The following is a 72,089-nucleotide window of genomic DNA, read 5'->3' as shown; positions in this document are numbered from 1 at the left end:
TTCAAATCCACCAGGCGCTCCTTGGAAACTCTGTGGGGCAGTTCTATAGGGTCGCCATGAGTCGGAATCGACTCGATGGTACTGGGTTTGGTTTTTGGTTTTGGTTGAGCCCATTGTTGCAGCCACCATGCTAATCCATCTCATTGAGGGTCTTCCTCTTTTGGGCTAATCCTCTACCTTACCAAGCATGATGTTCAACTCTAGGGTCTGCTCCTTCAGGATAACATGTTTAAAGTACATGAGACAAAGCCTTGACATTCTCACTTCCAAGGAGCTCTCTCAATGTACTTCTTCCAAGACGGACTTGTTCATTATTCTGGCAGTCCGTGGTACATTTAATATTCTTCTCCAGTGCCGTAATTCAAATGCATCAATCCTTCTTCATTCTACGTTATTCATTGCACAGTTTTCACATGCATATGAGGCAACTGAAAATATAATGGGTTAGGTCAGGTGCACCATCATCCTCTAAGCCACATCTTTGGTTTTTAACATTTTAAAGAGGTCTTTGCAACAGATTTGCCCAATGGAATGCATTGTTTAATTTCTTAACTGATGCTTCCATGGGCATTGATTATGGATCTAAGTAAAATGAAAGCCTTGAGAACTTCAATATTTTCTCTCTTTATCTTGCTTATTGGTCTAGTTGTGAGGGTTTTTGTCTTCTTCATATTAAGGTGTAATCCACACTGAAGGCTGTAATCTTTGATCTTCATCAGTAGGTGCTTCAAGCCCTCTTTGCTTTCAGCAAACAAGGTTATGTCATCTGCATATCACAGGTTGTTAATGAGTCTCCCTCCAATCCTGATACCACATTCTTCTAGAATTATTTGCTCAGCATAAAGATTGAATACATATGGTGATGGATACAACCCTGTTGCATACTTTTCCTGATTTTAAACTGCACAGTATCCCCTTGTTCTGTTCAAACAACTGCCTCTTGGTCTGTGTACAGGTTCCTCATGAGCACAATTAAGTGTTCTGGAATTCCCATTCTTCACGATGTTATCCATAATTTGTTATGATCCACACAGCTCAATGCCTTTGCATAGTCAATAAAATACAGGTAAACATCTTTCTGGTATTCTCTGATGTCAGCCATGACCCATCTAACATCAGCAATGATGTCCCTCATTCTACGTCCTCTTCTGAATCCAGCTTGAATTTCCTGCAGTTCCTTGTGAATGTACTGCTGCCACGGTTTTGGAAATTGTCTTCAGCAAAATTTTACTTGCATGTGATATTAATGATATTATTTGATAATTTCCACATTCTGTTGGATCACCTTTCTTTGGAATGGGCACAAAAATGGATCTCTTCCAGTCGGTAGACCAGGTAGCTATCTTCCAATTTTCTTGGCATAGATGAGTGAACACCTCTAGTGCTGCATGTGTTTGTTGAAATATCTCAACTGGTATTCTGTCAGTTCCTCGAGGCTTGTTTTTTTGCCAATACCTTCAGTGCAGCTTGGCCTTTTTCTTTCAGTACCATTGGTTCTTGATCCATATGCTACCTCCTGAAATTGTTGAGTGTAGGCCAATTCTTTTTGGTACAGTGACTATGTATTCCTTCCATCTTCTTTTGATGCTTCTTGTGTCTTTCAATATTTTGCCCATAGAATCCTTCAATATTTCAACTTGAGGCTTGAATTTTTTCTTCAGTTCCTTCGGCTTCGGAAACACTGAGCATGTTCTTCCCTTTTAACTCTAGTTTTATATCCCACTGTTGTAATCATTACTTTTTCAATGTTACTATATGTCTTTTAATATAACTATGATAATTTGGACTACTCTTCAGGAAATATTCAATCCCCTTTGGTTTAGGCAAAAGTCCCAAAGTGGCACAAATAGTTTGCACTTGAGTACTAACACAAAAGTTGGTAGTTAGATTCCACTCAGCTGTATCATGGAAGAAAGTCCGGATGATCTGATCCCCATGGAGCAGTTCTACTCTGTAACACATGAGGTTGTTCTGTGTCAGATTCAACTCGAAAGCAATGGGCTTGGTTTTCCTAGGCAGTGGACAGAGTATACTCCACTGCCCCATTAATTTTGATTTAGGCAAGAGTCTTTCTTTGACCAGTGGACTTTCTGACTCGAGTGTAGGCCTTAAATGGTTAAATGTTCTTATGCAGTATCCTAGTTATCTAGTGCTGCTATAACAGAAACGCCATAAGTAGATGGCTTTAATGAAGAGAAATTTATTCTGTCGCTGCCTAGGAGGACAGAAGTCTGAATTCAGGGTTCTAGCTCCAGCAGAAAGCTTTCTTCCTCTGTCAGCTCTGGGGAAAGGTCCTTGTCTAGGAGCTTCTCAGCACAGGGACCCTGGGCCCAAAGGATGTGCCCCCTCCTGGTTCTTCATTCTTAGTGACATGAGATCCTTCTCCTCTCTGGTTGATTCTCTCTTTTGTATCTCAAAAGAGATTGACTCAGCTTACAAACTAATGCTGTAGATTGAGTCCTGCCTCATTAACATAACTGCTTCATTAACATCATAGAGGTAGGATTTACAACACACAGGATAATCACATCACCTGACAAAATGGTGGACAATCACACAATACTGGGAATCATGGCCTAGCCAAGTTGACACACATTTTTGTGGGATGCAATTCAACTCATAACACACAGTTTGGCTTGTCACTGGCTATGCCATGTCCCTGGTAACTTCTGCCCATTCAACCTGGTCTGAGAACAAATACTCATGGGACCCAAATTCAAGCTTAGTCTAGAGCAGTACAGTCCAGATGAGTGCATCCTAGAGCAGGTGTGAACTCGTTCATTGCAGTTTAAACCCCTCCTGAGAATTTGCATTTATACCGCAGATGTACTGAATCAGACTCTACATTTTAATAAGATCCCAAGGAAATTCTTATGTGTAACAAATTTTGAGAACTATTACTCTACCAGTGGTTCTCAGAGTTGGTGCCTAGCCAGCAGTAATAGCAACCCCTGGGAACTTGTTAGAAATGCAAATTTTCAGCAGAGGTTAGAACCAGATCAAACCAATCTGATGCCCTGTCCTAGAGGAGTCAGCGTATCATTGACTTGTTAAATCCTTGAGTATAAAGTAAATGCTTTATATTATCCCTGAGTTTGTACTGATTTGTTATGCAGTGGTATTATTTCAATAGTTGGTTAATATAGTAATAAAAATATTTTATATTGTTTTTGTTTTGACATAGATGCCATTTCTTCCCTGTTAACAACTCCCTTCCCTCAGTTGATTAATTAAATAAACTTCAGAGATGTAAGATGCAGGATCGTATGTCAAGAGAGCAAGACAACACAGTTATTGTTGCAGTTTTATGGCCACTTTTTGTATTTACCAAATTAGGGGCTGTGATGTGCAATCTTCCCATTAAAAAGCTATGTTGGTGTGCCAGCTGGCTCGGGGCCATGATTTAAGGGAATGTTAATGAATGAGGCAGAAGTGAATGGCCACCATCCGGGTAAAGCTCAAGTGAGCTTGTTTGGACAAGGCTCCAGGGTCAAGTAAATGAAATGGACTTTAATTTCAAGATGCAGCTGTGAGTGAATAAATCCCCCTCATGAAAGCCACTGCAGGTGTGGGAAGTCAGCAATATGTTTTCCAGTGGGGTGGGACGCAGTTGGGCCTTCAGGGCACTGGTGGTTGTCATGTCTGAAGAACCGCATGAAGTGGCCCCTCAGCAAGCATCGGGAAATGGGAAGGTATTATTAGAGCTTGCCTGAGCTGAAAGAAACAGCGTGGAGGCTGCACTAGAAAAGGCATGTTTCTGCAGGGCTTATTAGAACATGCTGATTCCCTTTCCTCTGCAACCTGGATTACAAAGAATGACACTTTATTGCAGCACCTGGATTGCTAGGGTTTTGTTGCTAAGTATTTAAATTGATGAAGAAAACATAACTAAGCATAAGGATCCTGGTGATTAATGCTTCCCTTTTGGGCAGTTTGGACTCCATGTAGTCTGAAACAACTTGAGTTTGCTAGGAACCATTTGAAATAATTTTAAAGAGGAGGCAGACATTTGATTTCAGTAAAAAAAAAAAAAAAGTCAAGAGGACTAAATTGGATCTGGGGGTTACCTTGTGCTAGAGGTCATACTTGGAGCATATGACTTTGGGATTTCTGATTGTGTCTTACTGTGTGGTCCAGCTAGCCTAACGATCTAAGGACCAGTGATTAAACTGCTCAGAATACCAATTAACACCCTAAAAGAAAACATGTGTCCCTAAACAGGCCATGTGTGTATAGACTAGAGGTCAACTGGATTGCATACAGTGGAATGAACACTACATTAAATGGTCAAAGAATGGCAGCTAATTATAGAGAAATATGATTTATTGTGTCTCAAAATCAGGGAATGATTTTTAACTTTTGACAATGTAGAAAACAGTTAACTTGGGGTAGGGTAATTCCTTTCCTTTCCCTACAGTGTGAGGAAATTAGGGTTTTGAAACAGTTCACTCTGGCTCTACCCTCTGCTGAGGATTTGCATTTTCGCCCCAGATATACTGAATCAGAATCTACATTTTAGCAAGACTCACCTGGGATCTTATTAAAATGTAGATCTGACATAAAAATCACCTGGAGGATCTTACTAAAATGTAGATTCTGATTCAGTATATCTAGGGTGGAAATGCAAATTCTCAGTAGGGAATCAAACTGGAATGAACTGCCCTGGAGGGGATTTTAGGTGAGAATGTGTGGAATAGAGGACTGTTGAGAAAGGGTAGACACATTGAGATTCATGAATGGTAGGTGTTCGGGGGCTACCACGTGAATTCCTGAGCTGGGTGGTAGTGAGGGAAAAGCAGCATGGTCTGGCTACAGCTCCAGCACAAACAGGTCTGCCTTTGTAGAGACTTTTCACTACTCTCATAGCACTGTACACATCAGTCAGAGCATCTTTGCATTGGATTTGAGTTTTGCTTAGAGCGGGTCCTGGTCACTGGAATAAGCTAACAGAAGGCAGGAGCCCTGGTGGCAAAGCAGCTAAAGTGCTAGGCTGCTAACCAAAAGGTGGGCAGGTCAAAGCCACCAGCTGCTCTGAGGGAGAAAGATACAGCAGTTTGCTTCAGTGAGGATTTATAGCCTTGGAAACCCTGTGGGGCAGTTCTACTCTAACCTGTGGAGTCACTCTGAGTCAGCCTTGACTCTACCCAACTCCACGGCAATGAGCTGGTTTTGGGTTTTAGAGGACAGAACTAATGACACAATCATCTCTGAATTCCCAGTGAATAGCACAATGATCTCTGCTTTCCCAATAATTAGTAGCTGTACTAGTTATCTAGTTATGTTGTTGGTGCTCATATATGCTTGTGAACCTTGAATGAAATTCAATGTATTTGTACTTAGAGAAATTAAACAAGGTCGATATACCTATTATATTAGGACTACAACAACAACAAAAAGTTATAAATGCCAGTGCCAGTGTGGATGGAGAGAAATTTCTCCATGTTTGTTGTTGGTGTCTGTGTAAACAGGCTTAAAATTTTTCTGGAAAAAAAAAAAAATTGGCAAAGTGTATTAAGACACATGAAAGTACACAGATCTTTTAAGCTAGTAATATTGGTTATTGGAACTTATCCTAGGAAAATCATCCAAAGAAGAAAATAAGTTTGTGCAAAGATGTATATACTGAATATACTTTCCAAAGTAAGCAAAGTAATAAATAAATTATAGTACTTTTATCATGTAGGATATGTAGCACTGGAAGACAAATTTTGGAAAATGTAAAAATATGAGAAATGTTTGAAATGTAATATTAAATGAAAAAGCCATGAAGAAAATTCTATGCATATAACATTCCTAATTAAGTGAAATTGTTGGCACAAGTATACAATGACTGAAGGCAATGCATTAGAGGTAATATAATTGTGTAATGATGAGGTCTTTTACAGACATGATTTTACTATATGTTTTCCAAATGTTATATAATCTAAAATTTCACTACACAAAATAATTGAATATCAATTGGTTTAAAATATGTTGAATGTTTTCCACATTCAACAGTACAAAGCACCCTGCTAAACCTGATGTTTCTGCCCTAAAGGGCTTGTGGAATAATAAAGGATATAAATACATCAAAATGGTACAGTGTACTTTTAGAAATTATGTAGTAGAATTCTGCATAGGTGCAGTTTAGAGCAAGGGAGGATGCTTTTTCCGTGGAGGGTGGGTGGTAGGTAAAAGGGATGAAACCTCCAAAGTAAGTGTGAAAGAATTAGATGAATTGGGTTAAAAAGAGATAAATATAAATATATATATATACATACACATATATAGTCATCCCTTGGTATTCATGGGGAATTTGTCCCAGGATTCACCCATGGATAATAAAATCCACAGACGCTCATGTCCCTTATATAAAATGGTATAGTATTTGCATATAACCCACACATATCCTCCCATATGCTTTAAATCCTCTCTGTTGTTGCTGTTAGGTGCCGTCAAGTTGGTTCCAACTCATAGTGACCCTATGTACCACAGAACAAAACACTGCTCGGTCCTGCACCATCCTTACAATCTTTGTTATACTTGGGTCCATTGTTGCAGCCATGTGTCAATCCATCTTGCTGAGGGTCTTCCTCTTTTCTACTGACCCTGTACTTTACCAAGCGTGATGTCCTTCTACAGGGACTGATTCCTTCTGACAACATGTCCAAAGTTTGTAAGACACAGTCTCTCTGTCCTTGCTTCCAATGAGCATTCTGGTTATACTTCTTCCAAGACAGATTGGTTCATTCTTTTGGCAGTCCATGGTATATTCAATATCCTTTGCCAATACCACAATTCAAAGACATCAATTCTTCTATGGCCTTCTTTATTCATTGTCCAGCTTTCACGTGCATATGATGCGATTGAGAATACCATGGGTTAGGTCAGGCTCACCTTAGTCTTCAAATTGACATCTTTGCTTTTCAGCACTTTGAAGAGGTCTTTTGCAACAGATTTGCCCAATGCAAAGCATCTTTATTTCTTGACTGCTGCTTCCATGGGTGTTGATAGTAGATCCAAGTAAAATGAAATCCTTGACAACTTCAATCTTTTCTCCATTTATCATGTTGTTGCTTATTGGTCCAGTTGTGAGGATTTTTGTTTTCTCCCTGTTGAGGCGTAATCCATATTGAAGGCTGTGGTCTTTGATCTTCATTAGTAAGTGCTTCAAGTCCTCTTCACTTTCAGCAAGGAAGGTTGTGTCATCTGCAAAACGCAGGTTGTTAATGAGTCTTCCTCCAATTTTGATGCCCCGTTCTTCTTCATATAGTCCAGCTTCTTGGATTATTTGCTCAGCATGCAGATTGAATAGGTGTGGTGAAAGGACACAACCCTGACACACAGCTTTCCTGGCTTTAAACCAATCAGTATCCCCTTGTTCTGTCCGAACGACTGCCTGTTGATCTATGTAAAGGTTCCTCATGAGCACAATTAAGTGTTCTGGAATTCCCATTCTTCTCAATGTTATCCATAATTCGTTATGATCCACACAGTCAAATGCCTTTGCACAGTCAACACAGGTGAACATCCTTCTGGTGTTCTCTGCTTTCAGCCAGGATCCATCTGACACCAGCAATGATATCCCTGGTTCCATGTCCGCTTCTGAAACCAGCCTGAGTTTCTGGCAGTTCCTTGTCTATATACTGCTGCAGCCACTTTTGAATGATCATCAGCAAAATTTTGCTTGCATGTGATATTAAAGGTATTGTTCCATAATTTCTGCATTCAGTTGAATCACTTTCCTTGGGAATAGGCATAAATATGGATCTCTTCCAGATGGTTGGCCAGGTAGCTGTCTTCCAAATTTCTTGGCATAGGTGAGTGAGTACTTCTAGTGCTGCATGCCTTTGCTGAAACACCTCAATTGATATTCCGTCAATTTCTAGAGCCTTGTTTTTTGCCAATGCCTTCAGTACAGCTTGGACTTCTTTCTTTGGTACCATCAGCTCCTGATCATAGGCTACCTCTTGAAATGTTTGAACATCCACTAATTCTTTTTGGTATGATGACTCTGTATTCCTTCCATCTTCTTTTGCTGCTTCCCGAGTCATGTAATATTTTCCCCATAGAATCCTTCACTATTGCAACTAGAGGCTTGAATTTTTTTCTTCAGTTCTTTTAGCTGGAGAAACGCTGAGCATGTTCTTCCCTTTTGGTTTTCTATACCTTACTTTTTCCTTTTGAACCATCCTTCAAAATTTTTGAAATCTGTTCAGTTCTTCTACTTCATCATTTCTTCCGTTTGCTTTAGCTTCTTGATGGTCGAAAGGAAGTTTCAGAGTCTCCTCTGACATCCTGTCTAGATTACTGATAATACTTAATATAATGTAAATGCTATATTGGGTTTTATATATGTATATATATTTGTGTATATGAATATATATACTTTTTTTTCCCTGACAGACAGAAGCAAAAGGTTGTATCCAAGGCAGAGAGACTAAATTTTGGTAACTGCAGTTTAATAATAAATTCAAATCAAGAGTGAATATGCAACGGTAAAGGTGGGAGGGTGTAAATCTTAGGATGTGTCCTTCATCCTAGAAATCATGGAAAGACAATGAAGTGTTTTGAGAGTGGAATGAAATGGTTACATTTAAATGTTAAAGCAGAGGGAAAAAAATGCTAGATTTAAAAGTTAAAACAGATGAAGACATATTCTACTAATTTATCAAGGAAAAGTGGACTTGAGGTTCTAGTAGAAATGCCGGACCTTGTCTTCAGATTTATTTTCATGCCTTCATCATTTTCTCTAAGATTCACATGACTTTACCAAAAGGAATAGCTTTCTCCTTGTCTTTTAAAATAAAGTTTTTTGTTTGTTTGTTTGTTTTAATATAGTAAACCAAACCCTTTAATGAAAAGGTAAGGGAGTAACATATGTCTCCCCTAGACTTCATTTTGTACTTAAATGTGTCTTTTGGAAGCAAATGGCATGAGTTAAACATTTAACAATCCAGTGGTCATCAGAAGTCTATATCGATTAGTAGAGAATTGTTTTGTTTTGTTAGGTGCCATCCAGTTGGTTCAAACTCATAGTGACTCTATGCACAACACAATAAAACGTTGCTTGGTCCTGTGCCATCTTCACAATTGTTTCTGTGTTTGAGTCCTTTGTTGCAGCCACAGTGTCAATCCACTTCCTTGAGAGTTTTTCTCTTTTTCACTATCTACTTTACCACTTTACCAAGCACGATGTCCTTATCCAGGGACTGTTCCCTCTTGATAATATATCCAAAGTAAACAAGACAAAGTATCACTATCCTTGCTTCTAAGGAAAATTCTGGCTGTATTTCTTCCAAGACAGATTTGTTTGTTCCTCTCATAGTTCATGTTTTTGCCAACACTGTAATTCAAATGCACCAACTTATCTTAGGTCTTCTTTATTCATTATCCAGCTTTAACGTGCATAGGAGGTGATTGAAAATACCAGAGCTTGGATCATACGCACCTTAGTCCTCAAGGTGACATCTTTGCTTTTTAACACTTTGAAGAATTCTGTTGCAGTAGATTTGCCCACTGCAATGCATCTTTTGATTTCTTTACTACTGCTTCCATGGGCATTGTTTGTGGATCCGAGTAAAATGAAATCCTTGACAACTTCAACATTTTCTCCATTTATCATGATGTTGCTTATTGGTACAGGTGTGAAGAGTTTTATTTTCTTTATGTTGAGGTGCAGTCCATACTGAAGGCTGTAGTCTTTGATCGTCATCAGCATGTGTTTCAAGTTCTCTTCATTTTCAGCAAGCAAAGTTGTGTCATCTGCATATCACAGGTTGTTAATGAGTCTTCCTCCAATCCTGTTGCTGCGTTCTTTTTCTATGTTCCTCTTTCTTGGATTATTTGCTGAGCATACAAATTGAATAAGTATGATGCAATAATACAACCCTGATACACACTTTTCCTGATTTTAAACCATGAAGTATTCCCCGTTCTGTTCAAATGACTGCCTTTTGGTCTATGTACAGGTTCTGCGTGAGCACAATTAAGTGTTCTGGAATTCCCATTCTTCACAATGTTCCCAACTTCTCTCTCAATCAGTCAGTAAAACACAGGTAAACATTTTTCTGGTATTCTCTGCTTTCAGCCAGGATCCATCTGACTTCAGGAATGATATCTGTTGTTCCATGTCCTCTTCTGAATCTGGCTTGAATTTCTGGCAGTTCCCTGTCGATGTACTGCTACAAATGTTTTTTTAATTATCTTCAGCAAAAATTTATTTGTGTCTGATATTAATGATATTGTTCAATAATTTCCATGTTCTGAAGGATCACCTTTCTTTGAAATGGGAACAAATATGGATCTCTTCCAGTTGATTGGACAGGTAGTTGTCTCCCAAATTTCTTGGCATAAGATGAGTGACCACTTTTAGCATTGCTGCCTTTTGGTCTATGTACAGGTTCTGCGTGAGCACAATTAAGTGTTCTGGAATTCCCATTCTTCACAATGTTCCCAACTTCTCTCTCAATCAGTCAGTAAAACACAGGTAAACATTTTTCTGGTATTCTCTGCTTTCAGCCAGGATCCATCTGACTTCAGGAATGATATCTGTTGTTCCATGTTCTCTTCTGAATCTGGCTTGAATTTCTGGCAGTTCCCTGTCGATGTACTGCTACAAATGTTTTTTTAATTATCTTCAGCAAAAATTTATTTGTGTCTGATATTAATGATATTGTTCAATAATTTCCATGTTCTGAAGGATCGCTTTTCTTTGAAATGGGAACAAATATGGATCTCTTCCAGTTGATTGGACGGGTAGTTGTCTCCCAAATTTCTTGGCATAAGATGAGTGACCACTTTTAGCATTGCATCCATTTGTTGAAACATCTTGACTGGTATTCTGTCAGTTCCTGGAGGCTTGTTTTTTTCCAATGCCTTCGATGCAGCTTGGACATCTTCCTTCAATACTATCGTTTCTTGATCATATGTTACCTCCCAAAATGGTTGAACACTGATCAATTCTTTTTGGGACGTGACTCTGTGTATTCCTTCCATTTTCTTTTGATGTTCCTGTGTCATTCAATTTTTTGCCCATAAAATCCTTCAATATTACATCTCAAGACTTGCATTTTTTCTTCTCATCTTTCATTTGAGACATGCTGAGCATATTCTTCCCTTTTGGTTTTTTGACCCCAGGTTTTTGCACATTTCATTATAATACTTGATTTTGTCCTCTCCGGCCACTCTTTGTAATCTTCTATTCAGCTTGTTTCCCTCATCATTTCTTCCTGTAAATGTGCTGCTTCTTTCTGAAAAGTAGAATTTAAGCGGTTTCCTTCCCAGTCAAACTTAGCAAAACCATTATTTTAACCTTTAATGAGGCTTGATCTTTGGAGCAACCCAAAGGAAGAAAAAATTTTGGAATTTTGTGAGGGTAAAAAAATTGTACCTGCTATACCACTTTTTCTTCCTGGCATGTTTATCAGTAATGTTCCCCTGCCCAGCAAAATTGTGTCCTTGAACCAGGATACAAAATGATACTATTAAGGGAGCCAAACCAAATCTGGTCAAAGCAAGCCATTTATTTTCACTGACCCAGCTGGTCAAGTGAATTCAGGTTCAGCAGCTTGGCTCCCTTGAGAATCAAGCACTGCCGTCATGCCCATAATTACAGCATTAAAGTGACTTCCAGGAAACAGACCTTCCCTGGCAACATTATACTTGATGCAGGAAAGCTGGAAAGGTAAGTAAAGAGCATATATTTTCCCATGATTCATGTAATAAAAGCACTGTCTATTTTGTATTAATCAGCTTTTGTTATATAACAAACCATCCCAAACTTAGTGGATTAATGCTATAAGCATTTACTATTTTTTGAAAATTCTGTGAATTGACTGGACAGTTCTTCTAGTCTTAGCCAGCTCATCTGGGGCTGGATGGTCTAGGATGGCCTAGTTTAAATATACAGGGCTTCATTTGGGGCTCTTGGGGTTGCAGAGATGGATTCGGCTTCTCATCATCCTGTAGGTGGGTTTCTCATCACCCTGTAGGGCTTCTTCATATGGTAGCTGAAAGGTTCCCAGCAGTGCAGGTAAATTCCCAACTTCTCTCTGAGCCATGTTTACTAATGCCTCATTGACCAAAGCAAGGCATATCACCAAGTTTAAAATAAAGGGGTAGAGAAATAGATTATATTTTAATGAGAGGTACAGCAAAGACTTGACTTTTTTTTTTTCCTCAATATACTTTAGCATTTTTAGTGCAATAGGGGATTACAAAACTGTGGGTGTTCTTTAGCATATCATATTTTTTTTTTATTTCTTTTAAAAACATGAATATTTACAAGTGCATTAAAGGTGGCAACAGTAGCAGAAAGTTTTACCAAGGTTAAGCACATACTTAGCTGCTCCTACAAAATCTGAATTGCATGATTTGAAAACTACGCGAGATTATCTGGTGGGTTTGTCTTAGTTTTATTGTATCTTTTTACCGATGTTTTGACAGCATGTGAAAAACAATATCTGGAAGGGAAAAGGATTGAACTTTTCCTTGCCCTATTTTGGGCCTATTAATAAATATTAGCATTATTTTCATCAGTTTGTTGTGTTCAGAAGGGATGTCGGTCAGTGCATTAGAAAGTTAGAAGATTAAAAAATATGTCCCCTACTTTTAAGCATCTATTTCTGCATAAAATCACCCCCCAAGTTTAGTACAATTCATTTTTATGTGTGAATCCAGGATTGAGAAGTAACTCAGGTGTGAGATTCCAGCTCAGGGTCTTTGAGGAGTTTGTGTTTAGAATGTAGCCAGGGCTGAGGTCACCTCAAAGTCTTCTTCACTCACATACTTGAAATTTCACATACCTGGAGGGCCCAGGCAGCGGGGTGCCTGGAGCATTTGGGGCCCACAGACATCTCTATTTGTATGCGGCCTCTCCATGGATCTCTTAAGCATTTGGCTTCAAAGGGGCTAGATTTCTTTTTTATGTCCAGGGCTCTAAAGACCTAAGTCCTGGAAGAAAGAGATAGAAAGCTCACCATCTCGTCTCACCTATTCTCCAGATTCCCACAGCACTGCATTCTCTGTATTCTATTAATGGAGGTATTCACAAAGATCTAAACAAGTTCAAGGGGAGAAGACATAGACTATCATTCTTGATGCTAGAGAGACAAAGTTCTAGAAGAACACTGAGGGAAGGAAATATTTTTTTGGTCAATTTTAGCAAGTACAAACTGTCACATCTTGGGAAGCTTTAAAGACTTTGACCAGTACCTTTAGCATTATCCATCTTACTTTTTTTTTTTTTTTTTTAATTACATAGGTTTTGCTCTTACCTAAGCATTTCAAAATCTCATAGGGCATTTGTTTCATGAACTTCACTGTTATTTTGAGATCACTAAAAAGAAGACCTAAGAAAGGGTCTGAGTACAGGTAAGTTATTTAGGAAATAATCTCAGAGATCAGAATGAGGGGAATAGGGAAATAAAAGAGTAAAAATGGAAAACTAGGGCAAAGATGCACTATCAAGTTGGCCTCTGCTGTAAGAAACTAGTGTTTTTAGTCTAGCTAGAACATTCTGAGAAGTCATATGAAATCTATTTCAAAGTTATGCATCTAGAGGACTAAAGAAGGGAGAATGTATTCATTGTCATTGGTTAAATGTGACTCGAGGGTAGTTAACTCCCCTGCATTTCCAGCTTGCTCTTGTATGAGTGCCTAATGGATTGCACACATTTCCCACACATTGTAACAGATACACTCTGGGGCAGGGAGGAAGGAGAGATATGATGCCAGGTTCATGGTGATGTGCTTCAGATCACACTTGCACTGAGCTGGCAGAAGCCTCCTCAAGATAGGTGGCTGTAACAATGGCTAGAGAAAGAGGTGGTGCTGAGAGAATCTGTAGTACACAAGGCATGTCTGATACACGTTGATTCAAGGCCCAGAAATTCAAATACGGAGCATTTACTCTGTGCTGGATATTCTCCCTAACTGTAGGGTACAGGGATAAAACGGTACAAAGATACACTCTTTGCACACTTTAGAGGAATAAAGCTCCAATAAATAGGTCATCATAGCCCATCAAAATAGCACTATGAGAAAAGAATACAGTATGTTACTGGTGTGTAGAAGTGGAAGACAGGAATGTCAAGGAAGAGCGTATATAAGGAGAAAAGCCTGTATGGAAGAGTAATGATGGACTAAATCTTCAACAAAGAGATTTTACTAAATAGGGAATGGAGGTGAAAGGAAGTAGACAATCCAAAGAGAGAGTGGAAAGAGAAAAAGTTATGAAGTTAATTAATTATGATTAAGCATATTTCTATAGCCTTGATATACGTCAGGACACTCACTTTGTATGTGAATAAACTGAGAATCAATGGAATTAGTCATTTGGTCAGGGTCACATGGATCTTAAGCGGACTGTTGAGACAAAAAAATCATGAGTTATGTATCCTCACCCAGTTTGTCTTTTCTATTTTGTGAGAGTTACCAAATACTAGATTTCGAATGATTTTTGAAAAAATGATCATGGCCAACTCCAGTTCTTTTTCACTCCACCACTGCTAATGTTCAGGAACCCTGTTGGTGCAACAGTTAAGTGCTGAGCTGCTAACAAAAAGGTCAGCAGTTCAAACCCACCCAGAGACTCCTTGGAAGAAAGACCTGGCAATCTGCTCCTGTAAATATTTCAGCCTGGGAAACACTATGCGGCAGTTCTGCTCTGTCCTATATAGTCATTATGAGTAAGAATAGGCTCAATGGCACACGATAACAACAATGCTAATGCTCATTAATAACCTGAATCAACCATGCTTAGTTTTGTTTTCTTACTAGAGGATTTACAAAATTTAATCAGGGATTTACAGTGAGCCCTTTATAGTAATCACTTATTAGTAAAATCCCTGGATGAAACAGCAAACATAGGCACCTCAGAATTGAGCCTATAACAAATGTATGGGAACACGCCAAGATGAGAGAACCAAGATAGACTTGGTAGAGACCCAGGGCTGGGGAATAACAATTGGCACACAAGGAAAAAGGTTTATATCCAAGTGAAATCGGCTTCTGATTCCTCCAGGAGTCAATGCTTTAGAAAATGATTGAGGATATTTTCCATAGGATTGCTCAAGTCTTAAGCAAATATGTCAGAGAAAGGATACTTGTTGAGGCTTTAGGAACAGATTTTCACATTATTGGACAGAGTTCAGCAATTTTCCGGAGAGACAGAATGACTGGGTCAGATATGTGATTTCTCTAACCATTCTGTCTTCCGCCTTTTTCAGGTTAATGGATAGCTCACCTTTATAAGGGACTCTGGAATGGATCAGAGGCAGATCTCTGTGAGCTAAAAGACTGAAGAGACACTTCAAGTCATTGGGGTCACTGGAACTATAGTGACAGCCCAGATGGAATTCACTCCTTTTCTGGGAGTAACATAAAAAGGGGAATCTCTCAGAAATTTCAATGTATTCTTTAAAGCACATTATGGCTCCTTGGAAAAAGAATAGTTGTGCCCTGAAGAAAGGGGAGGGCTAACATTCAGGTGCTAGGAAATAAAGAGTAGGTGACTGGTGATTATGAACTCCGTAAAGCAGAAAGGAAGAAAAGAGAAAGAAACTGAGATATGTTAGTCAGTTTTCAAAGACATTTAATACTGCCTGAAACACATAAGTGTAACTGGGGAATTACCGTTTTTTGGGGGACTCATAAGAGAAGCGGTCCCTGGGTGGTACAAATGATTAATGCATTCACCTGCTCACAGAAAGTTTGGAGGTTCCAGTCCCCCAGATGTGCCTTGGAAGGAAGGCCTTCCAAAAAAACCAGCCGTTGGAAACCCTATGGAGCACAGTTCTACTTTGACACATGTGGTCGCCATGAGTCAGTGGATTTGATGACAACCAGTGGTGGTAGTAAGCGAAGCAGTCCTGTGTGAAGTATAGGTACAAAGAGGGCAGGATAACTTGTGCTTGTCTACCCTGGGTCTCCTTGGTGAAGTTTATTTTCTTTCACGTTGAAACGAAGGCTACTTAGTATCCCCTTAGCCAATGCAGTTCACAAAACCAGCTCCAAATTAGAGGATGAAAGCATGTTCATTTCCAAGTAGATGCTCCTTCTGAGGGTGCACTATGCCAACAAAGATGTATTGGTGACTCTTATATGTCTTCCAGGCATTATGCTTGAGACTGATATATAGAAAAAACAAGTATGATACCATCTCTACACTTGTAATTGACCATCATATTATGAAAGGTCTAAAGTTTCCAGTCGGAGCCCTAGTGGTACAATGGTTAAGAGCCATGGCTGCTAACCAAAAGGTCGACAGTTCGAAAGTTCGAATCCACCATCTGCTCCTTGGAAACTCTATGGGGCAGTTCTACTTTGTCCTATAGTGTCACTACGAGTTGGAACTGACTGTATGGCAATGGGTTTTTTTTTTTTTTTTTTTTTTAAGTTTTCAATTAATATGGGCAATTACAAAAAAGAAGGTCAGAGAGTATTTCCTATTGGGGATGATATATGGGCTGAGTGGTAAAATGTGTGTTTAGTTTGTCCAGGTGAATAAACTTAGGAAGGGCATCCCAGACAGAGGGAAGAACGTGAGTAGATGGGTGGAATCTAGAAGGAGAACATTGCTTATGGGATTCTGTAAGTGGCCTGGCATTGTGGAATTTTAAAATATAAGGGAGGATGTAGAGCTAAGTTGGAGCCAAGAAGATGAAAGACTTGTAGGCTATGCTCAGACACTTGGAAATCAGGATTTTATTCTACAAATGTTGAATATCCAGGTTTTGCGTTTTAGATCCATCACCATTGCCATTTTGTGGATCTCGGATTCATGGTCTTCATGTCCGGAGGTAGACAGAGCAATTAGACATCTACCATATTAATCTGAGTGAACAATTAGAATCTGAAATAAGAGGGTGAAAGTGAATTGTTTCGAGAAGTATTTATGAAGGAAACTTGCCAAGATGTGGTGGCTGATGCAGTATAAGGGATGAGGGAGAGCCAAGGTCCCAGGACAATGCCTGTGATTAGGAGACTAAGAGAACAGCAGAATCCACAGGCCTGGAAAAGCATTACAGTCAGGCCAGAGGATGCAGCAGCAAACACAGCATGAAGCACAAGACCAGAGGCCTGAGGGACTAGTGGTTGCCAGCACAGTGGTGCGGCAGCAGCCAAGAACCAAACTAGATGAAGTACGTGTCAGTGAGTACCTGCAGGAGAAGCTGGTGACTAAAGACAGCTTGCCACTAGCCCTTAAGGCCCTCTTCACTCCCATTCCTAAACCCACTGTGTATATTAAAGGGAGATTTATATGTATACATCTCTGACTGCTTGTAGATTTTAAGAGTATAAAATAAAACTAAGGAAAACCCAAACTGGCATATTTTACACAACCAAAAAAAAAAAAAAAAAGTTGCTATCAAATCGATTCTTACTCATAGCGACTGCGTAGGACAGAGTAGAACTGCCCCAGATTTCCCTTGGAAACCCTTTATGCAAGCAGGGTGCCACACCTTTCTCCCACGGAGGGGCTAGTAGGTTTGAATTGACAACCTTTACCCATAAAAAAAAAAAGCAAACCAATCCCACTGCCATTGAGTTGATTCCGTCTCAAAGAGACCCCACAGGATTTCCCAGGTTGAAAATCTCTATGGAAGCAGACTGCTATCCTCCGGAAGAGCCGCTGGTGGTTTCGAACCACCAACCTTTCAGTTAACAGTCTACTGCTTTAACCACTGCACCGCCAGGGCTTCATATCTTTACCAATAGTTGACTTTAAATACCTGCTTCCTCATGGAAATTATTTTCAGTTAAGGAAAATATTATACAACAATTTCTTCTCACACACCCAAGTGTCGTCTGTAGTGCCCTTACAAGGGGATTCACATAATGAAGACTAGGAAGCCAAATGGTGAACTACCCATATTTCAAAATGCTAGGCTAGACACTATCAGGGAAGAGGAAAGACATCGAGGTATACTCACTCTGGAGGCCTGGTGGCATAGTGGTTAAGAACTAGGCTCCTCACCAAAAGATTATCAGTTGGAATCCACCAGCCGCTCCTTGGAAACCCTATGGAGCAGTTCTACTCTGTCCTATAGGGTTGCTATGGTTGGAATCAACTCAGTTCTGAGCTTCAGGTTTGGCTAACCTCAGTGCTTGACTTACTCCGGTCCCCAGAATCTGAATCAATAAGGGGAGCAGCAAGGGGTGAGCTAAAGTGGAGTTTCCCAGGCCTGAGTCTTAGCTAAAGATTCCGAATTCCTGGGAATGGGTCAGAGTTATCTTTATAGCCAGTTTCTGTTGTGAGTGTTAAGCTCACCTGAATTGAGAATCACTGAATCTGCCTTTAGCACAGCCAAAACAGCAGGTGCAGGCATTACTTAGAACACACAGAGTGCTTGAACTTGAATCAAAGAGTTGCTCCAGGCTTCTTTTCTTCATCCACTCAAGTTTCCTCATAGTCTGTCCTATCTCCCTAGAAAAATATCATCTTCCCTTGCTCTCCTTTAACCATGTTTCAATTTATTAGACTTGCTTTGTCTGCCTTCATTCTTACCCGGAAGAACCTGTACTTCAGTCCTAGGACAGCTTCATGTGCAAAAGGCAACTTATGCTGAGACTATGCCAACCTCTTAATGCCCTCAACACACATACTGGATATATCTTCCATGTTTTTGCAAATCGGAATAAAAGAAATTTCCCTTTAATAGAAAAAAAAGATTTTTTTTTTGTAACATGACTGGATATTCAAGTACCATATGAAATGGGATCATCATTATTATAGAAGTACCATATGAATAGGAGAATATTTGACTTACAGTCAAAAGACTTAGGAAGAGTGCAAAGACCAGCTATGTGATCCAAGGGAATTCACTGAGGTTCTCTGATACTGGGTTTAACCTGTAACCCCTTTAAAGATCAATCGAAGCAGGGTTTCTCAACTTCAACACTATTGACATTTTGGGCTGAATAATTCATTGTTATGAGGGGTTATCCTGTTTATTGAAAGATGTGAAAACCAAAATTTCTCCAGACATTGCCAAATGTCTCCTGTGGGCGGGGACAATATTGTCTTCAGCTGAGAACCACTGGATAAAGGTACCCATTCCGTAGGATTCTTGAGACGGTGAATGAGATAACGTGTATGACAGTGCTATAAAAAAGCTTAATGGATTTTATAAACTGAGAAGTTGTTTTTATGAAGTTCAGAAATTTGATCATTTAAAACTTGCTGTTAATGTGGTTCAAGATATTTAAACTTTGCGAGACATTGGTGATAATAATATGATGCTTCTAAGGATACAGATCAAAGAGTAATCACAACTATGACCTTGGTCAATGATCTGGGCAGAGAGGGCAAACCAAAGACTAGTATTACCCCAAGAGACACCACCAGCACTGGTATAAACAGGATATATTTTACCAAATATTTTATGCCTTTATTGAGACATTCTATTTAGAGTCAGCCACTAGTTAGTTTTTATGTTTCAAAAATTGCAAAGTGTTTTGAATGAATGGTCCCTCTGAACTTACTGGTGTTCCTATGACATTATTTGGTGAAGCAAATGCTGGAAGCCCATCCTTTTAAACTTGTTATTTTAAAATGGCATAGCGGAAATACCTAAGTGGCTAGAATGGAACCAAACTCTCTTATGGAGTTTTCTTCAAGAGAGAGAATAATATTTTATTTTCCTTCCATTTACATTTATAATTTGCTATTCCCTTCTAAAAGCATTCAAGTATTTCCCCTCTCTTTCCCTCTCTCCCTCCTTTGCTCTCTCCCCGTGCACATGTCTATACACATACACACACACTCACACATATTCTTTTTAGTTAGCTTCCAGATAATAACCATGCAAAGAGAAAAAACATAGTCTTTGTAGCCATTACCCCATGTCCACAACCCTACTCTGCCATCACCCAGCTGTGTGTCTTTTTGGAAAAGTTATCATATAAAATCGGTATTTCTCACATGGATTCACATGGAAACAGCAGTAAAGAAATCAAAAGTTGCATTGCATTGGGCAAATGTGCTGCAAAAGACCTCTTTAAATTGTTGAAAAGCAAAGATGTCACCTTGAAGACTAAGGTGCGCCTCGCCCAAGCCATGGTGTTTTCCTTCACCTCCTATACACGTGAAAGCTGGACGATGAATAAGGAAGACCAAAGAAGAGTTGACACCCTTGAACTGTGGTATTGGAGAAGAATATTGAATATACCATGGACTGCCAAAAGAACGAACAAATCTGTCATAGAAGAGTTACAACCAGAATATTCCTTAGAAACAAGGATGGCGAGACTATGTCTCACATACTTCGGACATGTTGTCAGGAGGGATCTGTCCCTGGAGAAGGACATCATGCTTGGTGAAGCAGAGGGTCAGTGAAAAAAGAGGAAGAACCTCAACAAAATGAATTGACATAGTGGCTGCAACAATGAGCAGAACAACGATTGTGAGGATGGCTTAGGGCCAGGAAGTGTTTCATTCTGTTGTACACAGGGTCGCTATGAGTCAGAACCAACTCAACAGCACCTAAGAGCAACAACAACATATTAGTCCAATCTATAGATGATTACTAAGGTTATACCGCATACAAGTGATGTTGACTGGGAATAATGCGATGACTGAGAGAGATGGCCTTTGCTCTATTTGATCTTACAATCTAGGGAAGGGCAAGTAGGTGATAGTTGGTGCTAAGGGGGTAAGAAATTGGCAGGAGATCAAGGTCCTTTTTCCCATTGTAAATCATTATGCGAACAGATCATAGGTATCAAGGTATTGCTATTATGTATAACAAATATTCCTTAGAGCATCATGCTGGAGGAAAAAAAAAAAAAAGGTGCACCACCCATGTTTGTTGCAGCACTGTTTACAATAGCAAAAAGCTGGAAGCAACCAAGGTGTCCATCAATGGATGAATGGTTAAATAAATTATGGTATATTCACACAATGGAATACTACGCATCGATAAAGAACAGTGACGAATCTGTGAAACATTTCATAACATGGAGGAACCTGGAGGGCATTATGCTGAGCGAAATTAGTCAGAGGCAAAAGGACAAATATTGTATGAGACCACTATTATAAGATCTTGAGAAATAGTATAAACTGAGAAGAACACATTCTTTTGTGGTTACGAGCGGGAGGAGGGACAGAGGGTGGGAGAGGGTTATTTACTGATTAGTTAGTAGATAAGAACTACTTTAGGTGAAGGGAAGGACAATACTCAATACAGGGAAGGTCAGCTCAACTGGACTGGACCAAAAGCAAAGAAGTTTCCGGGGTAAAATGAATGCTTCAAAGGTCAGCAGAACAAGGGCTGGGGTTTGGGGACTATGGATTAAGGGGACTTCTAAGTCAATTGGCAAAATAATACTATTATGAAAACATTCTGCACCCCACTTTGAAGTGTGGCATCTGGGGTCTTAAATGCTAACAATTGGCCATCTAAGATGTATCAATTGGTCTCAACGCACCTGGGTCAAAGGAGAATGAAGAACACCAAGGTCACACGATAACTAAGAGCCCAAGAGACAGAAAGGGCCACATGAACCAGAGGCTTACATCATTCTGAGACCAGAAGAACTAGATGGTGCCCAGCCACAACCGATGACTGCCCTGACAGGGAGCACAATAGAGAACCCCTGAGGGAGCAGGAGAACAGTGGGATGTAGATCCAAAATTCTCATAAAAAGACCAGACTTAATGGTCTGACTGAGACTAGAAGAATCCCGGAAGTCATGGTCCCCAAACCTTCTTTTGGCCCAGGACAGGAACCATTCCCGAAGACAACTCATCAGATATGGAAGGGACTGGACAATGGGTTGGACAGAGATGCTGATGAAGAGTGAGCTACTTGTATCAGGTGGACACTTGAGACTGTGTTGGCATCTCCTGCCTGGAGGGGAGATGGGAGGGTAGAGAGGGTTAGAAACTGGCAGAATGGTCATGAAAGGAGAGACTGGAAGGAGGGAGTGGGCTGACTCATTAGGGGGAGAGTAAGTGGGAGTATGGAGTAAGGTGTATATAAGCTTATATGTGACAGACTGACTTGGTTTGTAAACTTTCACTTAAAGCTCAATAAAAATTATTAGGAAAAAAAAAGGTGCAAAACTGTATAGAAAAGGAAAATCCCACAAAAATAATTGGGAGGGGAAAAATCATATAAAGCAGTGGTTCTGTGGCTTGGCGCCTGTTGATAGACTGCTGAATTTCCAGCCAGGCCCTGCCATCTGCAAGTCTTTCCCTCTGTAAGAGAGTCAAAAAAAAAAAAAAAATTTTTTTTTTTGAGGTGACTTCATGTCCTTTCCTGGATTGAGACTTGTGTGTTGCTGACTACTGCAAGCATGACTTTTAGCTTGGTCCTGGGAGCTTCTGTCCACAGCTGGGTACAAACTTCCTGGTAGTTGTTCCCAGTACTCTTGCCATGTGTTCACTGTTCAAGCTGCTTACTACTTGGCAGACTCTGCTGCACCCTCATGGTGTGGTATCAGCCTGGGATTCTCTCTGGACCACTTGGCTTCAGGAACAGCTTCCTTGACTGTGTGCAGGTAACTGGATCTAGACTCTGGAATTGTTCTTCTCCCTTTCCTTCTGCAATGTCAACTGCTTTTCAAAATAATGATGATCTAAGCCAACACCGATGTTGAATTTATTGTGTATTAGGCCTTTTATATGCTTGTGATGGTTAATGTTATGTGTCAACTTGGCTAGGCTATGATTCTCAGTGGTTTGGCAGGCACATACTTTTCCATGATATAATATAATGTAATTGCCTTCTCTTATGTAATTTGATGTAATCAACTAATCAGATGAAAGGGGAGCACCCTTAGGAGTGTGGCCTTCTCCGAGTATATAAATGGATGTTCTGGCAAAGCTTGCTCTGTCTTGACCCTGATCTCTTCTTATCACCTGACCTTCAGTTCTTGGAATGGAAGGAAGCCTCCAGAGGCCTCCTGAACCGCAGATTTTTTATTCACAAGTCCCAGATATCTCCAGCCTACCCCTGACGTGCAGATTTTGGATTCATCACTCCCACTCCCTCTCAACCCTGTGAGCCAACAGGGGTTTCCAGCCTGCCCATGACCTGCAGATTTTAGATTCGTCAGCCCTTCTCCCCCACAACCCTGTGAGCCAGCAGAGGTCTCCAGCCTGCCACCTGACCCACTGATTTGGAACTTGCCAGTCCCCACAATTGCATGACCCATTTCCTTGAAGTAAATCTCTCTGTATATATTTATACATACATTTCACTACTTTTACTCCTTCAGGGAACCCAGAATAAGACAAGGCTTTATCTTCTTCTTCACATCCAATCTGCCAAGTATACACCATCATGTCTCCCATTCTCCTGAGGAATAAACTGACACAGATAAAATCACTAATCAGTAGACACTCAACTGGAAGCAAAAGGAGTCAGTGTTTGACATCTGTTCTGTTTACTGAAGGGCCATGCGGTCACTTCCAAGGATTACAAATTGTTTAGTTCTTGGGTGCCTGGTGGGCTACGTCTCAATATGGGACTGGGAACATTTTCCCAGATTATGAAACAGTGTACTACCTCTCTTTCTTCCTCTGGAGTGCTGAAGCAAACCCATAGAGGTTAAAACGGTATTTAACCATCTGCCAAAAGGCCATTTCCCTGTACCCCCAACCTGTTTTCTCTCAAATTTTGATCTAAAATTGTAGCTTAATTTGTCTTTGGGGATTTCATTTCATATTAACTCATTCATTCTCATATATATCTCATACGTTATTTAACTACAATGCCTTTTTGCATATGGCCTAATGTGATGTTAGGAACATTTACCAAAAGCTTGGGAAATAAATTAAGAGGGTGACTACATGTCCTTTCAAAGTCATAGAGGTGCATGGTTTAACAGGTACACCCAAGGATTGTCTGATTCCATAGGAGAACATAGCTTTATTTGACTTTGCTATTTGTTATTAGATTAGAGCCCATATACTGGAAAGTTTCATGTTAACTTGTAGATTTCTGTCTAGAAGAAAACGTAACTCCACAATTATGATGTTTTTGCCCTGAAGGGCAGGAATGAGTTATGTATCCTGCTTAGTAAATTTATTCTAACATATCTTTATTTTTCTTATATGTCTTTCCTGGAAGCCTAGATAAACTTTTCTTCCTTAAGTGCTTTGAGAACCATCTTTACTATCTTCCTCATCCCTTATTAATTAATGAGTTAAATTAAATCTTTGAAATGTGTTTATTTGTATGAGAGTCATGTTTTTAACTTGTGGAAAATTCTACTTAACAATGGCTACTTGAACTTTCTTATTCATTCATTGGTTTATTCATTCAGGCATTCAATCATTCATTTTACAAATATTTTTAGGCGCAGTGAACAAGAGAGAGTAAGTTTCTGCTCTCATGGAGACCAGAGGTGAAGATAAAACCTTGAGAACAATATAAAAAATGCAGGAACATTTATTTAGAGAAGTAGGCCTCAACCTTGCATAAATAATCACCTTAGGAGTTTAATAATCATGTAATTTGCAGGGTGCCACCCATGAATATTCTAATTCGATAAATCTTTCATAGTAACCTGGTATCTTCAGTTGAACAGCACCATAGGTGAGTCTAATGCACTTCATCTTAGGAACGTATTTTGAGAAAAACGATGTCTAAGTGTTCGCTTTTTTTTGAACATTTACATTCTATTTTGTTCCATGAAAACTATCAAATCACAACAGAAAACAAACAAAAAAACAAGGTGGTGTCAAGGGGACATGAATTCCAGTGTTTTTTTTTTTTTTTTCCTTTGTTTTTGTATTTATGTTTTTTCTTTCCCTGAATAATTGAGAAATATGGTATTGGGCAAGTCACATTCCATCCCATCTCTTGGTCTCAGCTGTGTCATTCTTAAATGAGCAGATTGGACAAGATGACGGCTAATGTTCCCCTCAGCTCTAAATTCTAGGAACAAGACAAAAAGCTAAACATGTATATATCATTTTATGGCCCTATATTCATTACGTTTACTGCAGAACTTAATTTATTAATATTAGAGTTAATAGTGAATACCAGAATTAAGTAGTACAACGGAGTTTATGAACTTGTACCAAATTTTGTTTGGCCTTGTTTTATAAGATATTCAATAATTTAGAGCTTCTATGAGTTAAGATTCTGTTGTTGATCTTTATCGTAATATGGCCTAATGAAAAACAGCTAATTAATATGCATCTAATAAATTACTGAACAATTTCAGTGGCATCTGAAATCACCATTCACAAGTAGCTGGAACCAGAAGGCATGGGCACGCCTATTATTTCTCATCTTTTGTGAAGGCAGTGGATTACATCTAGTATCTAATGAGTTATTTATATTGGCAAGAAATGAGCTGAAACGTGCATATCAGCCACGGAGAAGAGTAAATCCCGATGTCACTTGAAACAGTGGACAAAATCCAGCTGCCAGGCCTACATTTTACTCTGAAGTTCTCTGTAAGTCACTTGTGGCTTATTTGGGCTTCAGTCTTTATAAGAAAACAAAACAAAAACCCAGTTAAGACAGAACCTTCTCCATTAGTTTCCTGAGTTTGTATTCATTAACATTTTGTGATAAGGGTGCCATCTTTCACACTGTTCTTTGCTTCTTTTGTCCATCACTTTATCTCACTTTATTTAACATGATTGGCTCTTGCAATTGACAGGTGGAAACTACAACTTGCGATGAGGTGGATTAGAAGCTCTAGACTGACCTGCGTCTCATTATAATTGTTCTAATATTTATTGCTGTATAAAGTTATACAGGACCCAAATCTAAACAGAAAACTTCACTTAGACTGTAAACTCTTCCATTAGATTAACAGCTTCTTGAGGAAAGAAACTACAGTTCATTTTTTTCTTTTTGTCCTCGCATAATATCTTGTACATGCCCTGTTCCAAGCACACCTATTACCCAGCAAATTTATTGAGTACATTGAACAAAAGTGTCTGACACTTACTTAAACGCTGAGGATACTGCAATGAAGAAGGAAGAAGAGGGCATTCGTCAGTGGAATTAATGTTCTATTGATACAAAATAAAGATTTCTTGAAAAACCTGCTATTTTAAAAATAGAACTTATTTAGATTCTGAGAACCAAAGAAAACACCAAATGTCATATTCCTCTCTTCCTAAGCCCTTTCTCAGTGTATTCTCTAGGGTATGTATATATATATATATATATATAAATTTTTTTTTTATTGCTTATAAACCAAAACCAAACCCATTGCCATCAAGATGATTCTAACACATAGCATAGAACTGGACAGAGCAGAACTGCCCCATAGGGTTCTTTACGGAATCAGACTGCCACATCTTTCTCCCACAGAGCAGCTGGTGGGCTTGAACTGCCAACCTTTTGTTTGGTAGCCAAGTGCTTCACCATTGTGCCACCAGGGCTCCTTTTCTTGCTTATACTGAGCTCTTTCTCTTCAGTGCATTTACCCATCCTCATAACAATTTAAAAAAAAAAAAAAACTAAACATTCTTCAATTGTCTGTGTGTGTGTTTTATTTATACATTCCCTGGTGGCGCAATGGTGAAGAGTTTGGCTGCTAGCCAAAAGGTTGGAAGTTCGGACCCATGATCCTCTCTGCTGAAGAGAAGACATGGCAGTGTGCTTCCATAAGGATTACAGCCTAGATAACTCTATGGGGCAGTTCTACTCCGTCCTATAGGGTTGCTGTGCGCCTGAATCAGTTCAATGGCACAAGCAACAGCAATATATCCTCCTGCCATGAACCAGCCCGCTATGCCATGTGTTGGGGATACAACTGAAAACAAGTCAGATATGGCTCCTGTTCTCAACAAAGGGAGATCCAGTGGGAGAACGTATTCCCAGAAGAGAAGATAGCAGGTGCAGTAGCCTCAAGGAAAAATGGTAGTAGGTAGCATGGCCAGGTTTCAAAGCATCAGCCTTTGGGCCTGGGGAGAAATAAAACAAATGCATCAGGCAAGGGTTGCAGATTGTAAAGGGCCTGTGAACCAAGAACATCCTGCTAGACTTACCTGAGTGCCCAATTTGCATAAGCGAATAGCAACATCACATTTATGTTTTTGCAGAATCACTGGTCTTAATATTTGACGGTGTAGTAATAGCAGCGTGAAAGCCTGGAGACAAGAGTGCCCAGTTTGGAGCCTATTGCAATAATAAGAAATGACCTGGACCGGAAAAAAAAAAAAATTTTTTTTTTGGACTGAAAAGTAGGGAGAAATAGGCAGGAGGTAGTGCCAGGAGATATTTTCAAGTTAGAATCAGCAGCAGTTGGTGATTAATGCAATATAGGTTTGAGGATAAAAGCAAAAGAAATGTACAGTCCAATTTTGTGGTTTCAGAATCTAGGGGGTTGATGGTGTTGTTCACTTCTAGGGAGAAAGGCAGAAAAGGTTTGTTTCAGCGCTAGAAGTGCTGCATTCAAATATGTTAATTCTGTAGATTGACTATTATTCTATTTAGAACCCATCAAGCCTTCTGTTAAGGAGCCTTGGTAGTGTAGTAGATAAGCACTCAGCTGCTAACCGAAAAGCCAGTGGTTAGAACCCACCAGCCAATCTGCAGGAGAAAAATGTGGCAGTTTGCTTCCATAAAGATTACAGCCTAGAAAACTCTAAGGGGCAGTTCTAGTCTCTGGAATTAGGAATCGACTTGACGGCAGTAGGTGTGATTTTCCATCTCTTGTTTTATCCTTCTGTTATAGACATGGATATAATACTGCAGTTCTTCCCACGGCTGATTTACAAACACTTTCTTCGGTTAGAGTTACAACACATTTTTTATATTCACCTCACTGGGACTAAGGTTTTTGCTTTTCTGACTTTCCTCCTTATGCCTTTCTGGGAACTGATACTCTCTCCTGACATGACATAGAATGGGACAGTTAGAGTATTCCATATCTCAGCCCACAGGGTTATTTGAGGGAAAGCATGTGACCAGAAAAAAACAGTCGGATTTTCTCTAGAATTTTCCAGCTATTGCTGGGTTAGATAAACTTTTCCACCCCCCAAATCCTGGATCTGGTAGGTGCTCAGTCTTGACGTCTCGGCAGACATGTTATGTGCCATGTGAAGGCCAGATCACCATGGCGCAAAATGAAGCCACAGAGTGCCAAGCAGAGAAATGGAGAATAGAGAGGAAAGAGGTGGGGGACAACTGGTATTGCACGATATGTGACTCCCTAGACGCAGGCTTCCATGGTGATACCTATTTCCCATTGGTTCCCATTTTCATGATTTTTTTTAACTCCATAACCAGTCTTTTTATTTTTATTTTTTCCCCCATCAAAGATTACTTTCTGTACTAGCATTTCAGCCAGTAGCATTCAAATTAACGCAACCTCCCGCTTCTTTGTTGTTTGAACAAGGCAGTTTTTGGTGCAGTGAATCTAATATCTTACAAAGTGTCCCATGACTCATCTTGAATGGCATTCACTAAGAACTACATACCGTTCTCCAAACATTTCATACTCTTTCCTGCCTCTGAAATCTTACCTTTCAAATATTCTCTCTAGAAGGTACATCCTTTATTTTTCTTGAATACCTACTTTTAATAAAGTCATAGCTCAAATATCACCTCCTCCAAAAATCTCTCCCCTCTCCTACTTTCTTATTCAAGATGTGTTATGTACTAGCCCTCCCATTAGAACTGTGAGTTTAGCTTATATTCTAAGGGAGAATTGTTATTATTATTATTTTGCCTCTGTACCTAGTTTGACTCTGTGTCTGAGAGCTTCATTATCCCTCAAGAGCTATCTTCATAATGATGACTTTTGTGAAATCTGTTTTGGCCAAATTCTAGTGAGTTGGGTCTCCCTTAACCTGGTATACACCTAAACTAGGTCACTTATCATATCCTGTTCTATTATTTATTCAATGACACACTTTATTTGATTCTATATACCCAGAGCCTTACACGAGATCGGACACAGAGTAGACCCTCAATGAATGTTATCTATATTGAATTTGGGGCTCAATATTATTTCAGGGTCAACATTGCATGCGTCAGGGCCCAAGTAGTTCTTTTTTTTCCCCCACTTACTTTTGGAATCTGCCTGTATTCGTGATACCAATTGGAAGAAAAGTTCCTTAAATGTTTGATAAAATCTTCCAGGGTTTTTTTGCTGTGACAGCTGCAGAAATTGAACTCTCCATGACAACACTGCATGGTCATGGTTCCACCTGGGATTTCCTCCTTCCTAAGAATACACACCAGCAGGGCCTGGCTTCTCCATGACCCTGTGAATGGTAGAAGCACTCAGCATCTGGCACTGTCTTGTTTCTTTGCGTGAAAGTTTTCTTGTTCCCCAGTGGCTTATGACTGAACAGAAAACTAATCACAAAAAATTCTACAAATATTTGAGTATAACAGTTTTTCTCTTCCCAAATAAATTGAGCGATTTACATACAGAAATGTTTCATGTGGTGCAAGAAAGTTGGAAGGGGGCGTTTTGTAGCCAAAGTGATACTCTTTAAGATAGCATCTACTTTTTTTTTTTAAGCTCTTCCTGGGATAGAGAAATCCAATGAATAAATGACCTGATGAATCTATGACCTGTATTCATGAGAATGTGAAGACAAACCCTGTGAGGATTTGTGATTTATGCCATTCTCCTGTAACACGAAAAAGGGGATGCTTCTGCTTTCTTAATATCCAGGGTCTACATCCTCCTTTAGTTACAAATCTGAGAGTAGTTTGTGTATCCGTATAACTTGATCCCTAAGTTATATATTTTTTTAATACAGAATGCCAGGTGCAGAAGAGTATGCATTGTCTACTACTTGTGTAAAAAGGAGGAAAAATACATTTGCTTGTAGTTGTTTACTTTTTCTCTTAAGGATACTCAAGAAATTGATAATACTGGTTGACTTCAGGGAGCTCTCTTGGTGCGGTGGTTAAAGCACTTTGCTGCTAATTGAAGGATTGGTGATTCAAAACTACAAGAAACTCCATGGGAAAAGGTGTGGCAGTCTGCTTCTATAAAGATTTACAGCCTTGGAAACCCCATGGAGTCGCTATGAGTCGGAATCAACTCAATGACAGCAGGTTTGGTTTGGTTTGGGATGGTTGGCTTCAGGTAGGGAAACTGCTTATCTGGAGCACAGAGATGGTAGGAGACAACATGCTTTGCTATATAATCTTCTGTACTTTGTGATATGTTACCCTCTCAAAAGTAAATTAAAAATACATCTGGCTGAAAGAATAATGTTTGAGTCTACACGTTTGAGAACGCACTCGGTTTCAAAGCAGTCAGGGCAGTTCCATGTCCTGAGGACTGTCATACTTCCTTCCTTCTCCTTTTCAGATATCACCAGTAAATTCTCCTCTAGGTGGATTCATATGCTGCCTCCTTATTTGGGGCTCATCTTGATTGTCAACCTTTCTGCATACTGATATTGACTTGCTCAAAAGTCACCGTCATCTTATTTTGTATCAAGAACTTTACAGAGGCCAATTAGGCAAAGATTTTCTTCCACAATTTTAATCCCCACTGACAAAAGGGAAAAAGGAAACCCTGCGATTGATTTTGTAAGTCATCAAATGTATATTGAGTGCCTACTGGGCATGGCTGGGTAATTTACATTTATGATGGGAGCTATGTTTCACTTACCTTGAAACCAGATCAATAACAGACGGAAGGAAGGAAACAAGCATTGGTTAAACCGCTACTCCATGTGGAACTTTGGAATACTTGCTCTCATATACTAACTCAATTAATCTCCTCAAAACCCCCTGAGGGTGGTGTTTTTATTATCCTTGTTTAGTAATTGCGAAAACAGATCTGGGGGTATTGAATGACTCTCCCTTGAATCTAACCCCTTTTTATCCAAGGCTCTTTCTACCGAACACCTGTAGAATTACAGAAAATGATGTAAAAATAATGGAATTTGTAAAACTCATTTCTTTGTTTCTGCCGTGTTTGATTAATCCTATGCAGTAAAATGTCACCACCAAATGCAAGGTAACCAAATGCAAGGTACATTCTATAAAATGCTTTAAGCTATTTATTCATCACTTAAGGCTACGTTGGAGAGACTGGGAACTTGATCTTTATTTTCTTACTAACAGATTTTGTTACTAGGAAACATGTAATTGAGCACTCAGGGCAATTATTTTAAAATATAATGCTCACCTTTCTAGTAACTTTCCATGTGGTTCCCTGAAATAAGACACATTTCATTTTGACTCATCAAAGGGCCCTATGCCCCTGCCTTTGAGACAATTTTACCTCAGAAAGTATAGTTTTCAATTGCCAACTCACTACAAAGGGGAAGAATGTCAAGCCTCCTACATATTCACAGCTGTCTGTCACCAGTGGCATTTTGCAGCTTTTTAAGACTCTCTCCAGTGTTTCTTTTCCTTACACCCAGATGATCGTTGAATCCGTAAAGCACTTTTCTCCTCTTCAGAAATTTCAGATTCCTAACAGTACATCTATATCAGATAATATTTTAAAAGGTAATTTAAATAACCAGTTCAATGACTTGATTTCTCCAATATGCCACGTTCTACCACACCTTGTTGCCATGGTGTCTTAGTCATCTAGTGCTGCCATAACAGAAATATCACAGGTGGATGTCTTTAACAAAGAGACATTTATTTTCTCACAGTCTAGTAGGTTACAAGCCCAAATTCAGGGTGTCAGCTCCAGGGGAATGCTTTCTCTCTGTGTTGGTTCTGGAGGAAGGTCCTTGTCCTCAATCTTCCCCTGGCTGAGGAGCTTCTTAGGCGCAGGAACCCCTTGTCCAAGGGACGTGCTCTGCTCCTGGTGCTGCTTTCTTGGTGGTATGAGGTCCCCAACTTTCTGCTTGCTTCCCTTTCCTTTTTATCTCTTGAAAGATAAAAGGTGGTACAGGCCAAACCCCTCTGATTCCTTTACCTTGGATCAGGGAGGTGACCGGGGTAAGGGTACTGTTACAATCCTGCCCTAATCTTTTTAACATAAAATTACAATCACAAAATGGAGGGCAACCACACAATACTGGGAATCATGGCCTAACCAAGTTGATAACATACATTTTTAGGGGGACATAATTCAACCCATGGCACATGGTATCTGCAGTCCCCCCACCTAGCATGCCTTTGTCTGGCCACCCACCCCATCATATCTTGCCAATCTGTATTCATTTTTCAGGATCCATTTCATCATTACCTTTTCCCTACAATGTGTCCTGATTCCGCCCTGCCCCCCAGGCAGTATTTAGTAACTCCTCATTGTGGCTACATTGATCCTTATGAAAAACTCTCCTATAGTGGTAGTTTCCTGAATTTGTTTGCACCTCTTTCCTTCTCTGGACTACATGCTATTTACAAACTGCCCTGTCCTCTCACACAAAGCTACAACTATGCTGTTAAAGAAGAAAGAAACAAACAAACCAAAACTGTGCCTAGAACAGTATCTAGTTTGATACTGGGATAAATTGTTCGTGAGTGAATAAAAAATACATCGCATTTTTTATTAGAACAACAGGCATATATTGAGCCATTACTGTGTACATTGTGCTGTTCTAGACTAAGTGTGGGCCCCAGGTATGCACAGTCTCTGCAGAGTAGGAGGTCAAGTGCATGAGCTATGCAACCATACAGACTTGCCCCACCACTTACATGTGCTAGAGTGTGTGGCAAGTTAATTAACTCTACAATATATCAGGTTTCTCATTGGGGAAGGGAGGATAATAGTAGTAGTAGTAGTATTCCACATGGGGTCCTGCATATTTAATGAAATTAATGTATATAAAGCATTTATTAATGGTCCTGGAACACAATAAGCATTAAGGAACTTATGTTCCATTTGGAAACAAAACAAGTATAGACAAAACAGACAAAGATTTTTGTTTAACAAGGCAGTATGTGATAAGGACTTAGAAAGTCACTCATGTGTTTTAAAAACTTCAAGACTGCACGTCAGCTCAGGTCTAGGCCTCACAGACGCATAACTTTCATTATACATGGTACCTTCTTTTGTCTGACTAGTAGTTCTCAAAGAGGGGTATTTGGACCAATAGCATTCATATCATCTCAGAACTTGTTAGAAATGGAAATTTCCAAGCCCCTCTCTTGATCTACTGAATCAGAAACTCTAAGCTTGTGGCCCAATAATTGCCTTCCAGTTGGTTCTGATGCATGCCAAAGTCTGAGAACCTCTCCTCTACACAAAAGTACATAAAATTATAGTTTGTATTCAAAATCCTCTTTTACAAACTTTATTTTCAAATCTGTTCTGTGAGCTACTCTGTAGAATTGCTTATTTCCCTAAATATTTATTGGTTCAGTCTTCCTCTCTTGCCCTAGACATTGGATTTAGTGCTCTTAGCTTCAAAACTGTTTCACAAAGAAATGTCCTTTCCTCTGTTACTTTTTATAAGTCCTGTTCTAAGGGCACACACTTAGTATATTCATTGGGTTGTAAAGATTTAGGAAATTGATTACCGTATTTTCCTTTTAATCATCTTCTTTTTCCAAGTCAAGGCAAATGTTCTTGTGAGGGATGGGAAAGAGCTAAAGGAGGACAGAGCAGGGGAGTAGTGAGAGGTTCATCAAATCTTCTCTTCTCTGTGCTAACCCATTCTTCTGATATTAATAACAGATAACCATTTCCTTTTAGAATGATATTCATCTTGTGTCTCTTCCTGCAGGATCCTAGATCTCCAGGTGAAACTTGCCTGCTAATTGTGCATACATCTTAGGTCCCCATAGTAGATGAGAAGACAATTTAGGAAACTGTTCCTAAAGTCCTAGCTGGACATCACCTTTTCTTTCAATTTCTTTGGGAAAAGAAACAGCAAATCCAAATCCATGCTGGTCAGGTGCCTGAAGAGCTCAACTAGATATTCAGGGAGGCCATCTTGAATTCTTATTATGTATCAATCCATGACTTTCTTATTTCCTTGAGAAAAGAGTTTGAGAAATAGCCAGCATTTTCTCTTTACTCATTTGCCTTAAGGCAGTGAAGCTTCTATATATTTCTGCTCCCAAAATCTCCATCTTTCTTATTTTAATGACGCATTATATGCATCTTGAAAACCATGCACTGTAAGCAATATCCCCATACTGTGAAAATGTACTTTAAAAATAACATGATGTTTATCCTCTATTAAATCTCTTTTTTGCTTCATATTGTCCCATTTGAAAACTCAGCAGCTTATTGTAACTGGAGGCTTATAAGTTTTATGCTCTTCAGGTGAAGAAGCTGCATAGTGAAACGTGAAATACATTTAGACATGAAGTAATGGATGTGATTCTTTTGCTTCTTCAATAAACTGATTTTACAAAATCTGCAGGGCATTTGTTGATTTCTGTCATTGATTATAATTTTTTTTAAAAATTAAGAGATAGCATTTAATACTTTTTTTTTTTTTAGCAAACCTCACTTTAGATGTGGGATCTTATCATATGCAGGGTGAACATTTGAATAATGTGATAATCAAAACACAACTATGTATACAAAATTATTTTTAAATTTAATATACTATATTCTTGACTTGGTTTTATTACCAGTCAAAAGGAAAGTATATATACAAAATTATTTTTAAATTTAATAGACCATATTCTTAACTTGGTTTCATTTCCACCAAACTTGACTATAATAAAACATATTTCTAGTTTGATGAAAAGGGCTCAATGTGGTTTAATTAATCCTAGTTCCCTTTCCCACTGGGGAACGTATTTCAGCTACACGTACAAAAATAGGTTTGATCACCAAAGACATTTGGCAATAACAGTTTACGTGAACACCTTCTCTCACAAACTGTGCATAACCCACACTTTGGAGCAGCACAGAACAAATCCTCAGCTCCGTTAGGCAGGTATATTAGTTTTAAATTTTCTATCCCTTTTGCACATATATTTTCAGCTTTATAGTATACTAGTAATCAATGTAATGGAAAACCCAGAAATGTTTCTAAGCTATTGTGAGCCAAGGATTGTAACTTGCATTTCATAATCATTATATCTTCTTTTGGTTCATAGGACAATATGTTATGCTCCAAGTACTTGGAGAGAGAATGGGTCAATACTTATTTGATAATGGTCTTCAGTCTTCTAAGATAAATGTACTAAGTGTAATCTCCATTGGAAAACTTTTCCAAAGTGAAGATACTACACTAATTAATTTAGTGTGAGGAAGCCAAAAAGACCTGGATATTATTTATTTATTTATTAGTGAGGCCAACGTAAGATTTTTTTAGGAACTTGTTAAAAAAATGCAGTAATTAATATTTGATGGGTGACATATACAAGTTTTTTTTTTTTTTTTTTTTTATGTCAAGGCTTACCATAACAAATTTATCTTTGAATATGTACCTACCAGAAGAATTTTTTTTAAATAAAAAAGGGCAGTTGCAAAAATATAAATGTAACTATCAAAAATACTTTGGAGGCATCAACTTCTTTGGATCATATCTGTTATATTACAGCTTGATCTTAAAATTAAAATTTTTTTTTTTTTTTTAAATATAAAAGCATGAACCCTAGGTCTTTTGTAGTCTTTGGCAAAAGGCAACAGTATTCCAAAAATATTTATTGTACTTCTAAGAATCTATTGGAGAAAATGAACCCTACAATTTTTATAACATTCAAGCAAAAATATTGCTGTTAAAAAAAAAGGAAGTAAAATACTAATATATGCTAATATGTAGAAACCTGCTGCCATCAAATCTATTGTGACTCACAGCAACCCTGTAAGACAAAGTAGGACTACCCCATAGAGTTTCCAAGAAGCAGCTGGTGGAATTGAACTGCTGACCTTTTAGTTAGCAACAGAGCGCTTAGCCGCTATGCCACCGGGCTTATATATATATGTGTGTATATATATATATATATATATATATATATATATATATATGCATGCTTAAATAAACCATTGCCTATCAGTCTAGCTATTGGCAAATGCAGTGGTATAATTATGTAAAATGATAACGTTTCATAATATTAGATACATTGTAATTATAATATTAGGGCAACACTGGTATAGCCTTTTGTAGATCAGTGAAAATCTGTTAATTACTTTTTGTTTTATCTTTCATCTTTGAGAATAAATTACATGTTCATTGTACTTATTATATATTTTAAATTAAAAATAAGGGGATAAAATAATATGCATAGAAGGGTTATAAAAGGTACAAATAAATAATAATAACAACATACGAGTTAAAGAATAGAGGCAGAGAAAAAAATAATTAACAGTGGTTGTCTTTGATAATTGGGTTTATGGGACAAACCAGATGTGGCAAATAGCAATGAATGAATGCAAGGCTAAAGCAAAACGTAATTAAAACTTTCGTCCCTTCCAAGATCCCTAAGACTTTGATTCAAAACCAGTAATAACGGGGATAGGAAAGATGTTGGTGGAGTTTTAACCGTAATGTGGCTGAACTATGGATTTGTATTGACCAGTAAATTTTTTGTCATGGATTGAATTGTGTCCCTCAAAAATGTGTGTATCAATTTGGCTAGGCCATGATTCCCAGTACTGTGTGATTGTCCACCATTTTGTCATCTGATATAATTTTCTTATGTGTTATAAATCCTACCTCTATGTTAACCAGGTGAGATAGGCAGCAGTTATGTTAATGAGGCAGGACTCAATCTATAGGATTAGATTGTGTCTTCAGCCAATCTCTTTTGAGATATGAAAGAGAGTAGAGAGACAGAGGGCCCTCATACCACCAAGAAAGCAGTGCCAGGAGCAGAGCATGTCCTTTAGATCTGAGGTTCCTGCTCAGAGAAGCTCCTAGTCCAAGGGAAGATTGATGACAAAGACCTTTCTCCAGAGCCAACAGAGAAAGACTTCCCCTGGAGCCAATGCCTTAAATTTGAACTTGTAGCCTACTAGATTGTGAGAAAATAAATTTCTCTTTGTTAAAGCCATCCACTTGGGGTATTTCTGTTCCAGCAGCACTAGATGACTAAGAGATCATTGAAGTGGACATAGGTGGAAAAAAAAAAAAAAAAAATCAATGTTAACTAGATAAAGTTTTCTGCCATTAGATAAACAGTAACTCAAGGCCAGAAATTCTGAATTAGAGAAAGAATGACATTTGTGATCTTGCAGACAGAATTTTGTGACTATGATTTATATCTGTTCCACAAGTTTGGTCCATCCTTTAAATGGAGAGAATAGTTATGGTAGCCAATAAATAATACTGAGTTCTCTTACTTGAATGTAATTATAGGGCTATAAACATTGTTTCCCAGTGATGGAATCTGTTTTCAGATCATGACCCAGAAAGTTTCTATTCCTGTCCAAGTTAAAAGATTAAAACTAACCTCCAATGCTGGCAGAACACAAAAGGCTAAAACACAGTTCATAGTCATATGACATAGACAGTGGGATTATATACAGGATAAAGTCGCAACACATCACAAAGTGGTAGAAAAGCCATTTCCAAGTTGAAAACTACTTAGGGGTAAGATTTTTTCCCTTCAGAAGAAATAAAAGTTCCTTCAAAATTACAACTGGTGAAAATACAGCAGAAAATAATACTATGTAAAATATGAATTTTAAGATAATTTATGAGACCAAACTAAAAATTAGGATTCTGATATGAGGAAAAATATCTCAGATGGGTTAGTGAGGAACCAAATGGAAACTTTAGGGCGTGTGATTGAGAAGTAGGTGTCATCCATGAATGAGACAAATAAAAAGACTTCAGGCCAAATTAGAATGGCAGCAGTTTCTTGAACTGTATCTTATATTTACCCACCTACTTGGTGTATTGTAAAACACTTTTTTATTGTATATAATTATACTCAGATTAACTGCATATCTCTTTCTACAGTGTGGATGCAGTCATTTTTATATTGTTTTTATAATGTCCTAATTAAGAAATTGATTACATGTACCAATATTCTTTCTTGGAGAGGAATCCATATAATTCTAAGCATTTGCACTGTTCACAATTTATTTATAAAGAAACTGATTCTGAGGAACCCTTTGCTGATGAGTCCTTCTGGGGAAAACAAGCGCTGTTTCTGTTTTGTTTTACTATGTCTGCGTACAGTGACTCTTTCCTGGTCATAACTGATTGGATTAGGAAAGATAGGAGGGTGGCTAATCATTGCTGAAGTTTTTTGGCTCGAAATGGCCCACTAGTCTTCTCCATACTAAATGGTGACAAATTGACCAACTAAAATTCTCTGCCTTGGGCAAGTGTAACCAAGTGCACTGAAAGAATATGAGTCACTGAGTCTATTGTTGAAAATGATGCTAAGCTATTTACGTACCTATGGGGCCTGGTAATCACCTTAGTCTTGTTAGCGTTCCCAGAGTAAGCGTATTTTTTGGAAAATGACATCACACACAAACCCATATATAGGTTCCCTATCTAGCGCCACGGTTTGACGGAAGCTATCTATCTAATCTTAAAATAAATAAATAAATAAATAAGTCATGGTTTAAATGAGATAGAAAGAGGATGGAATTACTCTCTTTTGAAGGCGGGATGTTTTAGGAGGAAGTGATATTTCAAGGGGCCCTATTTTTTTTTTATTACAATAAGGAGCATGAGACCATGTCCATTTCTAAACTCAAAACATTTCATATGTGGAGGAAGCAGTGCTGTCAAAAGAAATAGGGTGGCCAAGATATGCAGGAGAGGACAGGAAAACATGCCATTTAAGCAAGGATGCTTGGAGAGTAGCAAGGATCAGGTTGGAAAGATATTGTAGGATAAAATTTTCACAGACAATGAATACCAGGTGGTACATTTTCATGGACGACAGGGAAGGATAATAGAAGTCAGTTGTTAATTTCTTAAGGTTACCTGTAGCTCCTGGAAGTTCAGGAGGAAGTCCAGACAATATTTACCAAGAAAAAAGAAATCAGCTTATATTTACTTTTTTTCTTCTTGCTAATGTGCTTTTATTTCTTCTCGTATGTTTTGTAAACAATTTTTTTTTTTTTTTAAACCCACCCATATTTTGCCGTATCCACCAATATTGCAATACTGGAAACAATTCTAATGCTCTCATATTACTTCGGTTTTCTTTTAATTCAAACCTTTGTTTACTCTTAATAGACCCTACATGAAATTATATCAATATACAAGGCATCAACTTCGATGTAATTTAATCCTCTGTAAATTGGGTGCTTTCCTCAAGTAGGGCTTGTGTTATTTTATTAAGAAACTTAAAAGAAATTTGAAACTGTACTCAGATGATATTTGGTTTCTGTACTTCTATTATACTCTCCATATGACCTCAAATGAACTATGCTTTTCTTAGCTTTCACCATCTGAAATATTAAATTAATACCTAATTAAAAAAAAAAAAAAAAAACTTTCCAAGAAGTTTAATTGGTAAATGAATTGTGCCAGGAAAAGTAAATAAGTTATTTTAAATTGAATAAATTAGAAATATAGTACTTGATATTATCCTGTTTATGCAATGACATTTTACAATTTATATTTTATATCTTATGAAGGCAAAGTATATTATGGTGCATTTTTAGATTTCAGCACTTCTCTCTGAAATGCTACTAAAAAAATCCTCAAATATTTCAAACTTTTAACTTTTTTCACGTTTTATTTTTATATATTCATCTGAATTACTGCTAATCTGACTTGAAAAATCTTGAAAAATAAATGTTTTAGTTTCCACATTTGTATTTTACATTTTCTGGGTATCTCATTAAGAAGATTTAAGGCAAAGAAGAGCCCTGGTGGCACAATGCTTAAAGTGCTTGGATGCTAACCAAAATGTCCACAGTTTGAACCCATTAGCCACTCCGTGGGAGAAAGATGTGGCAGTCTGGTTCCATAAAGATTTACATCCTTGGAGAATCTATGGGGGTGATTCTACTCTATTCTATAGGATTGCTATGAGTTGGAATTGACTCAATGGCAGTGGGTTTAGTTTTTTGGTCTTTTGGAAGGCAAAGAAAGCAAATAAAGTTTTTCTTCTGCAGTGAGTTTATTTTGGGATAGAGTATAAAATGTTAGATATTAGAATTAAATCATAGCACATTGTTCCAAGTGCTCTTTTTTTTCCTTCTACTTATCTGGAATATGATCTTGGTTATCAAGTTGTGCTTACAGAGATAAAGCAATCTTTATTAAATATTAAAATATTAAAAATGGCTGGTTGCTTTCTTGGCAATTGCGTTACTTTCTCTGGGGTTTCAAAAATTGTCTTGAGATTGGATTGTGTCTCCGTTAAACAGTACTATAGATAATAGTGCTTTCGTTTATTTTTGAAATTGAACTTTTTTGCATTTTATCATTTATTTATTATATAAGTACAACTGCTTTTCTCCCCAATTGTAGCCTTTTTGCTTAAATAATACAATTTATTTAGATTTAAACCTACAAATCTTTTCTGTGGGAAAATGATGAAAGATAAATCTTTTCTGTGGGAAAATGATAGTTCTGGATATAAACTTTGTGTACAGTTGGGTAAATAGTTCAGGTTTAAAACTTTCATTAATTGATTAATGTGCTTTGGAGCACTAATTAATAAAAGTTAACAGTACCCTTAAAAAAATATATAGCACAGAAAAGAGCCAATCATAACAAGATGAGTTGAATGCTATGATACTGGTCTATGCAAACTAATATGGGATCATTTGGCAGAATTTACTCAGTCCAGTCTGCTGGCAAGAGTGATAAATATGGGAGCTAAGATCTTCAGTTGGATCATAACAAATTATGGATAACATTATGAAGAGTGGGAATTCCAGAACAATTAATTGTACTCATGCATAGCTTGTACATAGACCAAGAGGCAGTTGTTCGAACAGATCAAGGGAATATTGTGTGGTTTAAAATCAGGATATGTGTGCATCAGGACTCTTTCATCATACTTACTCAATCTGTATGCTGAACAAATAATCTGAAAAACAGGACTATAGGAAGAAGAACATGGCTTTAAGATTGGAGGAAGACATATTAACAACCTGCAGTATGCAGATGACACAGCCTTGCTTGCCAAAGGTGAAGAGGACTTGAGGCACTCATTTATGAAGATTAAAGACTACAGCCTTCAGTATGGATTACACCTAAACATAAACAAAAAAAAAACAAAAATCCTCACAACTGGGCCAAAAAGCAGCATCACAATAAACAGAGAAAATATTGAAATTGTCAAGGATTTCATTTCATTTACATCCATAGTCAATGCCCATGGAAGCAGTAGTCAAGAAATCAAATGACATATTGCATTGGGCATATCTGCTGCAAAGGACCTCTTTAACTGTAGAAAAGCAAAGAGGTCACCTTGAGGACCAAGGTGTGCCTGACCCAAGCCATGATATTTTCGATTATGCGCATGTGAAAGCTGGACAATGAATAAGGAATACTGAAGAAGAACTAAAGTCTTTGATTTATAATATTGGTGAAGAATATTGAATATACCATATGCCAGAAGAACCAACTAATCTGTCTTAGAAGAAGTACAGCCAGAATGCTCCTTGGAAGCAAGGATGACGAGACTTTTTCTCAGGCGCTTTGTATATATTATCAAGAGGGACCAGTCCCTGGAGAAGAACATCATGTTTGGTAAAGCAGAGAAAAACAGTAAGACCCTCAATGAGCTGAAATGACACAGTGGCTGGAACAATGGGCTTAAACATAGCAGTGATTGTGAGGATGGCACGGGACTGGGCAGAGTTTTGTTCTGTTGTACACAGGATCACTATGAGTCGGAACTGACTCTAAGACACGTAACACCACCACCATGAACTTCGATAGAGGAATGGGGGGAAGGAATGCAAGCCAGTGCCTCCCAGTGACAAAACTCAAGAAGCCAGACAGCTAAGGGTCTAGCTGATGTGGTCCCTAGAGTTCAATATTCGAAGGTATGAAAAGAAAGATAAGAGGAGAATCAGTCTGGAGAGGTAAATGGAGAATACCTGGCACTGTAAATCTCTCCAAAATAGTCTTCTTTTTGAGATTAATCTTATCTATTTGTGAATGCATTTTGTTCAATATAAAATTTAGCATCAATATGTGCAAATTCTCACAAAATTTTGTGCTGGAGTTTTCTCTTAGAGTTGTGTTGAACTTATAGTTTCCTTTGAGTGAATCGAAATGCTATATTCAGTTGAAGCATGTTTAAACATTGTATATCTCTCCTTGTATTTATATATTAATTTGGGTCCTTTCATTGATTTTTTTAAAAATTAGACCCATAGAAACCTATGTTTTCATTGTAGCATAAATTCCTAGGTAATGCTTTATAGCGTGTGTGCTCTTTAAGTACCTTTCTATTTTCCCAGTGAGCTTAGATTTGCATGGAGTTATTATCTGTCTTGGTGTAATGTGTTTGAGCCTTTTCTTTTTTTTTCAATTTTTACATGTACAGTTCATTGACAATGGCTGTATACTTCACAATGTGTCACCATTCTCCCTACCTCTACCCATATTGCATCACCGTCATTAACTTAGACTCTCTTCCACTTAAAGCTCTTATCTGTTTTTTAGAATTATTTTTGTCCATTTAATCTCATATAGATCGTTCTTTTAAAAAGTGCAATGCTCAAGATAAACATTCTTTTTCAAATGAGCTAAATTGTTGTATAGTTTAAAGACAACTTCATGGGATAGTTTTGGTTCAAGGCTTAAAAGTTTCTTTCTTTTTTTTTTTCCTGGCAATAGATTTGAGGTGTCCTGTAGTCTCAATATATTCAATAAGTCTGGTTTCCAATAAGAATGTCAAGTCCTATTTCACATTTTTTCTTCCTTTTGATAGAGACCCAATTATTGGTTTCTTGATCAAAACGTTTAGTAATGGTATCTGGGCACGATCCATTTCTTCTGGTCTCATGGTAATGGAGGTAATAGTTTATGAAGGCAATTAAACTTTCAGTCCATTTCCTGTTCTGACTCCTGGTCTCTCTTTACTTCTGCTGCTGTTCCAGGTAAATAGACACCAACTATTTTATCTCGGGTGGCCTCTCCCAAGCTTTTAAGACCACAGGTGTTACTAACCAAAAAGCAGGTAGAACAAAAACTCTACAAACAATGTTAGGCCAATTGTAGAACCTTTTTTGTTTTTTTTTTTTGGTTTGATAGGGAGATTCAACCCCAAAAAGCCCAACCACTTCACATTTGCCTCCTCTATTTACCAAGGATTGCTACCACCAGAAAACTTTCCAGCATTGTTATGTTTGAAGAGTCACTCTTCTCAGTTATAATTTTCTTTCCATATTCAGGGGTCTGAAGTGTTGATAGGCGGAATGTTTGTCTTCATGTGTTGTTAACAACTCCCTTCCCCAGTGGGCAAATCTTCCACTATACATAGACTTTCAGACATACACACTATGGTAGCCAACCACTGCCTGTATCCTTAATTTCTTTTTGTTTTATTTTCTATTTTGCATGAATGTGTGGATCTGTCAACTGTTTTGCTTCAGAAGAATATCTAGAGTCGTAATGGGAAGTGAGGTAGGGGAGGGAGTGATTCCTGCTTGTTTATCATCCTGTGTAGTGAATATTTATGCATTTCTTGAGGAGACTGTGCTCTAGAAAGAAGCGAAAAAATTTCATTTCACGTTCCACGGTTTGAGTGAGATATCAAAGTAGACTTGATTTTCTAGAACTCTGAGGTAAAAAACTACAAAATACAGAAGCAGAGAAGAGAAGAGAAAAAAAAAAAAACTCATCAGGAAAGGCATCCCAGAAACAGTGATGTGGGTAATCTGAAGCCTAATTATGCACCATTTCTTCCAGTTCTGCCTCTAGGCTCCCCACAAGTAAATGTATGTATACAGCAGAGTGCTGATGAGATGGTGAGCCTGTCTCTCAGGAGAGCAGTTCAGGTTGAACCCACTTGACATGGTAATGAGATCAAACTTACTTTCTTAACTAGGTGCGCTTTCACTTTGCACTAATTAACCCTTCACATAGTCCAGCAAACCTTAAATGCTTCAGTAAAGATATCTCAAACGCTCGTGTAAGTATGGTCTCATTTAATTTGATTTCATCAAGACCCTGGTATTTATGAATGCACTTGGCAAGGCACGGGTTTTGTTGTTGGACCTATTTTCCAATTCTCATTTTCCTAATACTCACCGTGTGACCTTGGGTAAGACATCTTTGTTCTAATCGCAAAATGATGATAATGTTCTCCATGATGAGCTCATGTGTATAACACTCACTGGCATAGAGTTCACACTCAGTACATCCTCGCACTTTTATTTTTTTCTTCATTTTGAGTACTCCTGAGTTCTAATATGACATGTCTCAATAAAATGCATGCAGAGCTGATAGAAAAGTACTTCCCAAATATGGTTGTTGGGTTAGTATATTTCATTTGCACACGTACAGGAAGAAGGCACGCATTAACCAAGCCATTACAAAGTGCATGAGTACCAACTCGTGTGGCCAGAATACTGTTTTCATGGCGTGCCTGATAGTGATTGCTCCAGTCCACCCACATAATCTGCCTGGCTCCTGCCTGTCTGTGGCAAACCAAGTCTTTAGTGTCTTTCATTACCATGAATATGCCCCAAATTCTCCTGTATCCTATATTTTTGTTTTACCACCAGGATTCAGAAAACTCTGTTTTTAGGACTTCTTTGGAACAAGCTTAGTGTGTTTCAATACATATCAGTGCTATAAATATCTCACATACATTTAGCCCAGTAATTTCATGCTAAAATCTATATCCCAGTTTTGCTTATGGATATCAAAATAAAACACAAATTAAATACCTAACATTAGCTAAATGGCTGAAAAAGTATACAACCGCAAATAGAATGGTTGATGGTAAGGAAAGGAAAGAAATTTAATATACAATGCTATATGGAAAAAAAAAATCCATATCCAAAATTTTAAATTGTAAGATCACTATTATTGGAATTAGCAAGACAAGGGCTATGGAGAAATAGTTATTTCATCAGAATAATATTATGAGTAAGTGAAAGTATAGTACATGTATTTTGTTTTGGTTTTTAAAATGCCTACATGTTATAACGTGAAATTACTTAAGAAATCATAACTCTAGTTCATTCTAAGAACTAGCATTACTCAAAAATTTTCCTGACATATACTCAAGATTAAAAAAATACTATCTACTTCTGATGTGCCAAGTTTACTTGAAATCAAGTTGTGTGTTTAAATCATTTCTAAAAGTAAATAATTTAAATTGTTTTTATATATTATAATAAAAATTTTACATAATTTTATGAAAAAAAAAGATGTAACAGAAAATTTGTGTTCGAAATTTAGTTTACTCTCCCAGACTCCTCAAAGACTCCTCATTCACCCTCCTCTGCTGTTACGGATGTTTTGATAAGTAGACTTTTGAGAAGTTCTGTTCTCTACTTGATGAAGCTTAAGGTCTAGTCTAGTTTATGGATAGAGAGTTTATCATTTGTATTACAGCAAGTTGTTTGTAAGTTATAACAAAGTCTTGAAGCAAAGCTTGAATAGCAGAATACATTTATAGGCAGATGAAATTGGTTACACACAGTTTAAAAATTCTCAAATCCATATTTGTTTACTTCAACCTTTTCTCCTGAGCTCTAGACTCATTGAAACACTTGTTCTCTAGTGTTTTACTGGAATAAATGATAAAGTAATTTGATCAAGGATTTATTTGCAATTTTTTACCCAAATGTATGACTCTCCTTGCATTCCCAGTGTTGGATGGAATCACCATTCACCAAGTCATCCAGCGCGTCATCATCTTGTTCCAACCCCAGGCATAAACAATCATAGCAAATAAACAAATTATTTCAAATCTACCTCATTAGGTTTTTCAAATTTGTCCTCAACTTTCCATCACCATGGTTACTGCTGATGCTGTGAACCCCTTCACCTGTTAAGGAGTCTTCTAAAATAGTTTCTAACTGTTCTCGCTGCTTCTCGCGTGCTCCCATCCAATTCTTTGCTGATACTGCCTTCCAGAGCATCCTTCCCCTTTAATTGTGTTGCCTGGAATACAATCAACCAGACAGAAATAAGGTACATTATTATTTGATTTTGTGAGGAAATATTTTTTCAGTGAGCTCCAAATACCTGTTTATTGTTTTGTTTTCATCTCCAAAAAATGTTTTCTAACTTTGACCTTGTTGTTCGACAGGGCCCAACTGGTTCAAGTGTCTCATATAATGCGGCTGGAATGACTCTTAAAGTATATGACAAAGTGATTTTTTTTCAAAAGACTGAAACTATGCTTGATAATGAGAATGTCATAATGTTAATATGTATATATATATTTAATATGCTTATAAAAAATAAAGATTCTATTTAATCTATTAAAAATACCTCAATTCCATATACTTCTTCAAAAAATTACACAAAATATTTAAAACAGCTTGTCTAAGGGAGTAGTGACCATTCTGATTGGATTTTTTAAAATATATTCCACATTTTTCTTGACTTCTGAGAACTTAAATGTCTACTACTTTATTATTAAAAAATAATTTAATTATTATTAGCATTTTCATTACTATGATAATTGAGTTACTATTAACACTGAGTTGTGTTAAAGACTGTGTATGCATTCACTGATTTAATTTTCACATTAAATATTTAGGCATTCCTCTAGGTTTGCTATGAGTCGGAATCAACTTGATGGCAATGGGTTGGGTTTGGTTTGGCGTTGTTTTCAAAACTCCTTGGGTGGCATAAATGGTTAAGTATTGAGCTTCTAGCTGAAAGGTTGTCAGTTTGAATCTATCCAGAGGTGCCTCAGAAGAGAGGCCTGGTGATCTGCTTCCAAAAGGTCACAGCCTTGAAAGTCCTATGGAGTGCAGTTCTAATCTGAAACTCACGGGGTCACTATGAGTTGGAATCAATTCAACTGCAACAAATATATGGTATATAATGATAATTATTATTTTCACTTAATAGAGATGAAAAATGAAACTTAGAGGGTTATATATGTCACACAAGTTTTCAGAGCAAGAAATTAGGAAAATAGGAACTAGAATGGAGGGAGGTCTCGATTCTAAAGTGCAATGCTTTAAGAGCTACACCGCACCACTATCTCTCAGTACTTTTTCATGATCCCTATTATTAAATCATATTTGGTTTTACAGCTATAGGCTATACAGGTTTTTCACACAATATTTTATTTCATACATGAAAAAATATCTTAGAATTTTCTGCCCTTAATTTTATACATTAAAAGAGTTGCTCTGCAGCCTCTTATGTGTCTCATTATAAATACAGCAACAAAAAATACATTCCTCAGTAATATTATGCTCTAAAGTTTAAAAAAAAAAAAGAGACAATAACCATTTATTTTGAATTTCACCTAAAATTCTTAAATTCTAGGATGTAGGATCAGATTTTGCCGTTTTCAGAGACAGCTGTAGCTCCACTCACATTAAAAGAGTTACTTTTGATTAACTCACTACTGAAGCCACTCTTGAGGTTCACCCTTCAGCCAAAGATTAGACAGGCCTATAAAACAAAACAAAACTAAATGGGCAGGAAAGGACAAGAAAGCTGGTAACTCAAGGTCGAGAAGGAGAGAGTGTTGGCACATTGTGGGGTTGGCAACCAATGTCACAAAACAATATATGTATTAATTGTTTAGTGTGAAACTAATTTGCTCTGTAAACCTTCATCTAAAGCACAATAAAAAATAATAATAATAAATAAATAAATAAAGAGTTGCTTTATATACCAATCCTATGGTATTGCATATTTAAAACAAGTAATGTCTCCTGTTGTTAGCTGTCATCAAGCCGATTCTGACTCATGGCGATTGTATGTGTTACAGAGCAGAACGGCTCCATAGGGTTTTCTTAGCTGTAATCTTATTGGAAGCCGATCTCCAGGCCTTTTCTTCGGTACTATTGAGTCCATTCAATCCGTCAAACTTTAGTGTCTACAAACTGTTTATTACAAAGATTTTAGATCTGTCAATTTCTAGAGATAAATGGTTTTGAAAGATCAATTAGGATGAGAGCAAACCATAGGCTTCTGACTATTAAGCGATGGAACAATTTCAGTGTAGTAGTGGGGCAGATCTCAGCTTGTTGAGTGACTAGAATTTAGGAAGTGAAGACGGTTGGTATAGATTACCACTGAACCCTCCAAGGAAGAAGGGAGGTGATTTGTAATGGCTTATGATCACAGAAAGAAGCTCTGGTGGCACAGCGGTTAAGTGCTGAACTGCTAACCGACTAGGTTGGCAATTGGAAGCCACCATCCACTCAGTGGGAGAAGAATATGGCCGTCTGCTCCCATAAAGTTACAGCCTCGGAAACCCCGTAAAACCAAAAAAAATCTGTCACCATCCATTGAGTCCAACTCATAGTGACCCTATAGGACAGAGCAGAACTGTCCCACAGTGTTTCCAAGGAGCGGCTGGTTAGCAGCCTGAGCACTTAACTGCTCTGTCACATGGTTGCTATGAGTCGGAATCTGTCCAACAGCAGTGGGTATGGTAATAGATAAGTTATTTATTGTGACAGGAGGCTTAATTATGCCTGTAAGCAAAAGAGAAGTTTCCTGGGATCAATCAAAATCCAAATACATGCAGAATAAAGGTACATTACAAAAGCACCCAGAAGAGGACCCTAAAGAGTCAGATTAAGTATAGAATAGAACATACCTAAATAGGTGCAGAAAGGTATCCCTAGTATCTGCACTGAGAACAGCAAAAAATCAGCTTGTGAGTACTGAGAGAAGACCTGTGTGAGAAATCACAGGTAAATGTGGGTACACACACATGCACATGCTTTCAAAAAAAATAACTAAATAATTATATATATATATAAATTATATATATGTTAATTATACACACACATATATATAGTTAATCACAGCCACACTTTATATGTCAATATTGTCTTCCATGTTTTACTTGATCCTAACAATAGCCTTTGAGATAGGTGGGCAGAAATAATTAGTATCTATTTGTTTTTGTAATTAACTGCTGAGGAACTAAGCCTCAGAGATATTAAGGAGCCTGCCTACAGAACCCAGAGACAGAAGTAAAATAAAATCCCCAGTCCAGGGAGAAAACTCTGCATCCATCCAGTACCCTTTTCATTACAATGCAGTCCCAATCTGCATGACCCATGTGGTGTGATGAATTACTTAGTGTGGCCTTTCTCTCCATGGTCTTGTAACTCCCACCAAGGTGACTGGGCAGGGCTGGCAAATAAGATAATTGTGGCCCACCAAGGGGATTGGTCACTTTAGCCTTAAAAGAGAGGCAATTCCAGAGCAGAGAAAGGAGCTCCTCACCACCAAGGCAGGAAAGATTGGCAAGAGAGATCAGCAAGAGCTTCCCAGCCTGTGGAGTAAGAAAGCTGAGTATGTGAGCAGAGATTGAGGGCCAGGGAGAAGCCTAAATCTGACCCACGAAATTGAGACGTGCCAACTTCTACAACCGCATGAGCCATTTCTTTATAGGATTCCTGAGTTTCAAGAGACATTGCAGATAATTAGGGAACCCAAAGTTGGGAGGGAGAGTGCTGAGGTGACAGGGAGTAGTTCATGTTAGAGATGATGGACTGGTATGTTGCTGTTGTTGTTAGGTCCCTGCGAGTTGGTTCTGACTCATAGCAACCCTATGCAAAACAAAACGGAACACTGCCCAGTCTTGCACCATCCTTGACAATCCTTGTTATGCTTGAGCTCATTGTTGCAGCCACTGTGTCAGTCCACCCCATTGAGGGCCTTCCTCTTTTCCACTGACCCTGTACTTTGCCAAGCATGATGTCCTTCTCCAGGGACCGATCCCTTCTGACAACATGTCCAAAGTATGTAAGACGCAGTCTCGCCATCCTTGTTACTAAGGGACATTATGGTTGTACTTCCTGTAAGACAGATTTGTTTGTTATTTTAGCAGTCCATGGTGCATTCAATATTCTCAGCAAACACCACAATTCAAAGGCATCAGTTCTTCTATGGCCTTCCTTATTCACTGTCCAGCTTTCACATGCACATGATGCGACTGAAAATACCATGGCTTGGGTCAGGTGCACATTAGTCTTCAAGGTGACATCTTTGCTTTTCAACACTTTAAAGAGGTCCCACACAGCAGATTTACCCAATGCAATCCGCCGTTTGATTTCTCAACTGCTGCTTCCATGGCTGTTGATTGTGGATCCAAGTAAAATGAAATCCTTGACAACTTCCATCTTTTCTCCATTTATCATGATGTTGCTTATTGGTCCAGTTGTGAGGATTTTCGATTTCTTTATGTTGAGGTGTAATCCATACTGAAGGCACTGGTCTCTGATCTTTATTAGTAAGTGCTTCAAGTCCTCTTCACTTTCGGCAAGCAAGGTTGTGTCACCTGCATAACAGAGGTTGTTAATGAGTCTTCCTCCAATCCTGATGCCACATTCTTCTTCATATGGTCCAGCTTCTTGGATTATTTGTTCAGCATACAGATTGAATAGGTATGGTGAAAGGATACAACCCTGACACACACCTTTCCTAACTTTAAACCAATCAGTATCCTCTTGTTCTGTCCGAACAACTGCCTCTTGATGTATGTAAAGGTTCCTCATGAGCACAATTCAGCAGTGTTATCCATAGTTTGTTATGATCCACACAGTCGAATGCCTTTGCATAGTCAATAAAACACAGGTAAACATCCTTCTGGTATTCTCTGCTTTCATCCAGGATCCATCTGACATCAGCAATGATATCCCTGGTTGCACGTCCTCTTCTGAAACCAGCCTGAATTTCTGGCAGTTCTCTGTCGATAAATTGCTGCAGCCATTTTTGAATGATCTTCAGCAAAATTTTATTCGTGTGTGATAGTAATGATATTGTTCTACAATTTCTGCATTTGGTTGGATCACCTTTCTTGGGAATAGGCATAAATATAGATCTCTTCCATTCATTTGGCCAGGAATCTGTCTTCCATATTTCTAGGCATAAACAAGTGAGCACCTCCAGCACTGCGTCTGTTTGTTGAAACATCTCAAATGATATTTCGTCAATTCCTGGAGCCTTGTTTTTTGCCAATACCTTAATTTTTTTTTTTTTTTCAGTGCAGCTTGGACTTCTTCCTTCAGTACCCTCAGTTCCTGATCATATGCTTCCTCTTGAAATGGTTGAACATCTACTAATTCTTTTTGGTCTAATGACTCTGTGTATTCCTTCCATCTTCTTTTGATGCTTTCTGTGTTGTATAATATTTTCCCCATAGCAGCCTGCACTATTGCAACCCGAGGCTTGAATTTTTTCCTCAGCTCTTTCAGCTTGAGAAATGCCAAACATGTCCTTTCCTCTTGGTTTTCTATCTCTAGCTCTTTGCACATGTCATTATAATACTTTACTTTGTCTTCTCAAGCCACCCTTTGAAATCTTCTGTTCACTTCTTTTACTTCATCATTTCTTCCTTTTTCTTTAGTGCTTGACGTTCGTGAGCAAGTTTCAGAGCCTCCTTTGACATCCATCTTTGTCTTTGCTTTCTTTCCTGTCTTTTCATTGACCTCTTGCTTTCTTCATGTATGATATCCTTACTGTCATTCCACAACTCATCTGGCCTTTGGTTACTAGTGTTCAGTCCATCAAATCTATTCTTGAGATGGTTTCTAAATTCAGATGGGATATACTCAAGGTCATACTTCGGTTCTTATGGACTTGCTCTGACTTTCTTCAATTTCACTTTGAACTTGCATATGAGCAATTGGTGGTGTGTTCCACAGTCGGCATCTGGCCTTGTTCTGACTGATAGTATTGAGCTTTTCCATCATCTCTTCCCACAGTCGTAGTCAATTTGATTCCTGTGTGTTCTGTCTGGTGAGGTCCACGTGTATAGTCACCTCTTATGTTGGTGAAAGAAGGATTTGCAGTGAAGAAATTGTTGGTCTTGCAAAATTCTATCGTCTCATCTCTGGCACTATTTCTATCACCAAGGCCATATTTTCCAACTACCGATCCTTCTTCTTTGTTTCCAGCTTTCACATTCCAATCACCAATAATTATCAATGCATCCTGATTGCATGTTTGATTAATTTCAGACTGCAGCAACTGATAAAAATCTTCTATTTCTTCATTTTTGGCCTTAGTGGTTGGTGCGTAAATTTGAATAATAGTCTTATTAACTGGTCTTCCTTGTAGGCATATGGATATTATCCTATCACTGACAGCATCGTACTTCAGGATAGTTCTTGAAACGTTCTTTTTGACAATGAATGCAACACCATTCCTGTTCAAGTTGTCATTTCCCAGCATAGTAGACTATATGATTGTCCGATTCAAAATGGCCAACACCAGTGCATTTCAGCTCACTAATGCCTAGAATATCAATGTTTATGCTTTCCATTTCATTTTTGACGATTTCCAATTTTCCTAGATTCATACTTCGTACATTCCAGGTTCCAATTATTAATGGGTGTTTGCAGCTATTTCTTGTGATTTTGAGTCATGCCACATTAGCAAAGGAAGGTCCCAAAAACTTTACTCTATCGGCATCAGTAAGGTCAACACTACTTTAAGGAGGCAGCTCTTCCCTAGTCGTCTTTTGAGTGCCTCCCAACCTGGGGGCTCATCTTCCAGCACTATATCAGACAATGTTCTGCTGCTATTCATAAGGCTTTCACTGGCTAATGTTTTTCAGAGGTAGACTGCCGGGTCCCTCTTCCTAGTCTGGAAGCTCCGCCAAAACCTGTCCTCCATGGGTGACCCTGCTGGTATCTGAATATGGGTGGCATAGCTTCCAGCATCACAGCAACACCCAAGCCCCCACAGTATGACCAAGTGACAGACATGTGAGGGTGGAGTGGTATAGAAGGTTGGAAAAGTTGGACATTTGGGACATCTTCAACCTCTGCGTCATAGGAACCAGCTTTGTGCTGATCCTTACAAACAAAATTATTTGTTTACCCCATTAGTGACATACTCTAAAATCACAGCTAGACTTATGTCCTGCTCTGTCAAAGTAGTTAATGTTCTCTACACAGTTTACAAAAGCCACTCCATAATAAATGGTATTTCATTTTCCTCTGTGGCCACGTAAATGAATAAGGGGTGATAATGACATTCTCATTATTTTAGGAACATATTTGCATTTGTAATGATATGGCTCCACCAGGCACCAAAGCCATAGAGATAACTGTCTGAATTAATTATATTTGTTTGGCTGATTAGATAAAAAATGCAAACATAAACTGCACATCAAACTACTTTAAGATTATTTAATTCTACGCTTGAAAGGGAAATGGGTTTCTGAAGTTGTTCTTTTAAGCTTAAAAAATAGATCATTAAATCAAGCATCTGCAACAGTTCTTTAAAAATTACCCCCAAATTCTTGGATTTTCTCAAGTGTCTGAAATAAGCATATCAATCTGCATAATATCAGGATTTATTTATTAATTTGCAGTTATTTCCTAGATTAGCCTGCTCAATTTTCATGACCAGGCTCTGCGCCTCTCTGGGAAGTGGCAGCTTAAACAGTGTCCATTTAGCAGGCAGTAACTTTGAAGTGGAGATAAGTGCGGCTAAAACCGTCCCCCTGAAGTTCTCAAAGTGAGCAATTAGCTTTGCAGATGTGTTCTGCCCACACCTACCCTTTAATGACCACTAAGTCCTCATTAAAAGAAGCAGGACCACCATCCTCCTTCACCTACACGCCAGCTGCCAGCCCACCTCTAGTTTTCTATGCTCCATAATGGAATTCGTAGGTGGCCGAAACCTTTTCAAAGCTTTGAACTTTTTTTTAATCATGCCTCACTTCTCAATGAAGAATAATCCCCAGAGTGGGAGCAGTGGTCCAGAGCCTTATCATCTCTCACTTAGAATACCTCCCACTCCCTCGTCCCGCCCCACTTTATTCTGAAGCGCCAATCCAGTTTATCCTCTTCCTGCTTAAAATGTTTCAGTGGCTCCTGTCACCTACGGGTTAAAGTCTAGACTTCTCAGTATGGCTCCAACCCATCCTCCAACTTTATCTGCTGTTCTGTCTTCATAAATAGCATTTCTAAATTATCTACCTAATTATTAAATTTTGGACCGGATTTCCATATAGCTCTTAATTTTCAGATACCCAAAACTGCTATATAATTTAAAAAAAACCCAGTGCCTATATAACTATAGACATATATTTCAGTGCTATTCTGAAAATGTGTAAGGGTCACCTTCTACTGAGCTCAAAATACTTTAACAGAATCTCATCAGACTACAGAGGGCAAGAAAGGATGGTGGTATTTGTGCGTGTTTGTGTGTATGCATGTAAGCATATGTACACACATTCTGGAGGTGTAATTAAATATTACCTGTTGCTATCGAGTCAATTCAAACTCATAGTGACACTACAGGACAGGCTAGAACTGCTCCATAGGGTTTCCAAGGAGTGGCTAGTGGATTCAGACTGCCAACCTTTTGGTTAGCAGCTGTAGTTCTTAACCGCTGTGCCACCAGGGCTTCAATTGAACGTTAATTAAAAAAAAAAAAAAAAAAATTTTTTTTTTTTTTGTTAATTAGCAAGAATTAAATTTAAGTAAATTTTTTTTTTTTTTAAGTTGAGAGTGAGGTGGTAAACAAGTAGCAGAGAATGAACTAATTTATACACTGGGTCAGGAGTTTGGAGTAATGGTTAAGAGCTCAGCTGCTAACCAAAAGTTCTGCAGTTCGAATTCATCAGCCACTCCTTGGGAACCTTATGAGGCAGTTCTAGTCTGTCCTATAGGGTCGCTATGAGTTGGAATCCACTTGATGGCAATGCATATGAGGAATTTAGGAGTCTCTGGATGGTGCAAAGGGTTAATGTGCTCAGCTGCTAAGAAAATTTTGGTGGTTCAAGTTCACCAAGAGGCAACTCAGAAAAAAACCACTGGCAACTCAAAGGAGTCTGGAAAATTGGGTGGGAATAGTCTGTTTCTACTCATGGTGACTCCATGTGTGTGAATTGTTCTCCAGAGGGTTTTCAGTGGCTGAGTTTTTGGAAGTAGATAATCAGGACTTTCCTCTGAGGTGTTTCTTGGTAGACTTGAACCGCCAACATTTTGATTAGTAGCCAAGCATGTTAACCATTTGCACCACCCAGGGTCTTCTTCATTTTCTAAGCTATTTGAAATTAAAAGTAGCTTTTTCAAATACCCAACATTAAGAAAAATCAGAATTGAGAGAAAAAAGTCAAGTCAAATATATAATAATTGTTTATTTGTTAAAACTGTACATTCATAAATATTGACGAATTGGGCATTCATTCATATTAACAAATACTATGTTTAACTAAAAGGTCATTTGTTACAATTGCATATTTATATGTATATTGAATGTCTTCAGAGAAGGTTAGGATCTTTGGAAGTACTCCCTTGCCCCCTCCACTTACCTTGCTTCACAATTGCAAATACCATACCAGGCAGGTTTTTCATGCACACAGCAAAGGTGTCTCAAGAGGTGGATCTCAGATGGAGACAAACCCATCAGGGCTTACGCATTGCCACTGGGTTTATTACATGCTTGCTCCATACCAGGAAGGCTGCCAGTAAGTATGGCCCCAAGCCACTCTTACCTTCTGTAGTCCCTAAGCTAGTTCATAATGTAGTAATAAAATTCTTGATTAGCTGCTGGCCTGTTGAAATATGGTTTGATATTCAAGTACTTAGGACATAAAGTGGGGAGTTAAAATTGTCAAGGAATATAGGGTAAAAGTGGAAAGATACATATCTGTTCTTTCTCTGTGTTGCTGAAATATCTCTGCAACATCTCCTTAGTCAGGGAACCAGTTATGTATTATTAATAAAGACCACTTTTCTTGGACAAAGAAAGGTACAATACTCCTCCAATGTTTATAGAGCTAGAACCGACTGTGTGTGTGTGTGTATGTACACATATGCCTGCGTTGAGTATTTGAAATCACCCTCACAGCCTGCTCTAGCCTACCACCATGGGTCATAAAATAGAATCAATACATGGTACAGAACACTGTACTTGAGATGTGAAAATCAAGCCGAACAACTAGAAAAGGTACTTTCATTAAGGCAGAACTAATGGAAGAGACAAAAGACAAAACCAACAAGAATGTACTTTATGCAATTAGAACACAAAGAGAAGATGTTCACATTAAAAAATTCAGTAGAACTTAGGACCTGACACAGAACCATGAGTGTCTCAAAGGACAAAGAGTGGATTGTCACATGTATCTTTGTAATCCCAGTTTTCAGCACAGTGTTGGGTACATATGAAATGTTCAATAAAGAACCTGAACAAAAAATGGTTCCTAGATTAAGACCATCAAGTAAGCAGCCCTCTTCCCAAAGAGGCACCTGAAAAGGGCCCTGTAACTATGGCATCTGAAAAGAATTGGGCATATGGCTTTGAACAGCTTACTTTACAATGACTCCTTCTTTTATAAGATACTTGGCCTTTTGTGAGTGGAGCTACAGCTGTCTCTGAAAATGGCAACATCTGATCCTGAGGCCTAGAATATAAAGCACTTGAAAATGTCACTCATTTAAGGTTACCCTCTGATGTTAAAAGCTTAGAAAAAAAATTACTAGGCAGATCTGTAAAGGAAAGAACAACTAAAAAATGGTGTTTTCCGGATGCAAAAAACAAGAATGCATGCTTTATACCTGATTATTTTTTTTCTTCGAAGAATTTGCATAAATGTATCCATTTAGAAAGTTTGCTCTCAGCCCAAGAACAATGGAAGCGATAGAATGGTTTATCTACTTCTAAAAGAAATGTAACCAGGGTACTGTATGCTAGATGACTTTGGTAAGGCTCTAATAAACGGTAAGACCAGGAAAATTGAAAGTTGCATTAAAAGGGGACACATAGATGAGAATATGATTAAAACGTTGAGCCCTCGTCACACAATCTAAGTTCAAACCTTTACTCCATTCCTTCTGATTTCATTTGTAAAATATAGATTATTGTGGTGTCTACCTCACTCAGTAGTGTGGAGAATTAATAATGCATAAAAAGCCTAGCACATAGTAAATACTCAATAAATTTTCCTACTAAGTTCAAATTTCATTTTATTGATACCTTGAAGTCTATTCATTAGAATGTTTATAAAACACTTTGTTCCAGGAAGTTTGTGCCTGGAGGGGGAATGGATTAGTGTATGAACTCTGTCTTGGCTAGAATCACACAGTGGTGGGATCAGGTACGATTCCAAAAAAAACCCGCTGCCATCAAGTCGATTCCGACTCATAGCGACCCTATAGGACAGAGTACAATTGCCCCACAGAGTTCCCAAAGCTGTAAATCTTTCCGGAATCACAATGTCACATCTTTCTCCCTCACATGTGATTGTGATTACAAAGGCTTATATCAGAGACATTTGCTCTACATGGAAAAAAGGGCAAAGAATAAGGGAGATCCAAGAAGCAAATGCTTAATTCTGCCTGAGTAAGAGTTTGCTCCATTATAACGACTGGGAGGAGATTCTGGCCAGAAAGAACAGTTCAGCATCAAGGAGGTATGGTGCATTCTGGTAACTATAAGTAACTATAAGCTCTGCAGAGCTTTCCATACCAGGCTAGAGTCTGTAAAACTGTCTTTTGTACAGAGGCCACAGAAAGCAGCACTTTTGTTTTTTGGGGTGTGTTATATTTTATTTATTTTTATTTTGAAATGTTTCATTTGACATAATTTCAGACTTGCAAAAAAGTTTCAGGAATCATACAAAAATATTCCTTCACCCAGCTTTCTGAAGAGCTAACATTTTTCATGACCATGGTATAAGTATCACAACAAGGAAATTAACATTGAATGATCAACATTTTTAAAGTCGAGGTTTCTGTATATTTTAGATGTGTGACTTAACTAACATATTCGAGTCTCAGTGCCTTTATCTATAATTTGGAAATAATAGCAGCTTCTCATAGCCATTAGGGACTCAAAATATATATTGTTTGGGGAACAAATCTAATACGTTTCCTGCAATACGAAAAGTTTGCAAACAATTGCTGCATAAGTCATATGCTTTCAATAAACGACTGTCCCTGGGATGAATTGATCATACTGAAGATTCCTCCTTAAGATTTCCATAGTACATGTGTGAATGACAAATATTTCTGACTCACAGGAAGTAAACAGAAATTTCTGAATGTCAACATGAAAGTACACAGGGGTTTTGAAAGCTATCTGGATCTCAGACCAAACCCACTGGGATCCTAGATCCAGGCTCCATAAACACAGTATTTTCTTTTCTTTGTTTTGGTTGATATTTTGTGAGTACCCATTCTGCTCCAGGTTCTTTTTGAGGCATTGAGGGTATACTAGTATGGCACGCAGGTTCTGACATGGCTCCCAATGATGCGTGGGTGGAAACGTTCCCTTCAATCTGAGTATTGGCTGGACCTAGCAATTAGCTTCTATCAAACCCAATATGACAGAAGTGAGAAGATGCCTCTACTCTGATTAACTTAAAACAGACTGTGACACATATTTTCTAGAACTCTTGATCTGATAAAACAAGCTGCCATATAGTAAGCTGTTCTGTGGAGAGAGAGGCTCATGTGGCAAGGGACTGAAGACAGCTTCTGATCAACAGCTTTTGAGGAACTGAGACCCACCAGTCCAATAACTCACCAAGAAATAAATCTAACCAACAGCTACTTGAGTGAACTTGGAAGAAGACCCTTCTCCAGTTGATCCTTCAGTGAGACACTTTGATTGCACCATTATGAGAGATTCTGAAATAATGGACCCAGCGAACCTGTGCCTGGATTCCTAACCTACATACCACTGCAAATGTGTCTGTCTACATAAAAGAAAACCAAGGAATAGAAAGAAAGAGTAATTTGACCCAAATAATGGATCACTAGCCTCTCCATGGAAACCCTATTGGGCGGCTATTCTCTGTTCTATAGGGTCACTGTGAGTTGGGATCTACTCAACAGCAACAGGGTTGGTTTTTTTTTGGTGGTGGTAAAAAAAACAACATTTGTACCCAGATTTAATATCTTCACAGCCTCTTCTTTTTCCAGGAGTCTCATAAAAGATGTATATTAATAAGAATTAATGCATAAACAGGTAATAACAAAGCTTATAGAAAATTGTTTGTTAGATCCAATTCAATGTTATAAGTCTGGAAGGAAAAAGTGAAGCAAACCTAGAGACAAAAGGTCATGGGAAGCAGAAAAAGCAGACAAGAAATAAAGAAAAACCAAAAATGGAAATCAAGAAGGAAGGAACAGCTCCATTTGGGGGTGAAGTCAGAAATAGTGCTGGTCCTGTGAGTGCTGAGGGTTTTTTTTTTTTTTTTTTAGCTTTTATTGAGCTTCAAGTGAACGTTTACAAATCAAGTCAAACTGTCACATATAAGTTTATATACACCTTACTCCGTACTCCCACTTACTCTCCCCCTAATGAGTCAGCCCTTCCAGTCTCTCCTTTCGTTACAATTTTGCCAGCTTCTAACTCTCTCTATCCTCCCATCCCCCCTCCAGACAGGAGATGCCAACACAGTCTCAAGTGTCCACCTGATACAAATAGCTCACTCTTCATCAGCATCTCTCTCCTACCCACTGTCCAGTCCCTTTCATGTCTGATGAGTTGTCTTCGGGAATGGTTCCTGTCCTGGGCCAAAAGAAGGTTTGGGGACCATGACTTCCGGGATTCCTCTAGTCTCAGTCAGACCATTAAGTATGGTCTTTCTGTGAGAATTTGGGGTCTGCATCCCACTGATCTCCTGCTCCCTCAGGGGTTCTCTGTTGTGCTCCCTGTCAGGGCAGTCATCAGTTGTGGCCGGGCACCAACTAGTTCTTCTAGTCTCAGGATGATGTAGGTCTCTGGTTCATGTGGCCCTTTCTGTCTCTTGGGCTCTTAGTTATCGTGTGACCTTGGTGTTCTTCATTCTTCTTTGATCCAGGTGGGTTGAGACCAATTGATGCATCTTAGATGGCCGCTTGTTAGCATTTAGGACTGCAGACGCCACATTTCAAAGTGGGTGCAGAATGTTTTCATAATAGAATTATTTTGCCAGTTGACTTAGAGGTCCCCTTAAACCATGGTCCCCAAACCCCAGCCCTTGCTCCGCTGACCTTTGAAGCATTCAGTTTATCCCGGAAACTTCTTTGCTTTTGGTCCAGTCCAGTTGAGCTGACCTTCCATGTATTGTCCTTCCCTTCACCTAAAGCCATTCTTATCTACTAATTAATCAGTAAAAAACCCTCTCCCACCCTCCGTCCCTCCCTGCCTCGTAACCACAAAAGTATGTGTTCTTCTCAGTTTATACTATTTCTCAAGATCTTATAATAGTGGTCTTATACAATATTTGTCCTTTTGCCTCTGACTAATTTTGCTCAGCATAATGCCTTCCAGGTTCCTCCATGTTATGAAATGTTTCACAGATTCCTCACTGTTCTTTACCGATGCATAGTATTCCATTGTATGAGTATACCACAATCTATTTAACCATTCATCCGTTGATGGACACCTTGGTTGCTTCCAGCTTTTTGTTATTGTAAACAGAGCTGCAATAAATATGGGTGTGCATATATCTGTTCGTGTAAAGGCTCTTATTTCTCTAGGGTATAGTCCGAGGAGTGGGATTTCTGAGTTTATGGTAGTTCTATTTCTAACTGTTTAAGATAACGCCAGATGGCTTTCCAAAGTGGTTGTACCATTTTACATTCCCACCAGCAGTGTATAAGAGTTCCAATCTCTCCGCAGCCTCTCCAACATTTATTATTTTGTGTTTTTTGGATTAATGCCAGCCTTGTTGGAGTGAGATGGAATCTCATCGTAGTTTTAATTTGTATTTCTCTAATGGCTAATGATCGAGAGCATTTTCTCATGTATCTGTTAGCTGCCTGAATGCCTTCTTTAGTGAAGTGCGTGTTCATATCCTTTGCCCACTTCTTGATTGGGTTGTTTGTCTTTTTGTGGTTGAGTTTTGACAGAATCATATAGATTTTAGAGATCAGGTGCTGGTCAGAGATGTCATAGCTGAAAATTCTTTCCCAGTCTGTAGGTGGTCTTTTTACTCTTTTGATGAAGTCTTTAGATGAGCATAGGTGTTTGATTTTTAGGAGCTCCCAGTTATCTGGTTTCTCTTCATCATTTTTGGTAATGGTTTGTATTCTGTTTATGCCTTGTATTAGGGCTCCTAAGGTTGTCCCTATTTTTTCTTCCATGATCTTTATCATTTTAGTCTTTATGTTTAGGTCTTTGATCCACTTGGAGTTAGTTTTTGTGCATGGTGTAAGGTATGGGTCCTGTTTCATTTTTTTGCAAATGGATATCCAGTTATGCCAGCACCATTTGTTAAAAAGACTATCTTTTCCCCATTTAACTGACACTGGGCCTTTGTCAAATATCAGCTGCTCCTGTGTGGATGGATTTATATCTGGGTTCTCAATTCTGTTCCATTGGTCTATGTGTCTGTTGTTGTACCAGTACCAGGCTGTTTTGACTACTGTGGCTGTATAATAGGTTCTGAAATCAGGTAGAGTGAGGCCTCCCACTTTCTTCTTCTTTTTCAGTAATGCTTTGCTTATCCGAGGCTTCTTTCCCTTCCACATGAAGTTGGTAATTTGTTTCTCTATCACATTAAAAAATGACATTGAAATTTGGATCAGAGGTGCATTATATGTATAGATGGCTTTTGGTAGAATAGACATTTTTACTATGTTAAGTCTTCCTATCCATGAGCAAGGTATGTTTTTCCACTTAAGTAGGTCCTTTTTAGTTTCTTGTAGTAGTACTTTGCAGTTTTCTTTGTGGAGGTCTTTTACATCTTTGGTAAGGTTTATTCCTAAGTATTTTATTTTCTTGGTGGCTATTGAGGGGTTTTAATACATTTCTTCCATATGTGCAAGGGGTCAATGAGAGAGAGAATGTGTATGTGTGTGTGTGTGTGTGTGTATAAGAGAGAAAATCCCCCTTTTCTTTTTTTTTGGTATCGATAGGATGGCAAGACCTTATCTTGCTTATTTTGGACACGTTATCAGGAGGGACCAATCCCTGGAAAAAGACATCATGCCTGGTAAAGTAGAGGGTCAGTGAAAAAGAAGACCCTCAACATGATGGATTGGCACTGTGGCTGCAATAATGAGCTCAAACATAGCAGCAATTGTAAGGGGGGCACAGGACTGGGCATCATTTCATCTTGTTATACATGGGGGTTGCTATGAGTTGAAGCTGACTCTATAGCACCCAACAACAAACTACAATGCTTATATAATGTTATTTAGCACCTCACAACGTCTGCAACCCAAAATTAGGAGATTATGTGATACAATATTTTGTTTCTAGTCACAGAATCTTTCTCTGCTTGGCAGATCATATGCAAGCCTAGTGACTAAAGCCAAAAAAAGTAAGAAACTGTGCAGGGTGAGGCAGAAGAGGAGGGAGAAGACACAGAGGGCTTCCCAGTCTCTTTTGCCCCCAGAGGAGCTCCAAAGAACAGTGTGATGTGCTCTGCCTTGATATCAGGCTCTCAAATGTTTCTCAAAGCCAAGAGAAAATTTGATTTGACTTGCTTGTGTAGTGAAATATTCTCCAGGATGTCATGATCCCTTTGGAATAATGCAGAGATCCTGACATTTGAAAGATTAGCTTCATTTTCTACTTGGCACAATATGATGATATAGGGAGTAGTTATTTAGTACTAACCAAGACACCTAGAATCTCAAAGGTCATATAAAATGTTCCCTCCTGTTCCTTTGTTCTCGACAACACACCCTTCTCTAATCCACGAGGATAGCAGAAACTGCTTTCTCCACGAAAAGTGGGAACATAGCTTACTTCTTCTGTGAATGCTGAACTACGGCATACCAAGTCTGGGAAAAAAAAAGTTCCTAATATACTTACAATCAGAGTATGACTTTTGTGGTCCATCTGAACCTTGTGGTTCTAGATGGACTATTCGCAGTTTTGAAGAGTTCCCCTTCTTTAGTCAACATTTGTTTCTTTTGACTTACCTCCTTTGTAAAGACATCTTTCCTCCTTTCACCCACTTTGACAGACAATCACCAATGTCATTTTGTCATGAATGACCTGTTGCAGGAGAAAAAGCTAAGAGCTATCTAAAATTAATTAAAAATTCTAACTTTCAAATAGAAGTGTCTATGGAGTTCCTGAGTGGTTCAGATGGTTAAGCACTTGGCTACTTACAAAAATGTTGGCAGATACAAGGGAAAGATTAGTCCAAAGGACTAATGGACCATAACTACCATGGCCTCCACCAGACTGAGTCCAGTGCAACTAGATGGTGCCTGGCTACTACCACTGCTGCTCTGATAGGGTCCTGGACAGAGCTGAAGAAAAAAGTAGAATAAAATTCTAACTCAAAAAGAAAGACCAGACCTGCTGGCCTGACAGGGACTGGAGAAACCCTGAGTGTAGGGCCCCCAGACACTCTTTCTGCTCAGTAATGAGGTCACTCCTGAGATTCACCCTTCAGCCAATGGAACAAAACAAGACTGAAGGGACACACCAGCCCTGGGGCAGGAACTGGAAGGCAGGAGGAAACAGGAAAGCTGATAATAGGGAACCCAAGTTTGAGAAGGGAGAGTGTTGACATGTCGTGGGGTTGTTACCAATGTCATAGAACAATGTATGTACTAACTGTTTGATGAGAAACTAATTCGTTCTGTAAACCTTAATCTAAAATACAATTAAAGAAAAAAATGTTGGCAGTGATGAAACACAGGGTCTCCGTGAAGCAGAATCGAGTTTATAGCAACTGTTTCTTGTTTTTTATATGAAGTCCCTACTCTTTCTTCGGAGATAACTGGGACTCCAAATTTCCAGGCCCCTTTGTCAACATGAAGTTACAACATGAAGGGTGAGTTTATAGCAAGTACCTTTCTCTTGAGGATAAAATGGTCTTTCAGTAGGAAAGCATTTCTGTCAGCTTCCACTAACTCAGAAGGAGTTGCAATTTTCAGTTTCTGAAAGACAAGTGTTTGTAGACATTCTATATTTCAAAATCCATCTTGAAAATTACCAGTGGATCTGAAGAACCAGGCATTATAGGATGAATTTGATTCATTTGATAACTGCTCCTAGGATTTGAATATCGGTTTCAAAACACTTTTAGAACTAATAAATTAGCACATTATGTGAGCCGATTCCTTTCAGCAACTTTTAAATAACAGTAGAAAGAATCTCAATACCTTAAGGTCTATGTCTTTGGAAAAATGCTTCCTTTTTATTATTGTACTCTTCCCTCTCCTTTGCATTTATGAATATTCTAGAAGAAAAGGGGTCAGAAGTTGGACTTTGAAAAAGTTGATCTTAAAAAAAATAAGGCTGATCTCTACTTACATTCCATTTTGAATAAGCTTCTATTTAAACAGGAACAGTAGGTTTTCAATTTTAAAACACTAATGAATAAGAAAAATGAAGAAAATACTACGTTTATTCTATTTGGTGCTAATATGGAATGCTACTGGAGGTGTTTCTTTGTCATTTTAATCCCAGAACACTTTTTTTTTTTTTTAAACAATCTCTGCCACCTGTATTCTGTTTGAGATATAATCACTCAATGTCTACAAACAAGTGATGACATTATTATGCATTTCTGTCCCTTTTTGTTCTTTACAATAGTGACAAATATCCCTTTTCTTAGATCCAATAGCTCAGGCTGGGCACCAGCGGACTCATTACCATTCTGTTAATAAGCAGAGTCCTCTGGAGGGTGTAGCTTTTTCAAACCCCCGTCTTTTCTATCTTCCACTGGATTTTCCCAATAAAAGCGTTGCTGGTTGGTATCGCTTTCATTTCACCATTCCCTTTTTAAAAAGAAACAGTCCCAAGATTAGATTGGTGATAACCGAAATGATTCTGACAGCCAGGGATAATGCTGCCAACCGAAACGGGATGCTTACATTATTTATGAACATTAAATGTCACCGATTTCTCCTTCATCAGATAATTTCAGGAGACAGCATAGTTTCTGTGGGGCGAGAGGGAGTATTTGTACATGGGCAGCCCCCATCAACACGCACATATACATCAGCCCTTCCATATATCATACTGGCTCTGTGTCATATTCTCCTCCCTGGGAAGAAAACAGGTGCACCTGAGCATGTTTCAAGTTTAACTACAAGTCTCAGATCAGTTCCCTTGATAGGGATGTCAAGAGCATTCCAAACCAAATGGGACCTTCTACAGTGTAGAATTATTAAAAAGTCAACCAATTTTTTTTTTTTTTTTTTTAACACTGTTTACCACGCTCCCTTCAGAAGTCAATTATCAGAGGGAAATTAGCAGGAGTTGAAAGGAGGAGACAATATCCCTCTGGCAACCTAATCTATTTGTTGCCTTCATGGTTGGGAAGGAGGGACTTGAATAATGAGGGGAAGGAACATGATTCATGTCACTGGGAGTATTGGTCTGAAAAGGAGATTGGAGGCAGTTACTCAGAAATGTTTAGCTAACATTTACCAGAGAGCCTGAGTTGTTTCAAAGCTCCAGTTGAGAATTAATGATGTAAGGATTTCTCTTGGATCACACTGGTTTTGTTTTGTTTTTTCTTTCGTCCAAATTGAGTAGTAAACCAACAAAACCAAACCCATTCCCATCAAGTCGATTCCAACTCACAGCGACCCTATAGGTTAGAGCAGAACTGCCTCATAGGGTTTCCAAGGAGCAGCTGGTGGATTTGAACTGTTCACCTTTTGGTTGCAGCCATAGCTCTACCTGTTTAAAAAACAATCACCTTATAACAGAGATCTCTATCATTCAGTATTCCTCCTTAGCTTTTGGAAAGAATCCTGGAGTTCTTGGTGTTTGGTCTTCTGATTACAGGTTAGATACCTGAGGACCAAGGAAGTTTTCCTAAGGTTAATGTTTTACATACTTCCGGAGAGCAGAAATGGTGCCGTAGACAGAATCTATCTCTGGCCTTGTACTCTTTCTTTCAATTCAACTAAGACTCGAAATACCAACAGTTACGCCTTCCCATACTGCACAGGAAGTGAACCGTGTTCCTACCATCATCAAGAACCACATCCATCCTTTGTACTTATTAAGTATACCAAAATCGAACCACTGCCGTAGAGTCAATTCCGACTCATAGTGACCCTGTAGGGTTTCCCAGGTTGTAAATCTCTACTGAAGCAGACTGCAACATCTTTCTCCTGTGGAGCCACTGGTGGTTTCAAACTGCCGACCTTTCAGTTAGCAGTCGATCACTTTAACCACTGCACCACCAGGGCTCGTTATCATTAAGTGATGAAACCAAGACCAAACACATTGTGGCTGAGTCGATTCCAACTCATAGTGACCCAGTAGAACAGAGTAGAACTGCCCCTTAGGATTTCCGAGGAGCAGCTGGTGAATTTGAACTGCTGACCTTTTCAATAGCAGCCAAATGCTTAACCACTGCACCACGAGGGCCCTTCATTAAGTGATAGATGTTACAATAGATGCTGACTTATAAAAACAAGCAAGGGAGAGCTGACTTCTGGTATAAGAGCTTTTGTCAACTAGAAAACAACTAGGATAGAGATAGAGGCAGAATTAGATTTGATATGGTTGGTGCAAAACATGTATTTACTTTCCCTGTTATACTGCCTATGGATCCATATTGAGTTCATTTCACATTAGCTTTTAGGCATTAGTTTTAGTTTTCATTTTTAATTGTCGGATTCGTTATTTGGTTTGCTTTACTTTTTACCCTACTTCTAATTCCTCCTGTAGGTTCTAGGTGCCATCCACGACGGGAGGCAGTCCTCAGACTCTTCAGCATACGTGTGTCAGGAACTGAGTTATTTAAGAAGTTCAAATTCTTCAGAGTGAGATATATACAAAACCAAACAACACTTGCTTAGCTAATAAGATAACTTCTTGAGTGTTAGGATAGCTAAGTCTTTCTTTCTTTGCTCTGTTTTTCCAAAGACCCCCATTCCCATTCCAGGAAAGAGTAGAGGACACAGAAGAAGGGGGTAAGAGAAGAAGAAATGTACAATATCCACCAAAAGTTTGTTGCCTTCCTGCTCCTTTTCATCCTTGTCAGCTACTTTTTCCTTTCTCCTTTTCCATCCTTTCTCTCTCATTTCTTTCTTCTCTTTCATATTTTCATTGGTACAATTATTGTTCAGATATTAGGAACTAGTGATCAGTTAACATTATTCAACACATTTCATATGTGTGGGGGGTAAGATATGTATCAGGCATGTTCACAGCACTGGAGATACAGCAATGAGCAAAACCAAATACAATTCCCACCATCATGGAGCTTATATTGAAACAGGGAGATCAGAGATAAATAAGCATTTAAGATGCACTACATATAATATGTCAAATTATGATTCCTGATAAGAACAAAGAAAGAAAGTAATTCAATGCATTTATTGAATGTAAGACACAAATATGTGTTTGAATGTGTGTTGTGTTGGGGATTGTCCTTGTTGTTAGGTGCTGTCAAGTCAGTTTCGACTCGTAATAACCCTATGTACAACAGAACGAAACACTGCCCGGTCCTGCGCCATCCTTACAATCATTGTTATGCTTGAGCTCATTGTTGCAGCCACTGTGTCAATCCACCTTGTTGTGGGTCCTCCTCTTTTCCACTGACCCTGCACTCTGCCAAGCATGATGTCCTTCTTCAGGGACTGATCCCTCATGACAACATGTCCCAAGTATGTAAGATGCAGTCTCGCCACCCTTGCTACTAAGGGACATTCTAGTTGTACTTCTTCTAAGACAGATTTGTTTGTTATTTTGGCAGTCCATGGTATAGTCAATATTCTCGGCCAATACCACAATTCAAAGGCGTCAATTCTTCTTCAGTCTTCCTTATTCATTGTCCAGCTTTCACATGCACATGATGTGACTGAAAATACCATGGCTTGGGTCAGGTGCACGTTAGTCTTCAAGGTGACATCTTTGCTTTTCAACACTTTAAAGAGGTCCCACGCAGCAGATTTACCCAATGCAATCCGCCGTTTGATTTCTCAACTGCTGCTTCCATGGCTGTTGATTGCGGATCCAAGTAAAATGAAATCCTTGACTACTTCAATCTTTTCTCCTTTTATCATGATGTTGCTCATTCGTCCAATTGTGAGGATTTTTGTTTTCTTTATGTTGAGGTGTAATCCATACTGAAGGCTGTGGTCTTTGATCTTCATTAGTAAATGCTTCAAGTCCTCTTCACTTTCAGTAAGCAAGGTTGTGTCACCTGCATAACACAGGTTGTTAAGGAGTCTTCCTCCAATTCTGATGCCCCGTTCTTCTTCGTATACTCCAGCTTCTCAGATTATTTGTTCAGCATACAGATTAAATAGGTATGGTGAAAGAATACAACCCTGACACACACCTCTCCTGACTTTTAACCAATCAGTATCCCCCTGTCCTGTCCAAACAACTGCCTCTTGATGTATGTAAAGGTTCCTCATGAGCACAATTAAGTGTTCTGGAATTCCCATTCTTCGCAGTGTTATCCATAGTTTCTTATGATCCACACAGTTGAATGCCTTTGCATAGTCAATAAAACACAGGTAAACATCCTTCTGCTATTCTCTGCTTTCAGCCAAGATCCATCTGACATCAGCAATGATATCCCTGGCTCCACGTCCTCTTCTGAAATGGGCCTGAATTACTGGCAGTTCACTGTCGATATAATGCTGCAACCATTTTTGAATGATGTTCAGCAAAATTTTGCTTGCGTGTGATATTAATGATATTGCTCTATAATTTCCACATTCAGTTGGATCATGTTTCTTGGGAATAGGCATAAATATGGATCTCTTACAGTCAGTTGGCCAGGAAGCTGTCTTTCATATTTTTTGGCATAGAGGAGTGAGCACCTCCGGTGCTGCATCTGTTTGTTGAAACATCTCAATTGATATTCCATCAATTCCTGGAGCCTTGTTTTTCACCAATGCCTTCAGAGCAGCTTGGACTTCTTCCTTCAGTACCATCAGTTCCTGATCATATGCCACCTCTTGAAATGGTTGAATATCGACTAATTCTTTTTGGTATAATGACTCTGTGTGTTCCTTCCATCTTCTTTTGATGCTTCCTGCATCATTTAATATTTTCCCCATGGAATCCTTCACTATTGCAACTCAAGGCTTGAATTTTTTCTTCAGTTCTTTCAGCTTGAGAAACGCCGAGCGTGTTCTTCCCTTTTGGTTTTCCATCTCTAGCTCTTTGTACATGTCGTTATAATACTTTACTTTGTCTTCTCAAGAGGCCCTTTGAAATCTTCTGTTCAGTTCTTTGACTTCATCAATTCTTCCTTTTGCTTTAGCTGCTCGATGCCCAAGATCGAGTTTCAGATTCTCCTTTGACATCCATCTTGGTCTTTTCTTTCTTTCCTGTCTTTTCAGTGACCTCTTGCTTTCTTCATGGGTGATGTCCTTGATGTCATTCCAGAACTCGTCTGGTCTCCTTCACTAGTGTTCAATGCATCAAATCTAAAGATGGTCTCTAAATTCAGGTAGGATATACTCCAGGTCATATTTTGGCTCTCTTGGACTTGCTCTGATTTTCTTCAGTTTCAGCTTGAACTTGCATATGAGCAACTGATTGTCTGTCCCACAGTCAGCCCCTGGCCTTGTTCTGACTGATGATACTGAGCTTTTCCACTGTCTCTTTCCATAGATGTTGTCAATTTGATTTCTGTGTGTTCCATCTGGCAAGGTCCATGTGTATAGTCGCCGTTTATGTTGGTGAAAGAAGGTATTTGCAATGAAGAAGTCGTTGGTCTTGCAAAATTCTGTCATTCGATCTCCGGCATTGTTTCTATCACCAAGGCCGTATTTTCCAATTACTGATTCTTCTTCTTTGTTTCCAACTTTCGCATTCCAATCTCTGGTAATTATCAATGCATCTTGATTGCACGTTCAATCAATTTCAGACTGCAGCAGCTGATAAAAATCTTCTATTTCTTCATCTTTGGCCCTAGTGTTTGGTGCGTAAATTTGAACAATAGTTGTATTAACTGGTCTTCCTTGTAGGTGTATGGATATTATCCTATCACTGACAGCGTTATACTTCAGGATAGATCTTGAAACGTTCTTTTTGACAATGAATGCAATACCATTCCTCTTCGAGTTGTCATTCCCAGCATAGTATACTATATGATTGTCCAATTCAAAATGGCCAATACCAGTCCATTTCAGCTCACTAATGCCTAGGATATCGATGTTTATGTGTTCCATTTCATTTTTGATGATTCCCAATTTTCCTAGATTCGTACTTCTTACATTCCAGGTTCTGATTATTAATGGATGTTTGCAACTGTTTCTTCTCATTTTGAGTAGTGCCACATCAGCAAATGAAGGTCCTGAAAGCTTTACTCCATCCATGTCATTAAGGTCGACTCTACTTTGAGGGGGCAGCTCTTCCCCAGTCATCTTCTGAGTGCCTTCCAGCCTGGGGGGGCTCATCTTCCAGCACTATATCAGACAATGTTCCGCTGCTATTCATAAGGCTTTCACTGGTTAATGGTTTTCAGAAGTAGACTGCCGGGTCCTTCTTCTTAGTCTGTCTTAGCCTGGAAGCTTAGCTGAAACCTGTCCTCCATAGGTGACCCTGCTGGTATCTGAATACCATTGGCATAGCTTCCAGCATCACAGCAGCACCCAAGCCCCCACAGTACGACAGCGTTGTGTTGTGTTGGGAATTATGTATGTATATATAGAGAGTTGGAGGTTATATGTATGTGTCTTGAGGGGGAGATTTGAAGCTATGTTACAAAGGACACTTTGAGAATCACTCAGGATAAAGTGACATGTCAGTAGAGACCTTAAGGAGATGAGAGAGTGAACTTTGGGATATTTGGGAAAAGAATATTTAAGACAGAGCCAATAATATAAGCAAAAGGTCCTGACATGGAAAATATACTTGGTGTCTTTAAGGAACAGCAGGAATTATGTATGGCTGGAGTTGAATGAGAGACGGGTAAAAGGTTTAAGAAGTGATAGGGCAGAGGAAGGCAAGGATCACATTGGGTCATATAGTCCACTTTAAGACTGAGGATATTACTGAGTGAGAGAGGAAAAGCCTTTGGAGCACTGTGAGCAGAGGTCTGATATAATCTTATTTACATTTTTAAAGAATTATTTTGGATGTCACATGGAGGGGAGAAGCAAACAATTACTGGACTGAATGGTGATACTCAAAAGATACATCCACAACCTAATCCCTAGAAACTATAATGGATATTACTTTATGTTGCAAAAGATATGATTAAGTCAAAAATCACTATAGGAGAGTATCCTGGGTTATCCAGGTGAGCCTTAAATGCAATCACATGTATTTTTATAAGTGAGAGGCAGAGGGAATTTTGACCCACACAAAGAAGACTATATGTAAAGATGGAGGCAGAGACTGAGGTGATGCAGACACAAGCCAGGGAATGCCAAATGCCACCAGAAGCTAGAGGAGGAATGGAAAGTATTCTCCCCTAGATCCTCTGTAGGGTGTACAGACCTGTTAACACCTTGATTTTGGACTTCTGGTCACCAGAACTTTGAGAGGTTAAATTTCTCTTGATTTAATCCAACAAGTTTGTAGTAATTTTTTACAGCAGCCCTAAGAAGCTAATGCAATGATTTTACTTACTTTGATCTGAGAAAATGTAGGGATATAATTTTGATTTACTGAGATGGAGAAACATGGGAAAGGAGTATTTCATTGTTTTTGGGGATGTGGAGCATCAGAGGCTCAATTTTTGCCCCGTTAAATGTGTGATAACTAAGAAGCACAGTATTCATAATGAGAGTTGCTGTAGAGTTGATTCTTCATAGGATTTTCAAGGGTGTGATCTTTCAGAAGACGATCAACAGGCACGTTTTTTGAGGAGTCACTGGGTGGTTAGAACTGCCAACCTTTCAGTTAGTGGTCTGCGCTTAACAATTTTTGCCACCTAGGGGCTCCAATAATGAGAGTCCAAACCAAAACCAAATCCATTGCCATTGAGTTGACCCCAACTTATAGTGACACCACAGCACAGAGTAGAACTGCCTCTTCAGGGTTTCCAAGGAGTGGTTGGTGTATTTGAACTGCCGACCTACTGGCTAGCAGCCTTAATAATAAGGGTAGGCAGTTGGAACTTACAAATTTGAGCCTGGACTTCAGGCCTGGAAGTTAAAATTTGGCAGTCATCAGCATAGAGATGCTACTTCAATCCATCCTAAGGTAGGATTATATCATTTATAGAGTGAATGGACACAGAAGCAAATTTTGGGGACTGAGCCCTGAGCCCTCTAACATTAAGGGACCTGGGAGCTGAGAAAAGTAAATAAATAGCAGCAAAAAAGATGTAAAGTTCAGTTAAGTAAGGGCAGACACAAGAAAAGGTGTTGTTCAAAAAAAAGAAATGAAGAAAGTGTTTTTAGTAATAAGTAGCCTTATGTGTAAAATTCTGGCTATA

Source organism: Loxodonta africana, chromosome 21 (assembly GCF_030014295.1).
Source record: "Loxodonta africana isolate mLoxAfr1 chromosome 21, mLoxAfr1.hap2, whole genome shotgun sequence".
Lineage (NCBI taxonomy): Eukaryota > Metazoa > Chordata > Mammalia > Proboscidea > Elephantidae > Loxodonta > Loxodonta africana.
Note: the sequence above shows the minus strand (reverse complement) of the source record.